The sequence below is a fragment of the Lygodium microphyllum genome, chromosome 10 (genome assembly GCF_053477565.2).
Source record: "Lygodium microphyllum isolate KBCC chromosome 10, Lygodium_microphyllum_v1.1.10, whole genome shotgun sequence".
Classification (NCBI taxonomy): Eukaryota; Viridiplantae; Streptophyta; class Polypodiopsida; order Schizaeales; family Lygodiaceae; genus Lygodium; species Lygodium microphyllum.
In genome coordinates, this window is record NC_141144.1 from 58993680 (window position 1) to 59065768 (window position 72089).

Here is a 72089-nt window from a genome sequence, read left to right on the forward strand (position 1 = left end):
CATTTACAAAAACACCTCATTGTACAATTAGTTCCATGATAGGAGATCCACCACACAAAGATTTTGTTAAGATCTAGGCATGTTTCCTAAATGGCATGAGAGAGCATGTTTTTAAGTGTGAAAGACAAATAGATCCAAGGTTCTCTCTCTCTCTCTCTCTCTCTCTCTCTCTCTCTCTCTCTCTCTCTCTCTCAACGACATGTTCCCAATAGGATGAACACTCTCTATATGATACACAAATACCCATGGGACAAGTTTTGTATCATACTTCACCTTGCATACCCAAGGGGCAATAGTGTGTTTCATTGCGAAGTTAGTGCTATAGATGCCTATATATTTGGCATCTAGAAGGCAAATATTCTAACATCTACCATAAGAAAAAAAACCTCACATACCAAGCAAGTTAAGGCTTGAGAACGCAATCCTTTCATGCCATAGGGTGGCAAACCCAATTTGTTTGTGTAGCATGCCGCCTTAAGAAGTAAAGTGTGCTATGTTTACATAACAATATGCAAAAGCTCTGCCCAAGTGCGTGTCGGATAATTACACATAGATTATCTCTTTTCCATCAACATTGTCCTATGTATTTCAACTTTTGTCATTTGTGTGTGATCCCATGGAGTTTAGTCATGTGAGTTTGAAGCACATTTCTATTATGTGCAAGCCACAAAAACAAGAAATGATGCTCATGTGGGAAACATGTGTAGCTAACAATGCTCTTATTGTGTGACGTGTGGCTTAGGGCATGAAGTGCACTCTATTTTTGTAACATCAGAGGAAGCCTAGCCTAGGCATGTAGATGTAGGGTGATGTGAGAATGTACGAGCATGGAATGAATTATCCACCTAGCTATATTCCCTTGTTGATCACCATGTATTGTACTTTGAATCTAATGATCAAGATTGAATAGAGGTATCTACAAGTATCTATCCTTATTTGTAACTCAAAGGTTTAAATATTTTGAATCAAGCTAGTGAATTTTTTCTTCACAAGACCCATAGCATATTACCCACAAATAGTACAACCCCATCTACAAACATTTGACCATGGGAAGCATGATTAGATATTCAACTAGAAGTCTACAAGATATTGGACGATTTTTGACTAACATTTATAAATATGCAATAGTGGTTTTGGATAAAATTTAAAGAAGCATCTAGCACTCAAAAGTTCCCACAAAAAAGTAAGAAGTGCTATAATAATAATAATCAAGAATCATTTGTTTTCCTAGGTTAAATCGCTTCTTAATAGGGGAGACATGCAATATAATTAATAATATATTGTACCCAATTGACACGTGTGATATAGTCACGTTTGTGAACACTTGTACTAATTGATTAGTGGATCTAACAATGAATGATCTAGGCCACACACTATGTTAAGTGAGTCTAAGGTTGCTAGATGGTTAGTATTCCTTATGGGTGGATGTATGCTCACATATTTCCCTTAATGTACCTTAAATGGAAATCATATAATTGCATAATTTTGTAGTGCATTTACTTTTAGCAATGATTGGTTAATTAAGCACTCAATGCTCTCATAATTGAGTGTAATATCACAATTAGCATCATATAAGTAGTTGTATAATCTATGTAAGTTGTAAATAGTATGCAAATCCTTCTAATACATGAAAAAGATTCTATCATGCATTAGTCTAACTTATTGGTCTTGAAAGCTAATGGCTAGTAACACTTCAACTTCTCAAAGCTATACCTTTGTGTCCTTCCTCCTTGTATGAAGGTCCCCCCTTGCCTGCCCCCCCCTCCCCGCCCCCGTCCCTTCTCTCGCCCTTGGCCTCCCCAAACAAAAGAAGAAGAAGAAGAAGAAGAAGAAGAAAAAGAAAAAGAAAGAAATGGACATTGGGCACAACACCTTTACATAACTCATGATTGCACTTTCCACAAAATGTAGATAAACATAGATAAATCATAATTCCTTAAAGGTTAGATTGAACCTTGTTCAAAAAGAAAATGCTTGCAACATCATCTAAATTTCTAGTTTACCCATGACATGACTTGGATATGATTATTCATTTTTAGTTTGGATACAAAGAAGAAAATCAAACATTTATTTTCAAATTGTCTTTAAGTGTTGCACCTTATGAAAGACAATGTAAAAAGATTGTCAACTTTCTTAACCACTTTAGCTTAAAGGTTAAGAATTGCATGTATCCTCATGTTCAAAAATAAGTTAAATAATATAATACATGTCAATTAGAGTTGATAAACATTAACCTTTGTAGCTTTGCTTGAATAAATAAGCAATATATTTGCCACATCATATTCTCCTTGTAGTTGGTAACATGAGCCCCTTCATTGTATAATTACATTACAATGATAGTTCTAATTCTTAAACCCACTCTCTTCCCAAAATGGTTGCTCCGATTAAACTTCATGGTTCTAAAGCTAGCAAGTTTTGTAGCTCGTATATCAAGTTCCACATTTTTAGCTTCAATGTTCTAATTTGAATGGTTTGTAAATTTGGATAACTAGATTACATAAAGTGTGATTAGGGGCTTTCTTCAACAATGAGTATTGTGATGCATGGTTGATGTTCAAGATGCATATCTAATGTTGTGAATACATTTGTGCAAATGAACTAAATCATGTGGACCATACACAGAAGCTTTTAACTAGATTGCAAATGAAATTGTATACTTGTGTGCTCCAGTAGAATGATTCTTATGTCTTGAATATTGTCATGCAATTCAACTAAATCATGTTAACCATAAGTAGAAACTTTTGACTTGATTGCAACTAAAATTTGCATGCTTACTTGCTCCCTCAGAATAATAATTTGATGTCCCCATAAACTTTGGACATGTTTCCAATGCGAGTATCAATGTTGAAAGCATCCACACACAATATACCTACAATTCGGTCCTGTATTTTGCTTTTTAGGATAATCTCTAGCAGATCCTTTTCCAAACAAACATAAAAGAGGTTGTTTTCTAACATTCCTTCCTAGACGGGCAATGGAGTGTACATACAACCTTCATTGGACAAGAGACATTGCCTTGTCTTACTTTTAACACTCTTCTCCTTTTGGATTTGAATCTAAAAGATCTGGAAGTGCATCACCTAGAAGATTAGATAGAACTTGCTCGCAAGCAAGGAATCCTAAAGTAGATGCCATACTAATTATGACCATCGAGACCGTTAAAGTGGCTGCCATACTTGTTACTTTGTTTTGTGTGTACGAACTTAGGAATAGAAAAGCACACACTCATGAGGACATTTGAATGTTCATGTGTAAACTAAAATTAGGAAACATAGGTGATAGGGAACTCATCCAAATTTCTACCATTCTTGGGTTGGATTGCCACTACAGGGTTGTTGATCCCAAGTTTTCTAGATTTCTAGCACATTTCTTGGGTTGGATGATTGGATCACCACAAGAGGGGCTAGATCCCTCTCACAAGTTCTAGAGGCGAAGTTCTCATCCATAACACTCGGAGGATCAAGCACATCTAATCTAATTAGGTTTATTAAATTGCAAAGGCCATGCACACTCTCTAATAAGATAATTAGTGCTAACAAAAACATTGAGAACGCCTCTTTTTCTGCCTCTCTCTCTTTGGTTTCGAGTTTACACCCTCTGAAGAACGAATGGAAGCTTAAAAGGAAGAAAGCGAGAGGGAGAGGGAAGAGAGAGCATGCCTCTCTCCTCGTGAGAGGGGCGAGGTAACGCAGGCAAAGAGGCAGAGGAAGAAGGTCTGTGCTGCTGAATGCGCCAAAGGCCAGGCAGATGTCGAACACCATCAGCGATGCTGACATCCAGTGGGGCGTCATCAAGGAGAGCGCAGACAAGGCCAAAACCTACTACCATTCCTTTTTCAGCGAAGGCACGGAGTATCATCTGTACGACAACGTCCAGGTATACGACGAGAGCGCCGCAGAGCCGCATATAGCCAAGATCATGAAGCTCTGGGAAGACAATGCCAGCGGCAGGAAGCGCGTCCTGGTCCGCTGGTTCTTCAAGCCCCGGGAGCTCCCACATTTGGAAGCCCAGCCGAAGGAGCTCTTCCTTGCCTTCGGAAAAGGCAAAGGTGTCACTAACGAAAATGATCTGGTATGACCATTTCTTTTGCTACCGCTTTTCCATTTTAGGGGAGGTTGCTTGCTGATACGGTTTCGAGGCGGGAGGTTTCACTTGTCTGGACCTCTTTTTGGTAGAGTCTTCCTAGAAGCTGTGTTGTATGGTGATTATGTTGATAATATATTAGCTCATTTTGAGAGCTGTACAATAGTCGGATATGCAGTCAGGATTCCAGATGAGTACTGTTAGCCCAAAACCTGTTCTATGAGCTAAATGCTTCCATTGTACAGAGACAAGAATGGTCAAGTTGAGAAAAATTTGCAGACATGACTTTTAAAGAGCAATGTATCAGTAAAAGTTTCAATCAGAACAAGGGGTTTCCATTATACCGATACAAGGATTTTCAGGTTGATAAAAGATAGCAGATAGAACTTTTAAGGAGCAAGGTGTCATTAAAAGTTTCAATTAGAACAAGGGGGGTTAATCAATATATACACAGCTAGAGAAGTTAGATCTCAGGTAGAAACAAAATGTGGTGCAGAGTTTGAAAACTGGTGGAGTTCTCATTCCAACTCCAACTGGTGTGAAGCATCTCTGGTGGCAATAGTAGTCGTTGCATTCCTCATGTTTTCCAAAGGACTTTGCAACAAATTTGAAGTCCAGCAAATGCTTTTGACACTTGATAGAATAACAATGAAGCTTCATATTCTGAAAATTCTTTCCAACCATTTTTAAACTATGGAAATGTATTCTGGTGTACCTTAGTGGCAAAGCATTTGTTGTGTTGCCACTTTCACTTGTTGCATCAACGCAGTGAGACAGAGAGGTGAAAGGACACGAGCATCTTTTGACACATGGCTGGGATTACTATGAAGTTGATATCTTTATATGCTGTGTCTATGCATGTCCTACAGGATCAGTAGCCTTTCATCTCCTCCATGGTGAACAAAAACACATGCCTTTTCAGTCTTGGATCATGTTGGCTATTTGTAGCTGTAGTGGAGATATTTTATGCTCTACTCTACTGCATAAGGAATGTGTTTATAAACTGCTGTAACAGCAACCTTATTCTATCACCTGTCCAGGTTCTCCTTTCCTACCAAATAGACATCTACTGTAGCCCCCTCATTGTTTCTTATCATGCATGTGTAATAAAGAAACTATCTGGTCTCTAGTGGAGACAACAAAGTGCATGACAAACACTAGCAGGGAATGAACTTAGAAACTCTGAGAGGGAATGAAATGATTAATGATATGACAACAATGATACAATGGACCTCAGGCCTCCATGTCCCTAGTATTGGGGTGAGCCAAGGAGTTTAGTGTTGATGGAGTGGCTCATGTTGACTGCATTGTCCCGGCTAATAAATGTGGCAATGCCTGTGGAACAAAGTTTGCACAGAGGAGGGAGCAAAATGCAGTCCTCTGGGCAAGGGGATGCTAAAACAAGACACTGGATGAATCTAGACAGCAGTGAAGGGAGAGGAATGTAGTCTTGTGTAGGTATTGGTGAGAAAGAAGATGGCTCTAGGGCTGGCAGATCCAAAACATGAATGTGCATTATCTCTGGATAGGCTGGGCAGCAACCTCTGATCATGGGTAGCAGCCAGCAGGAGCAGCAGCAGCAGTAAAAACACAGGTGTCAGCTGGTGGAAAAGGTCTATTGGAGGACATGCGATTGCTGGAAACTGTAGGCAATAAGCTGCAAATGGAGCAGCAGCTGTAAATGCAGCGTTAGAAATTAGAGTAGAGCTCAACCTAAGAAGCAATGGGCACTCATCTTGCAAATGGAATGAGAGATAATGAGAGTAGAAATCATAGAAACATGCGGTAGGAAACGGGAATGGGGACGGTGACGGGAATGCCAAACCTACAGAATGGGAATGTGGGACATGGATGGCATTAAAAAAAGTAAAATTCATGAAAAAGAATTAATATTTCACTCATAATCCATGTGGACTATTAAAGCTAAGGTATATAATCCATGTAGGCATGACACAGTGGTCCAAGTGTCACGCTGTTATCAATGATCATATACATGTGTCATGAGACTCATGATAAGCTAACTAAGATCATCATGATCTGAGAGGTTGCTTTAGTTGCACTTGAAGTGTCAGACTCATCATCATGTGTACCATGAATTGCTGCATCTCCCTCAACATTAGCACATGTCTCCTCTTCTTGCCGCATCTCCCACTTTGTGAATGGATTGGGCTTTGCTATCGTACTATTACATATCACCCTTAAATGAGCACTAACAAATACCAGATTGTTTGTCCTCTCCACACCAAGATGGTTTCTCCACAATTGCTCCAAACAAGAGGAGCTCACTGACTGACTCAAAATATGGATGGCTAGTTACTAGAACTCAGGACCATTCAAACTATAATTATCCCACCACAAATCCGTCCCAATCTTGTAGTGATCCTCTTGTGTATTCCCATAACCAAAAGAACTCAAAAGGTCCTATAGTATGAAAGATGGTCTTTGATCTTTTGTCTAGTGTCATGATTAGGCATTAGGCGAGACAATATAAGTCTCCATGCATTCATAACCTCAATGCCATTCTCTTGATTCTTACCCTAGAACTTAGGATCCATAACAAATGTAGCTGCATGCATGGGTGAGCTATAGGAGCGTTGTTTTGTCACAATTAAGTGATGTATCTCCTCATATGCCTTATCATTAGGTGTCAACTCATGCAACTTTTCATTCAATCTAACCATAGTCTTATATACCTTGCCAATGCAACGTTGCATAGTATCCATAACCCTCAATAAATGCACAATAGGTGATACCATAGCATCTATCCACTTTACATCATTCCAAAAAGCCGAGTTTTTTGCTTTCTCTAAGCATAAGATACCTGTAGGAGTATCTGCCAATGCTAATGAGGTGAACTCATTACTAAGAAATAATTGCCTCAAGGAATCACTATATTCTCTTAATCTATCCAACATCAAGAAGTTAAAGGCAAACCTAGTATTAGAGTATTTTAAAAGCATTTTCTTCGATCGTAGAGAGAATTGACAGTGAAAAAACTGGCGATTCAAAACAAAGCTAATCGTTTAAGCTCCTTGCTTTATGATAGGTACAATTCATGACAAGTTACTGATATCCTTTAGTAGGTCATTCAAGCAATGAGACATACAATATGAAACTATGATATGCGGATAGTATCCTTGGATGATAGCACCTACTGCCTTGTTTGTGGGCTCTCCATCTGCAACAAATCCCACAATATGCTCTAGGCGAATAAGCTCAATACTTGTAACCCACTCTACTAAGTACATTTGTTGACTTTCCTGTCCCTGATGCATCATGTGAAGATATGAAATACATCTTCCCATAACAATAAGCGACCATGCCATGAATGGATTACCTTTGTGTATCACTCCAACCATCAACGATCAATAAAACTCCATTTTTAGTCCACATGATTTTTCTAGTCATTGTTGCTTGCTCAACAAGGTGCATCTCCTTGTCAAGCAAAGTGATGTGTAAGGTTTGATGATGGAGGTACATACCAAGGGCCATACTCACCAATCTTCTTGCACATCAATTTAAGATCTCTAATGTGGTTGTACAAAACTGAATGTGGCCATGATAGGAAAAACATGTCATCGATGTATCCACCTCTTTCTTCTTCTTGCGATCCCAACTAACGTCACGTGTGCTCTGTCGATGTGCAACATGTGGCATTGCTGATGCCATGGGTGATGCAATGTCTACTGTAGGTGTGGAGATAGCACTTCCTGATATAGATCGTGCTCTAGAGACATTTGATAGGGTGGGTGTCACAAAAGTTGCGGAGTTAATTGCAACATGTTGTGGTCTATTCGCAAGATAAGCTTCTTGACTTCCTACACAGTCACGAAGCTCCCTTTGCTTCTCCAAGGTCACATTAGGACAAAACTATACGTCTTAATTTGGCTTATGTAAAAGATGAGCTCAAATCTAATTATGCATGAGAGAAAACAAGCGGCAATTAGTATTCCATATTCTAATATCTTAGCAACTTTGAAAAATTAAAATCAATGAAAATTCAAAATAGAAATGCTTGGTTCAACGGATTACCTTGTTTGCTCCACTAGTTTGCTTATACAGGAAAAGCTTGTAAGCCCATGGTTGAGATCCTCCACCCCTCAATGGGCGGTGAACATTTACTTCTTCTCACCATGGCCAATCATTAGGCCTTTTCCCCGACCACCGGCACGACGAGAGGGAGAGGGGAGATGAAGACATTTTAGGCTGAAAAGTGAAATAAAAATGGTTGAAGAAAAGCTTGAAGGGCTCTGTGTTGCGAAGAGAGAAGGGAGGAGTAAGGGAGAACTTAGCAGAGAGAAGGAAGGAGAGAAGGGAAAAGGAACAAGAGAAGAGGAGAAGAATGGAGAAGAGAAGTGGGAGAAGAGAGAAGTGGAGGAAGAAGGAAGGGGAAGTTGGAGAAGAAGGAAGATAGAAGAGGAGGTGCTGATGCTGCAGACAGGAGCAAATGGGAGTAGACGGGAGCCATGCTTGAAAGGAGCTGACGGGACTTGCAGGTGGGCGAGAGCGTGCAGATGAAGTTGGATAGAAGGTGTGAAATGAGCAAGAGGCGGGAGCGGGATTTGTGACCGAGCTTCAAGGTAAGTGATTGCCACGTGGTGTTCCTTGTCCTGTCACTGACAGGGAATGTAATAGGGAATGTGTTTCTTGTCAGGAATGAGATAGTCTTTCCTTGGCTAATTATTTGAAAGGTGAGACTCTTCATGGGATTTGAAAAGGTAAAAATGGCATTCCAAGATCCATGTTAACTAAAGAACTCAATAGTAGTCACAACAGTATATCCTTTTCTTTAGCACCAAATGTTTCTTCAAGAATGTCCCATGCTTCTTTAAAGGTGTCACTGCTACAAATGTGGTGAATATCATCGTCCTCCATACTAAGCATTAATGTAGCTAGTGCCTTTTTGTCCTTGGTGGTCCATATTTCCTTTTGTTATGGAGCTCTAGGGCATTTGTCATTCCCATCAACAATGTTTCACCACCCCTCCTTGATGAGAAAAAACTTTGTTTTTACAAGCGAAGTGTTGTAATTGAAACTCCATTAGATTTCACGAGATAGTCCATTTGTGACTCCATGTTGAAGTTTATCAAAATTGAAATGAAAATGAAGCTCTTGTTAGTGGATAAAGCCACTCTTTTAGCGAAAAATCCATTGTGGAAGAATTAGCGGAGATATCCAGTATTAGTGAGAAGAGACTGATTGTTGAAGTTTAGAAGTTGATTATGTCATCTAAATAGATGAGCATAATAAACTCCATGATGTTGGAAGCCTTAATTGTCTTGATTTATCTTCTTCTTAAAAGTTCAACAAATTTGATGACTCTCATAATTGTACTAGCTTGGTATCATAGTTGCAAGGGATGCAGGAGAGACATGCTCCACACAGGGATGTCGTTATGAAATCCACCACCTATTTTCAAAGCATCCCAAGAAAGGTATGTTTTTGTGTAGAGTCTCATCACAAGGAGACATCTCCCAAAATTGGGTTGTGGGGGGAGGGGAGGCCATGTGGGATGTCAAAAAGAGGATGCCATGTCTCATGGGGACCCTAACGAGGCATTGTATCCTTGTATGTGTCCCATACTTGCATTCGACTACAAAAGTGACTATTGTCTTTACTCCCATGCCTTACCTAATGTGAGGACTTCACTACGTGATGTGATGAGATTGTAGCTGCCACCTGTGACCAGCCATGACTACAGTAGCTCTCACTACTTGGGATTTGTAGCTTGTGTGGATTGTGCTTGTCTTGCAGTAGCTGTACGTGCCATGGTTCACTTGTTTTTGCAGATTGCACTCGTTCTTGGGGCTCGTCTTGCCACTTGTTTTTGCCATGATTGCACTTGTCGTGCCACCATTAGACTTGTGGATTGCACCACTAGGCGTGCTGTGTTAAGTGCTCACTACATAATGTGCACTGTTTTTCTAGAACTGTTTTTTTGACTCCAGACTTGCAAGCTACAAGTTGCAATAGTGCAATATTGCTCTTTAGACTTCCAAACATGTTATTGTGAGAGTGCAGCAATGCGGAAGCGTAGGACAAAGACTGAGAGAGAGTGAACACAGAGAGGAGAGAGAGAAAAGGAGACTGTAACAAAAAATCTGCAGTGTAGTATGCTATATAGGAGTGTAGAAATATACACGGGTGCAGAGAAAATATCTGCCTGTGTCTCCGCCTTGAGGACCTCGATCTCCATCAGCCCGGGTGTTGTCCATCTCTGCAGTCTGTCACCATCAGATCTCACGATCAGAATGTCTGAGAATGTGCCACAATCTGACTATAAATAGCTAGGAAGGAAATAATGCCCAGCCCCAGGTTGGTTGCAATAAATGCAGCCGATTGCATAAAATAATGGTAGAAAATTGCCCGATTGTACACAAGCTGTCCGATTGACAATCTGCTGCCACGTGGAATCTGCAGCTGCTGATGCGGCTCTTGCTCGGCTAACGTGGCACCTGCTCTGCTGACGTGGCACTCTGGCCGTACTGTTCTACACTCTGCTGTCCAGGAAATGACTCTCGAACAGTTATAACTTTTTTGAGACATGTTTGTTATGGAATAATATTCTCGAGATTCCTTGGTAACATCTTCTCGAGCTCCTACCAATCATATTGATTTACGAATTGATGATTGGTTGTGGTGGTGCTATGTTTCTTCAAGACACTAGAAGTGCACCTTTTGTGGCTATGAAAGAATAGGTGGAGCAAACAAAGTAAGAGCCCATTTCTTGAGAGAGCTAGGTGAGGCGCTCTTTTCTGAGAATCTTGGCCAAAAGAAACAGGAATTTCTTCAGCGAAAGACTGCAGAGTAGGATGCCATTCTAGCATAGAGAAGAGGATCACGACCCGTGGCATGTGACAGATCCACATTCATTTGGTATTGCAATTGCTGTTGCATCAAGTAGGCTAGGTTCAGCTAGGTCATCATCCACTGCAGCTCCAATCGTTAGCAACATAGATAGTGGTTCTTTTGAGATGCATGGTTCTAGAGTACTTGCAACACCTACATTGACACATATTAGGTAGACCACTCTTGATGTGAATGTGGATGCTAGGAAAGAGGAGGATGTAAGCTTAGCAGTTATGAGATTCTTTTACTTTGATTATATTGCTTTTAATGCAACTAGGTCTGAAATCTTTTGAAAAATGTGTAAAAATTTGAAATAAGATCATCATATGTTCCACTGTCCTCATAGTCTTTGTGCACCACTCTTTTAGAGAAGAAGAGATGCGTAGTAGAGATTATATCTAAAAACACCAGGAGTTTGTGGACAACAAATGGGGTAACCTTAATTGAAGATGGATGGTTGGACACTCGACGGTGATCCATTCATGGTGTGGTTGTATATTTGCATGGTGAGATGTATTTTATTAATTTTCATCATGCCCTTGAAATTGATAAGTTAGTTGATGTACTTGCAATGGAATGGACTGGTAGCATTGAGATGGTCGACTCTCATTTGGTCAATGGAGTTGTTGTGGATGGAGAGCCTACAAATAGTGTATATACCCACGCATTACAGTATCTTATTGCGTGGCACATTATTTAAATAATTTGTTGAAAGACATTGGCAAGTTGGAATGGATTGAGCCTATGATTGAAAAAGCAAATGCTATGGTTACATTTGTCTTGAATCATAAGTTTATGCATGCTCAATTTCACAAGAGATTCAAGAAGGTTCTCTTGAAGTACTTAGAAACACACTTTGCTTATAAGATCTTGATGCTTGGTCGCTTGAGCACATGCAATGGTGCTTTGAGATAGGTCTTCCTTAGCAATGAGTATTATGCAAATGCATTGTTCTCCATTGCTTTTGGAATAAAATGTAATGTACATATAAAAGGCATCTTTTTTTGGGATGATGTGCGTCAGTTTGATGCCATGGTATAGTTTGCGATGCATTTGTTGAGACTTGTTGATAGTATGTAGCCATGCATTGGGAAAATCTATGGGGCTATGGATAGAAAGATTGAGCAGCTATAAACTTTCCTTTCTTTTGATGACGATGGTTTAATGGCAAAGAGATACGAGAAGATATGGACATTATGCTTATCATAGCGGAACAATTATTATTCACCTTTGTATGCATCCCAAACTTAATGCACAAGCTAATAAGGGTTGTGGCTATAAACAAAAAATATATATGGGTTAGGCATGCGTATGTGTTGGATCTTGAGTTTTATGATTGTCATTAGAACATAGATGATGAGATTGTAGTTGGTTGGATGTTATATTAAAGGAGTTAGTCAGCGACTTTGATGACTGACGAAAAGCCAGAGATAGTCTTGCGAAGTACAAAGATTGTCGTGACATATATGGTTGTGAGAATATACAGGATGATAGATGTAGAGTTGGGACTATCTTATGGTGGGAAGATCATGGATCCAATGGCACTAAGTTGCAATCATTGGCTATTTCTATTTTGAGTTTTGTTGTGAGCTCCTCTTGTGTGGAGTAGTTATGGAGCTCCTATTTGCATATTACTTCAAAAAAGTGAAATTGTTTAGGTGTGTAGAAAGCAAATGACTTTATATTTGTTAGTGCCAATTTGTGCATGTTGGGAAAGAGCATGATTGTACCTACAGATCCATTTGTGATATTAGAGAAGCTATAGGAGGAGAAGGGGAAGCAGTGAGTTGAGCATGCCCAACAAAGAGATCGCGAGGACGATGATTATTCCATACATGAGATGGAATATCCTCTTATAGTTGTCGCTTGATTCTTGAGTGTATAGTGTATACTTTTTTGAAGTCTTGATATTTTGCAATTCTTAGTTTCTAGTCATTACTCAGTTTGTATTGTTTCTTGTAGTCTTCAATTTGAGTACTCTTTATTTAGTGTTTATTGTTGGACTTTAGTCTTCATGTCGTATGGCATTTTTGAGTTCTCAGTTTGAAAAGTGAAGTCACAATTTGGTATCGTTACTTCTTCAATTTAAGTACTCACTATTAGTTACATTTTGACTTTCATGGTTCATACTCTCTTTTGATGTAAGAAGGTTTCCATGTTAAGGTATCATATTTGTCTAGTTTCACTCTAGAGTATCTCAATTATATGTAGAAAACATATAATTTTTAGATCCCCATTCCCCTAGGCCCTAGTCCTGGTCTCCTATTTCCCCTTGCCAGCTTGTCCCGCTCGGGCCCTATCCTTGTTTCCGGTCATGTGTCCCTCGGGATTATGCTTGCTATAGTGATGATAGAGCAAAGGATTTGGAAAAGAAGAAAGATAGGAGCTCAAGAATTGAAACTCCCTTGAAACCCTAGCTATGGTAGTTTAGAGTGTTTGTTGTAAATTAGTTCTAGAGAGAGAACTATCGAAGAGGAATTTAGCAGAGAGAGCGGAGCCCAAGTTAGGCCAGCATATGGCCTACAAAAGCCCCATGATAGATCGTGGGACAAGTGTCAGAGTGCAGTGGTGCGGAAGCGTAGGACTGAGAGAGAGAGAACGCAGAGAGAAAAGGGAGAGAAAGAGACAGTGTACAATGAAGATCTGCTGTATAAAGAATGCTGAATACAAAGATATACACGGGCGCAGTGCGCTGGACTGCGTGTCTCCACCTCGACGATGCGACCTGCTGTCCACCTCGAAGTCTGCTGCAGTCTGCACTGTTTGCTGTCTGAAATCTGTGAACAGAGACAGAAATCTGCACGGCACCTGTCTGTAATCTGCGACAGAGAAGAATGGGCAGACTGCTGGAAACGTCGGCAATAAATAGCCGAAAAACTGCCTGGAATGGGGCGCCAGAAATAGGGCGCAGCCTGGAGTAAGTCGGTTGCAGGCAGTCGGACTGCCACGTGGCAGTCCGACTGCACAGTCCGACTGTGCAGCAGCCTGCTGGTCCGACTGTGCAGGCCTGCCTGCCCACTAAACAGGCTATGATCTCTAACACCCCCTCTCAGAGCCTGGACAGGGTAGAAGCCTGAGGGATCTGGAATGTTGCCGAAGTAGAGCTTGAGGAAGCGCCTTCGTAAACAAATCCGCAAGATTATCCTCCGTCTTGCAATACTCCACAGTGATGGTCTCATCCAGAAGCTTTTCGCGGATGAAATGGTACTGAATCTCAATGTGCTTCGTCCGGGCATGAAAAACAGGGTTCCTCGCCAAGGCAATGCAACTCTCATTGTCACATCGCAGCAATGTAGGACGAGTCTGGGAACACCCAAGCTCCTCCAACAATCTCCGAAGCCACACAACCTCGCATGTGGTGGAAGACGCGGCCCGATACTCCGCCTCAGTAGACGAAAGGGCTACCGTGGGCTGCTTCTTGCTACTCCATGAAATAACACCTGCACCCAAAGTAAAGCAGTAACCTGTTGTAGACCGCCTGTGGTCCACGTCACCGGCCCAATCTGAGTCGCTCCAACCTGCAAGTACAAGATCTGACCCATCTGTCCCTGCGGGGTAATAAATCCCCAAATCAGACGTCCCCCTCAGATACCGAAGTATCCTCTGAGCAGCCTGCCAATGCACCGTCTTAGGTTCACTCATGAACCCTGCCAAGAGCCCAACAACAAAACATAGATCAACCCTGGTGTTGAGAAGCCAAATCAAAGACCCTATCAACTGTCGATAGCGGGACGCATCCGCCAAAGGAGAAGCTGAATGGGAAGTGGCCTTCCAGTTCGGATCCATAGGAGTAGAGAGGGCCCGACAATCTTCCATCTCAAAAGACACCAAGAGCTCCTGTACATATCTCTGTTGGGAGAGAAAAATCCCCCTCTGAGACTGATAAATCTCATGTCCTAAAAAGAAATGGAGTAGCCCCAAATCCGTCATCTCGAACGTCCGATGTAAAGCTGACTTTGTCTCCTGGACCTTCTGTGCATCATCACCTGTGACAATCAAATCATCAACATATAAGACAAACATCACACAACCATCCTCGGAAGTGTGAACATACAGCTGCGGATCGGCCTTTGACCGCCGATATCCCAACTGAGTCTGGAGGAACGAATCAATCTTCTCGTTCCAAGCTCGCGGGGCCTGCTTGAGGCCATACAGGGCCTTCTTCAACCTGTAGACTTTCCCATCTGAAGAACCAAAGCCAGGAGGCTGCTCAACGTAGATCTCCTCCTTCAAATCACCATTCAGAAAGGCCGACTTCACATCCAACTGATAAACAGGCCATCTCCTATGGCCAGCCAAAGCAAGAACAGCTCTAATGGTTGCCATACGAGCTGTAGGGGCAAAGGTGTCATGACAGTCAATCCCTGGGCGCCGGGCAAAACCCTTAGCAACAAGGCGAGCCTTGTGCTTATCCAAAGTACCATCACTGAGATATTTGGTCTTGAAGACCCACTTGACTCCAATCACCTTCTTCTTCGGGGGGCGTGGCACAAGTGACCAAGTGCCATTCCTCTCAATAGCCTCCAACTCAGCTTCCATAGCTTTCTTCCATGGGGCAGACTGGAAAGCCTCCTTCACGGAGGTGGGCTCTCGATCCTGCATAACACGGGACATCAAACAATAATTGGAGCAAACAAGCTCCGAAGAATGCGCCTGGTGCCTCCGTGACCGCCGCGGACCATCTTGCGGTCCCCACTCCTCAGGAACCCCCTCGATCCCTGAATCACGGAGTGTGTCACGGGCCCAGCGAGGAGGAGGCCGAACCTCCCCTCGTCGTTCTCCATCAGTAGAAGACTCTGGAATGTCCACCGGTGGTAACTCCACAGAAGGATCCAGTGAAACAGTAAACTCTGTGTCAGAAACAGAATCATAATCAAACGGCACAGGCTCCAGTGGAACTGTAGAAGGAGCCAAACTCTCCCCTGGATCTCCAAGAACGGGATGCTCCTCACCCGTTGAAGAAGCCGGAACCTCCACAAACCGCACATCACGGCTAGTATATACATCCCGCTTGACGGGATCATACAGTCGGTAGCCTTGGGACTGGGAGCTGTAGCCAACAAATACCTGTTTTCGGGAAGCCGCTTCAAATTTGTCACGGTGAGCCTTGGGAATGTGAACATAGGCATCACACCCAAAGACTCGAAAGTAAGAAACATCTGGCTTCGTCCCAAAATAAGCCTCAAATGGAGTCATCCCTTCCACGGCCGAAGTAGGGGATCGATTAAGGATGTGGACTGTAGTAGCCACAGCCTCGGCCCACAGAACCTGAGGGGTCTGTCGGTGCTCCATCATGGTGCGCGCCATCTCGATCACACTGCGGTTCTTCCGTTCTAGAATACCATTTTCTTGAGGAGTATTGGTATTGGCAAACTCCTGGTGAATTCCTCTATCTGCACAAAACCGAGCAAATTCATTAGACACAAATTCACCTCCCTTGTCGGATCGCAAGGTCTTCAACTTCCGGCCTGATCGGTTCTCCTCAAAGAGAAGCCAATCCTTGAAGTGCGAGAAAGCTTCTGACTTTAGTGCCAAAAAGTAGGCCCATGTCATCCTGTTGTAGTCATCCACGATCAGCATGAAGTACGAGCTCCCACGCAGGGACTCATTCCTCATAGGGCCACATAGATCCGTAGATACTAGCTCCATCGGTGAAGTAGACCGCCGCGAAGGTGTGTGGGGAATGGCATCCCTATGCTGCTTCCCCCGTATGCAGGAGACACATGGCCGCTGGCTCACTACTATATCCGGCAACCCTCGAACAAGTTGTCCACGTGACGCTCTCCGAAGATAGTCATAGTTCAGGTGACCAAACCGAGCATGCCATAATTCAGACTGTGACTGTGAGGTAAGAAGAAGAGTAGAGAGGGCAGTGGAAGACTTCAGTTTGTAAATGCCGTTCTCCTCATATCCAGATGATAGAACCTTCCTCGATTCACGATCAAGGACTCGCACAGTAGAACTGTCAAACTCCACCAAAAGACCAAGGGAGCAAATCTTATGAACTGAAAGGAGATGGTACCCTAATCCTGGTACATGCAAAACCTCTGAGGTATGGGTGCCACCTCGTCCATCCGGAATAAGCTGCATCTTACCCCGACCTGCAATAGAAACTGAAGAGCTGTCTCCAATGAGAACCTGCCCACGCGATGGTCGCAGCTGGGCAACACCATCTGATAAAGGAGTCATGTGCCGTGAGGCACCACTGTCAACAATCCACTCTCGAGCTTGGGGAGCCGTCATCGCAACATCAGAAGCATTCGGTGAAGCGTCCTCAATGACAACTAGATGTAGAAATGCAGCTGATGAGGGTGCAGCCACCGCTCCAGAATCCTTGGTTTCCTTCTTCTTGGTGTCCTTCGAGTCTTTGTCAGGGCAATCCTTCTTCCAATGGCCAGTCTTTCCACAAATATGACATGTGGAGTCTTTGTCCTTGTCCTTCTCCTTGTCCTTCTTGGACTTGTTATCCCCCTTCTTCTTCTTTTGGTCCTTCCCCTTCTTCTGAGAGGCTTGACCTGTCAACGCCTCCGTCTTGGAAGCATTCTGTCCCTTTAACTGTTCCTCTTGGTCCAAGACCATAGGAACCAACTCTTCCCACCGAAGAGTAGACTCACGCCCCGAAGCAATAAGGGCAGAGTAAAATGTACCGAATCGTGGCGGCAACTGGGACAATAGTGTGATCGCCATGTCTTCGGAGGAAATCGGCTTCCCCACATTCTGAACCTGCATCTGTAGCTGCCTTAGCTTGTTAATGTGTTCCCTTAGCGAAGAAGACTTATTGACGGACAAAGTCCGCATCTGGACCTCCAAAGAAACCCTCTTCATCAGGGTCATCCGATTGTACATTTGATCAAGCTCCAGCCATATCTCACGAGCCACCGTCAAGTGCTCGATGTGAGCGATTACGGCTGTAGTGCATGATAGAAAGAGAAAGGATCGAATCCTGGCATTCAGTTTGTCCCAATGAGACTGGGCCCTGGCCAACTCCGCACGAGCATCGGAAGAGAGTTTGGACTCATCTCTTACCGAAGGCCGGTCAATATCTTCCTGTACCAACTCCGCCAAATCATAGGACTCAAGAATGGCCAACATCATAACGCGCCAAATGCGGTAGTTGTCGCCGTTGAGCTTCTGATCTGTAGGAAGAGCCGGTAAGACAGGCACCTTCCGGTCCATAATCGCCTGGAACTCCAAGTCCATCTCTGTAGACATCTTCACCTGCAATGCCTTCTCAAACGCAAAAGCAGCCCCCTCTGACTGAGTAAACTCAGCCTGCTAAGGCTCTTCTGCGTCCCGAAGCTTCTTCACCCGCCGGAGGCGATGAAAAAGCAAAACCTGCACTTTTAGGTTGAAAACTCAAACTTTCTCCGCGTCAAACAGCAGTAAACAGCAGCAAATCCACCACCTGTACTCCTTTCCTGTGCGCCCACACTCGTTTCAGCCTTGTTCCAAGGCGCAGCCCTCCTGTCTGCCCTTAAACGCAAAAAACGCAAATTTGTGTCGCGATGGAAACTCCTCTTCAGGTTGATTCTGCGCTCAGTCAGCCCTCAAACACTGCTCTGATACCATGTCAGAGTGCAGTGGTGCGGAAGCGTAGGACTGAGAGAGAGAGAACGCAGAGAGAAAAGGGAGAGAAAGAGACAGTGTACAATGAAGATCTGCTGTATAAAGAATGCTGAATACAAAGATATACACGGGCGCAGTGCGCTGGACTGCGTGTCTCCACCTCGACGATGCGACCTGCTGTCCACCTCGAAGTCTGCTGCAGTCTGCACTGTCTGCTGTCTGAAATCTGTGAACAGAGACAGAAATCTGCACGGCACCGGTCTGTAATCTGCGACAGAGAAGAATGGGCAGACTGCTGGAAACGTCGGCAATAAATAGCCGAAAAACTGCCTGGAATGGGGCGCCAGAAATAGGGCGCAGCCTGGAGTAAGTCGGCTGCAGGCAGTCGGACTGCCACGTGGCAGTCTGACTGCACAGTCCGACTGTGCAGCAGCCTGCTGGTCCGACTGTGCAGGCCTGCCTGCCCACTAAACAGGCTATGATCTCTAACAACAAGGTGCCATCATCCATGGTAGTAGCTAGTTTAGATTGAATCTCAGCCTAGGAAAAAATGTTATTGTTTTGAGAAAACACTCAATACTGGAGCTTCAAAGCATCAATGTTGTGGTTTGAAGTGCTGAAGTGGTGTGCCCTAAGGTAAGGGAGCTATCCATGAGAGGGTTTTGCAATTCATTAAGCCAATCTTGAGATATCAGCCCTCCATTGGCTGTGGGTAGGTGCATGAATTAGGTGAGAGATTCTAGGATTTCAAATTTGAATTAAGAGGGAAGGTAAAAAAACTAATGTCATGCTAATACTATTGTTAATGCGAACTAATGATTGTCAAGAATGCTCCCCTAGCTCTAATACCATGTTGGAAATCAGAGTAAGAACTCGATCTATGAAGCAATGGGCACTCATCTTGCAAGTGGATTGAGAGTCAATGAGAGTAGAAAGAAGAGTGCATGATTAATTCTGTTATTCATGAGTTGAGCCTCTTTATAGGCAAGTACAAGAGTTGAAAGCCAATCCAACTAACTAGAAAATCACCATCTAAAACATAAAAGGTTTCCCCATACTTGGCTCCCCTTTTTAGCGTAGGAGATATAGTCTAATGCTTTAAGGTTTCCCCTAACTAGAACTTGTATAATTCCAACATGCAGGTGTTAGCCAACCGAAGAGATGTGGACTGCCGTGAATTATGCTAGAGAATGCATGCGACCGCATCCAGATGACCAGCAGCATAAAAATGCAAGTGAGTTAGATGTGGCGACTGCACTAGCTGATGAGGCAGATCTCCTCCTAGCAGGGTGGTAGCATGCATTGCATGGCAGCAATAGTCCTCTGCTCAAGTGCAGGGGATAGGCTTGAGGATGAACAGATAAGGCCTTTTTATAGCGTAAATAAAGCTTTTTTGGGCTGTTTATAAGGACTAAAATTGAGCATCAATGCATGACAAATAAATGTTGGACTAAGATACCCAAGATGGAGAGAGAGGCATAGCTCCACCCTCTTACTAACTTAAATAATGCAAGGCAATAGATAGAGTAGGATCCCCCCATAGAAAATTTATGTGGTAAGGGTATTGGTCATGAGGATTATCAATAGCTAGGATGGGAGAGTAACACAGTCCAACATAGGCATCTATGAAGGTGAAAAGAAGCACCTAAAACTTAAAGAAGAACAATTGACAAGACGATGATTGAAGGTGTGGATATATGCTAGGATGTACAAAGATAACTAAAATATGAAGAACTTAGATAAGCATGCAAAAGAGAAGAATACAAATGTAGTGAATGAATGATCGAGAGAATATGATATAGATGGAGCTCAAGGAATGGAGATGTTCAACAATTACCATTTGTTATATCCTTGGATATTTGGATGAGTGCTAGTAGCATAGGTTGTAGTGGTCATGAAGTGACTTAGTGTGAATGTACTAAGTGCACTTTAGGGTTAGGGCAACAGAGTCCTATTCATTGGACTCAAGGCCCTATAGTTCACATTCATTGTGGGCTTATAACTTTTGAACTCTTGGAACATTTGTTGACATGTCCGTACCATTGGGATTATGTGGATTGGTGGTATGGGATGATAACTCTTGGGATGTGGTCATGACCTGGTTTGCTACTAGCTCTTAGGCTCAAGGGCGAGCTCGTTAGGCTCATGGTTGGGAGTTGAGAGGCGAGTTTGATGTCCATTCCTTCTGTGCTTGTGGATATAGCTTGTGTCATGTCTCATGTATGGGCTGGATCTTAGGTGGTCTTTGCATTGGTATCATACTATTAGAGTGTCAACTTGCTCTTTGGTGGGAGACTTGATGACATCCATAAAAGCACAGTTCGCTCATGGGACCACGATGGTCCATGCACTAATAGACATGCTTTCATCTCATATAGGGTGGTACGGGAGGCTACTAGCAAGAGGGGCATGCTTGGGGGCCACATGTTACAAGTGGTGGATATGACAAGGTATGCTTTTGTTCGGTACTTGTTTTTGGTGTTGTGCTAAGGAAATGCTTATGTGCAAGTATTTTCGGTGATATTGATGATTGGAGACTAGAGGGTTGCCACTCTAAGGCAATGGTAGACCGTCTTTAGTAATTGAAAACTTGTTGACATAGCCCTTATTGTTAATTATTAACATTAATATTTAATTGTTATTGGTGTTGGTGTTGTGGAGTGAGGTGTCTTTGTCGGGGAGAGGATTAGTAGAGAGAGAGAGAGAGAGAGAGAGAGAGAGAGAGAGAGAGGATAGCTCAATTCCGCTATATGATACATTTACTTTTGTGAAAGCAAGGTGCATAATCATTTACTTTTGGAAAAGTAGGATGCAGAAATCCTTGATTGTTTTTCCTCCTCAATACATTACCCACTTACCATTTCTTCATGCCTCTTTTGCTTTGGCTAATTCTCTTGCTTGATTTTTGAGCTAGAGCGGGTCAATTTATCCACTATCCACACTTTTGTCCCTTGTAGGACTTAGTCTGCTGCATCGCTGCTATCTTGTGTCATATCCATGTACTTGACCTTTGCTTGTGTGCCTTTTGGAATAATGATGATGGGCTCTCCCTAATTTGCAAAAGGGACAACTCGTTTAATTATGCTCATAATTTTTTTTAATCTAGGATGAAATCTTGTTCAAACTTTGGAGCAAATCCCATTGGAGACCACCAATCTTGAGCAAATTCTCATAAGTGACAGCTCTTTGGTCCCTTTCAAAGGCAAAGGTGATATGCAGCTGATTCCGGATGGGCAAGGTGGTGCCCACACATTAGAAGTTCTCTATGTTTTTGGTTAAGGATATCATCTTCTTTCAATGAGAAAGCTTTGTGCTCTTGGTCTTATAGTTGAGTTTGATAAGGACTCTCTTCGAGTGCTTGATGGTGTTAGCAGATTAGTCAGCTTAGGTGTGAGTTTGGGCTGCAGAGGCTATGGCATTTCATGTAGTATTTTTTTGGCATTTTTTGGTGCCCTTTTTAGGGTTGGGAAGCATTAAATGCTGGCTGACCAGCATTAAATGCTGGCCGATTGTATTTATTGCTCCCCCCATTTTATGCCTATATATTGTTGGGCTCCTCCTCCTCTTTGTGTACTTCAGCCATCACTTGTGGATTCTTCAGGGGAGAGAGGAGCCGGTGCCAAGGTGCCCACACAGGCAGTGACTCACTGTTGTAGCTACTGTCTCGTGTTCGATATGGATTTCGTTTCCTGAGCATACATCTTAGTTCTCATTTATATTTGTGTTCATTCATTCATTCTTTCTCGTCTTGTGTTTCAACAGTTTATTTCAGCATGTTGTTTATGCTTCCATTGCTGCACCACTTTTGACATGGATATTCTTCCACTCTTTCTCTTAGATGGTACCTATGGAGACACCTGAAGCAGGGTAGAGTGAAAATCTCAGATTGCTGACGAGAGAGTACCTTTAGGTTTTTAAATAGATATACATGTGTAAGTACAAGTGCTAAGGGTGTGTTCACACCTGAGTACATTTAAAAAGGCACGAGGCTTGCCTTAAGAGGAGAAAAGAATCAGCCAAGTCTAGTTATGTACAAAGCTGAAATACATATATCTGTCCAACTTCCATCATTTGTCGGCAATGAGCAAACCGCTCTGCTGGAAGACCCTTCGTGAGAAGGTCTGCAGGGTTATCATCTGTATGCACTTTGACAAGCTCAATGCTCTTGCTGTCAAGTATATCTCTAATGAAGTGGTACTTCACATGTATGTGCTTTGTCTTTGCATGAAAGACAGGATTCCGTGCTAGCAACATGATAGCACCTTGACTATCACAATGGAGAACATGTAACTTTGAGATGCCAAGCTCTTCCACCAGACGCAAAAGCCATAAAGCCTCCTTGCGTGCCTTAGTGGCAGCCACATACTTTGCCTTTGTAGTAGACAATGCAACACATTTTTGTAGCCTGGAGATCCAAGAGCTTTCACCTCATCAGCACTTTTCAGAAACTGAAAATGAAGTTGCAGGAAAGAACATTCCTCTTCACATCTTGATAAACTGCAGCCAAAATACTTGCTCAAAGGATATGCTGCTCATGCTGACTTCATGCGTCCTTATTAGCAAATAGCGAAGCTGATAACGACGTTAATACCGACTGTTCTATGGCGTCGCCAATAACGACGGTTTTTGCGACGACGGTGGCAAATTTCTTTATTTACATTTTCATTGCTTTTAACGTCGGTATAAGGCCTATATCTTGTAGTGATTCATAATGCTTTCCATATAAGTTTGCTACGTCTCTATATTGGAGAACCTCCAATGGAACCAATCAAGGAAGATTTACCTGACATAGAAGAAATAGAAGAGTTCCTTGTGTGGGATGTCACTAAATTGATTGCTTGTTACGCATTCTCTATTTAATAAATTCATGTCAATAAATTAATGACTCACTTTTCTTTAAGTGTTGATGATGATCTAGCATGGCCATGAGACCATTTATAGACCAGTATTCCTAGTGTATCACTTAATGGGGTGATCAAAGCACTGTGACGGGGATATCTGGTACATGCAATACAAGTTATGAAGGGGGAAAGAAGTGTCTGCCAAGTGTAAGAGTGTACACAAGAACCAAGGAGTTGCTGTTTGTGCATGTGATCTTCCTGGAAGATAATGTCATTGCTGCGTATTACTTTCCTTTTCTCGAGATTCCACAATTTATATCCCATTTCACCCTCGTCACCATATCCTAGGAAAATGCATTTACAGGACTTTGGCTCAAGTTTGCTGCGTTTTTCTTTATGAATGTGTACAAAAGCCTCACAGTCAAACACTTTCAGATGAGCATATGGTGGCTTGCGCGACCACGCTTCTTGGGGAAACCCCCCCACCTCCCAAAGACCTGTTTGGTGATTGATTAATCAAGTGAACGACTGTCATAACAACCTCTGCCCAAAAACCATGGGGTAATGCAGCATGAGACAGCATCGTATGGACCTTATCTTGTATGGTCCGATTCATACACTCCGCAACTCCATTTTGGGGTGGATTATGAGGGGCAGCGAGCTTCCTCTTTATCCCTTTGCTGTCACAAAATGCTTGAAAGGCCTTGGACACATATTCCCCACCATTGTCAGAGCGAAGACACTTAAGTGTCTTATCTGTCTGATTTTCAGCCAATGCCAAGAATTATTTAAACTTATCAAGCACTTTATCCTTGCTACGAATGGGATAAAACCTATACCTTCCGTGTAGCATCATCGACAAAGGTGACAAAGTATTTCTTTTCCCCTAAAGATAATCTTGGCATTTGACATACATTCGAATGTACTAACTCTAGAGGAGAAGATTTTAAAGAAATAAACTTTTTGTGAGACGTCTGTGCATGTTTGCCATAAATACAATGATCACAATGCTCAAAATCAGCATAACGAAGACAAGGCAAGTAACCCAAACGAGAAAGCACTTCCATTCCTGTTTGACTCATATGTCCCAACCGGCCATGCCACAAAGAAACGCTTGGCTGCTCGGTCACGGCAACAACATGGTCACGCACACTAGATACATGAAGTGGATACAAAGTATCACTCTTGCAACCTCTGGCAATAACCCTAGATCCCTTACAGATCTTCCATTTTCCATTACCAAAGGTGGTATGAAAACCATCATCATCTAGTTGCCCTGTGCTAATCAAGCTCTTCTTGAGCGGAGGTACATGCTGTACATGCTGAAGTGTAAAGACAGAGCCATACTGAAACTGTAACTGCACATTGTCAATATTTGCAATCTCACATGCATAGTTGTTCCCAAGATGGACAACACCATGTTGACCCCCTGTATATGCGGAGAACCACTCACGATGAGGGGTGACATGAAAGGAAGCACCTGAATCGAGAATCCAGGTATGCATGTCATCATCTGTATCTGCAAGTAAAGAATGTGCACCAAAGTGTGAAGAGACAAAGAGTACGTCACTCCCATTGTCATTGTCATGAGTGACTACATTCACCTCTTCAATTTTTACACTGCTCTTCTTAGGCTCACCGTCCTTCTTCTCTTCCTTGCTATCATCTGTCTTCTTACCTTTTCCTTTCTCTTTCTTCCATATGTAGCAATCACGTTTAAAGTGACCCTTCTTGCCACAATGATGGCATTCAACATCTTTGCCACGTGATTTACTGCGTCCCTTGCCATCACATTTGCCCTTTTGTTGTGATCTGCCCCTAGTATGCAAAGCACTGGAAGACTTATTGGATGCATTGTTCTGCTGATTCATCTCTTCCATAAGTAGAGCATTCTCTACATCAGCATACAAAAGGATTACATTAGAATTGCTCATAGCAATCCTGAATGTATCCCAACTCTCTGGTAGAGTGCAAAGTAAGAAAGTAGCCTTAAATTCCTCATCAATCATGAACTTCAAGGCAACCAGCTGGTTGAAAATGGAGTTAAACTCACTCAAGTGAGTAGACATTGCTGTATTCTCTTTTACACGCAAATCCATAAGCTTTTTCAGCCAATACACTTTGCTTGCAGCACTCTTTTGTGCATACAGTTCTTCCAATCTAGTCCATATAGCATATGCAGAATCCAAACCTTCAATGTTGAACATCAAGGTATCAGAAATCGATAGCTCTATGGTTGAGCGTGCAAGCTCATTTAACTCATCCCAATCGTCATGTTCCATGTCTATGGGCTTTGCCCCTTTGGTTCTGATTGGCTTTGCTTGCTTATTTTGTAACAGGATATTGTAGCATTGCTTTTGCCAAACTGCAAAGTTATGTGTGCCTTCAAGCTTCTTTATGTGCATCAGATTACTGCTGTCATTGCTGCCAGCCATGATTTTCAGCTCAAATGTGACCAAAAAACAGCAAATGCAGGCCCAAACTGTCACCCAAGTGACCAAGGTACAAACAAGTTCCAATCAGCAATAAATGACCACGCAGAAGCACAGATTTCAGATCTGTAATTAAATTTTCAGAAGCACCGAACCATGTGCTACAGCATTATCCAACTGATTACAGCTGTTCCAAGGGCATATGCATCACATTACATGAGAAATCCCAAAATTTCAGCTGCAATTTCTGTTGTACATGTATCCACGGGCATAAAATTTGACACGAACAATCAAAAGCCCCAAAATTTTGTGCTCAAAGCATCAAACACACATCACTATTTTCTCTATCATGCATGGGACAGGCCAATTTTGCCGGAATAGAGCAATTTCAGCAAAATCCCCAAATTTTACCAAGTGTTGATGTCGAAATTGTGTGGAATTCAACTTGCATATACATAAAATGCCCAAATGCTGCACAAATTTTGCCCAAACTGCTAAAGCCCCAAATTGCATGGGTCCAACATGCATCAATGTTGAGAAAATTGGGTAAATTTCAGCCCAATTTGTGCATGTACATGAAAAGCCCCAAATGTCGGGGACAAAATGTGACAAATTCTTGCAATTTTTGAGACATATTTGCTTGTCCTGCATCAAATTCCCCAATTTTGGGAAAAGTTTCAAATTTTTGGGCCAAGATTGCATGAAAATTGGAAGTTGTGCCTCCACGCGTGAATGCCCGTCAGTGGGTAAAAGGAATTTAAAAAAAAAAAGATTGATTTTGATAGAAAATTTTGACGGGTCCATTGACCCGCTAGGCGTCGTGTGATGCTGATGACGCCTACTCGCGATGACGCCTGCTCGTCTGCTTGCACTTGGCGGCCAGTCATCACGCGACGATGCCTGCTCGCCTGCTCACGCTTCAGCTGCTGTCCGTCACACCCCTGGTCCATGTCAGCCTGAACCGGATGATTGCCCTTTGTTCTTGTCGACTGCCTCTCAATTGCTACTCGTCGAATTCCTACAACACCTTGGTTGTCTCTTGCCAGCTCTGATACCAATTTGTAGAGACCAGTTAGGCACGGAGATCAAGATAGACTGTCGTTACTCGCAGTGAGAGACAGAGAGAGCGAGAGAGAGCAGAGTAGAGAGTGGGCACGTTTTTCGGTTCAATCATGAGAGTACCTTTAGGTTTTTAGATAGATATATATGTGTAAGTACAAGTGCTAAGGGTGTGTTCACACTCGAGGACACTTAAAAAGGCACGAGGCCTATATTCCCAACAATATACTCTCCGAGGCATCTTGGTGGTGGGCTGGCCTCTCACTGCTTGGATATCCATGGTTCTTTTGGTGGTTCTATGTTGTATAGTTTATGATTCCCCATCATTGTACTATTGTATTGTATCAGATCACCCTTGATTTGAGAGAGGGTGTTAGCAGATTAGTCAGCTTAGGTAGTGTGAGTTTGTGCTGTAGAGGCTGTGGCATTTCATGTAGTATTTTTTTGGTGCCCTTTTTAGGGTTGGGGAGCATTTAATGCTAGCTGACCAGCACCAGCATTTAATGCCGGCAGACCAGCATTAAATGCTGGCAGGCTGCATTTATTGCTCCCCCCATTTTATGCCTATATATTGTTGGGCTCCTCCTCCTCTTTGTGTATTTCAGCCATCACTTGTGGATTCTTCAGGAGAGAGAGGAGCCGGTGCCAGGGTGCCCACACAGCTAGTGACCCACTGTTGTATGCTGCTGTCTCGTGTTCGATATGGATTTTGTTTCCCGAGCATACATCTGAGTTCTCATTTGTATTTGTGTTCATTTATTCATTCTTTCTCGTCTTGTGTTTCGGCAGTTTATTTCAGCATGTTGTTTATGCTTCCATTGCTGCACCACTTCTGACAGATGGAGCTTCTTGATAAGTCCTTTGTGCAGGTCATGAGGAGAACGGTGTCTACAAGATGTGGATTCAATAGCCTTTACTTCTCTTCTTTTTTCTTCTCAAATTTAGATTGAGCTATGGCATGCTTAGATTGGCAACCTCAACAATGAGTACCTTTGGAAGGCAGCTCGTGGTCACCTTATGTGTGGATTGCCAAAGATTGGGCTAAGCCACCCACCATGTGTATCTTGCATTCGTGGCAAGCAACACAGAGATGCTATTCCCAACAAGACTTCATGTAGGGCTAAGGAGCACTCGGAGCTTGTTTCAATGGACTTATGTGGACTGATGAGGAAGGAGTCCCTTAAGGGAAGTTCATACTTTATGCTAATTGTTGATGATTTTAGTAGGTTAATGTGGGTATACTTCTTGGAGATGAACTCAGAAGCATTCTCACACTTTAAGGGTTGATTCATGTTTGGGGAGAATAGGTTTGGGGGGGAAACTTAAGAACTTGCGTTCTGATAAGGGAGGGGAGTTTGTCTCCAAAGAGCTAGCTAGGTTTTGTGTAGATCTTGGCATATATCAGTTTGCCAACACGAACACACATTAGGAGAATGGCACGTTCCAGTAGAAGAATTGCAGGGTGATCGAGATGGTGCGGACTATGATGGAGCATTGGCAGACACCTCCGTGTTTATGGGTTGAAGTTGTGGCCATTGCTGTCCACATCCTTAATTATCGCCTATATTGGCCGTGGTTAGTATGACATTTTCTGAGGCGTACTTTGGGCAAAAGTCGAATGTGTCTTATTTCAAGGTGTTCGGGTGCGATGCTTATGTTTACATCTTGAAAAAACAAAGGGATAAGTTTGAGCTGGCTTCCAAAAGACAGGTGTGTTCGTGGGTCATAGCACACAGTCCTAGGGATATAGGCTTTATGATCCTGTTTCATGGGAGTTGTACATGAGTTGAGATGTTCAGTTCATGGAGTTTCTAGTTGTGCAGAGGGGAGTGTTGAGTATCCCGTATTTGGAGATCGAGGTGACAGTTGGGTATTTGATCCAGTGCCTTTGGTGCCTCTGCCTATTAACACCACTAAGTACACCCATTGAACTAGCTTGGGTGGACATTTTGGAGACTTTGACAGAGGCAAAGTGGTGAGGGGAGTATTGGCCTCCTCCTCATTGGACCTGTGATACACTTCGTGATGTAGGATTAAACAGGCATGGGCTACATGAGCAGCAGCTGTCCTCCACTCTTGAGCACAGGGAATACATCCTAGGATGAAGGGGGAGGCATTTGGTGAAGAGGGAGTGTTCGTGAGAATTCTGAGTGGAAGAATGGATCAAGCAATGGGATGCCCACAATATGCCCTCTTATAGGGTTTTTTAGGCATTTGTCCTATTGTACATAAATTAAGACTTTTTGACATAAATAAAGCTTCTTGGGGCTGTTTTTAATGAGCAAAATCAGGCATTATGCAGGACAATCAAATGTTAATGCAAGCCTTGGTTTTGGTGCCTGAACAACATTTCTAGCAAATCAGGGTATCACCACAAGACACCAGCCCTTTGTGGCCTCCTTGTAATTTGTTAATTTTTATCTTTACACCTCACTTCTTTGCCAGGAGCTCTCAGTTGTATTCGTGATATTTTTGTACTTCATGGTGGATTTTTACCTCATTCAAGGTTTCACACAGTAATATAAAGCATTACCCAATAACAATGTGCATGCACATGCAATGCATGCATGCAGACAAAGGGAGGGAGGAAGGGAGGTGAGTTTCTAGGACTTCATCTTTCTTTCTTTTTCGGTGTTCTGAATTTTCAAGCTTCAATATTCTTTTTCCAGGAAGTTGTGTGCGGCAAGTGCAGGGTTCTCTGTGTCAGTAAGGATCCTAGGAATAGGCAGCCATCTGCGAATGACCTAGAAAATGCAGAGTACTTTTTCTCCAAAATATACAATGTGGATCTTGCACGTCTCTCTCCTGTACAAGCTGTTGTAGAGAAGATTGGCTTGGATGGTAAGGCTCCACTGCTCTACTTTTGCAGCCTTTGTTTTTTCTAGTTTTTCCCCATTTTGGTCTTTCAATGTTGCATGAGGGTGAATTATGCTGTGCTTTTCTATTGAAGAAGGTTTCTTATAAGCACAAGCATTACATGCTTTTGTAGCAATCTCTTATCTACTGTTTACTGGCAGCTATCTATAATAAACAAGGCCAGGTTAGTGAAGGGGAGAAAGCTGGAGATCATTCGGTTGTTGTAAATGAGAAAAGTCCAAGTTTATCAGCTAAGGCTTTGCCTGAATCTAAAAAGAGAGTAAGAGATGCAGATATGCAACCAGATGCCCAAAAAAGAAAGCTAGTTCAGCAGGGTGATAAACAAGTATATTCAGGGACTTTGAAAAGATCACCTGTTAATGATAATGATGCTACAAAAACTAAGAAGTTGAAGAGTTCAATAGCTGCTAAATCTGTATCAGCAAAAGAAGCACCAGCAAAGGTTGTTGAGGGTGCTGGCAAGGGGGGGAAGACGATGGAGGAGCTGGAGAAGGCTGTCACAACAGGGGCAAAGTCCACAGAGGAACTGGAGAAGGCTGTCACAAGTGGGGCAAAGTTGTCAGAGGAACTGGGGAAGGCAAAATCCTCTGACAAGGAAGAGGAGGGATTCGTTGACCTATCTTTGTCAGGAGAAGATAGAACTGATCTTAAGGACACAAGTGTTCTAGTTTCAGCAGAAACAGGGAATGAGAAGAAGGTGAGCAAGACTCACGATGAGACTCCTGTATATGCTTCAGGAAATGATGAAAATGACAGTAAAAAAGAACTTGAAGATGGAACAATTGTGAAGTCAGAACAGAAGAAGACTGTAAATGCTTCACAGTCTGCTGAAGAGGCTGGTATCTCAGAAAAGAGACGACTTGTGAAGGCTAGTGAAAGTGCTAGGCCTGTGAATAGCAAGAATCAAGATGAGGACAAGTATAAAGGTGATCAAACAGATCTTGACACTAAAAGCTCAAAGCTCCTGAAAAAGGAGAAAGGGAAGGATGAGACAAAGTCCTTACTTCGGCAAGGAGATATGTTAGAAAAGCAGGAAGCCCTGATCAAGGATAAGAAGTTGAAGAGTGCAACAGATGTGGATGCAGAAAGGGAGTCTATGATGGACAATGACACAGGGATTAAGCAGGGAACTGTGAACAAGGATAAGAGGCCGAAGGGTCCAACTGATGTGGATGAAGAGAGAAATTCTAGTACAGGGAATGATAAGCAGCGAGTTCAGATCAAGGATAAGAAGCTAAAGAATGCAATGGATGTGGATGCAGAAAGGAGTGCCTTGATGAGCAATGACACCGGAAAAACAGCTGCAAGTCTGGTAATGCCCCATTTCATCTTTGTATGATTAACATTCGTTCACGAATGTCTGCATGTTCTGACACAGTTCATCAACTTCTGGGAATCTGTCATAAACATCGGCCTGTATTTACCACAAAAATTCCTGGGTGATCTGTTGTAAACATGTGTCATTATTTTCTTGCAGAGCATACGGGAGAAAAGACGGCTTTTCAAGAAGCTGGTGAGCTTGACATCATGCACTTGGACTTCGCTGATATGTAAAATTTTACATCAACATACGGTCTTCCTTTTGTTGCCAAACATGCATTAAAAGTTTAAATGTCAATTTGGTGGTAACTAGAAGAATTATTTCAACAGTCAGACTGCATCACATCAAAACCTTTTCTCATAAATCAGCTGCTGTTTGTCTGTGTTAAAGCCATGGGAAGAGAGCCTGCAACAAAGCATTCCAGCTGGGAAAGTACTTTTATTTCAAAACTTTGATCCCTCTCTGACAAGTACCGATGTCAGGGTAAGCGATTTTTATGAAAAAGCTGGCATAAGTGTTGAAATTCTGTTCTTCATGTTGACATATGCAAAGTCCAAGGTCTCTATGGTGCCAGATTCTTATTTTTGTTGCAACCCAATGAAGTGTATGAAGTTGTTTTATTCATAGAAGATTGAAGCACATTGTCTTTTAAACGATTTCCAACTGAGGGGGCAGCAACTCATTCAAGAATCATATTTAAGGACTTTCTAACTGTACCTCATAGTGTCGATAACTGATGCTATATGTAGTTGCACTTTTTATAGAGAGCTTGAGAACACAAGGGTATCCGTGTCCGCAGCTCTCAAATGTTGCATTTTCTGTCAGTCGGTTTGGACTGTCATGGTCCAGGTCTCGGATGTTTTTTGTCTTACCTTTTTCCTGATTGTTAATTGAAAACATTGTTAAAATGCTCTTATAGCTCTCAAGGTTATTTACTCAAAAGTTGCAGCCTGACAGTTTTGTAGCTTCAATGCAGGAGATGTTGGGAACTGTGTTTGAAGGTTTCTCGGACGTTCGAGTTATACCTCAAGACACTTACTATCCATATGGTATTAGTCTTTTCGGGTCATCTGAAGGGAAGCTTAGCTATGTTGTTTTAGATGTGGTCATTATTTCTGTCTCAAATTTACTTTCCTGACTGCAGGCCAGGCCTTGGTTATTTTCAATAACAGGAGTTCTGCTGACTTAGCATTGGAAGAGATGGAGAAAAAGTGCCTTGTAACCAATGACAAGAGGTTGGACATACACCTGAGGTCAATTCGTATTTCTTACAATGCAAGCACAGGCACTTATGCTGTCTAATGTTTTTGTCTTGCTTTTTCAACAGACCTTTAATTGCAAGGAGGGTTAGTGAACCTGATAAATCCTCAAGGTTTCCGGGCGATCTGCAAATAGAGAAGATGACATTTGCAAGAGCTCTTCTTGCTGAAGAATATGTATTGCTCTTCTCGTTGTGTTCCTGTTTATTTACATATACAATATGCAGTGCGTTTGTGCTGAGATTGTGATAATATAGAACACCTATTCAGATACCTGTTCTAGTTTTTCTTGGTGAAATGTACATTGCTAACACCTCGTCTCCAATCATGGATGATCTGTACAATGGAATTTACAATGATATAGTGCTAAGAGCCACCATGCGAAGATCTACCAAATGTCCACCATGTCTCATGCTTCCATAGCCACCAGAAGTCCCTCAACATTATAGTATATACAATGACCGTAGATATATTTGGATGCTTCAATACTTTTGATTGTGCTAGATGCATCTCAGAGAGAGCATCAAGTCAATGTTGGTTATACCCCAAGTTTGAACATATAAGGGAAGAAATAGCAGAAATCTCTTCATCCCTTCATGCATAGCCCTGCAGAAGCACAGTATGAACCCTAGATTCCCAGCCTTCAGCCATCCTGCCAAAGGGGTTCCCAGTGTAGAACAAACTAGGAGTAGTCACCAGCGCTATGTTGGACCATCCCATTGACTTCAAGTTGTCAGCCATCACATAGAGTGATGCATGTTGAACACCACACTAAGTGATCCGCCACATCATGGAGGGAGGGATGGATGCCCCACTGTTACCCTACTACTATCCCTCTTTGGTCCAAGAACACACGAGGAGTACCACTCCACTATTACAGAATGGAAGCATTTCCATCAATCAAGGTGTCCATTGGAGGAGAACAAATTTCACTATAGAGGAGACTAGGGAAGTTCACCACTCACAATAGCACCGAGCAGGCAAGGAGCCAGATCTGCCTAGACATGCTGTAGATGTAGCCATTTCTCTCTGCCACGACAGACCAAGGAGGTGACGGTCGATGTAGCAACCATCTAATTACTGATAGAAAAAACCTAGTTATGCTACTAAGGAATTTGGTGATGCTGATCACCACCGTTGGCTTGTCTGCATGGCCACCACCTTGAAAACATGTCACTATCTCATATGCTAAGCATAGGTAGGTCACCATCAATGCCTTTGGAGAACTCTTGATGACAAGAGTTTCTCCATGGAATCCTTTAAGAGCACAAGAGGCATAGATTGGGTTTGTGAGGCCGGGAACATGATCCAAGCACAAGACTAAGAATCTGCAGCTGAGGACCACCATATCACAATCATACTCTCAGCAGAAGAGTAAGCCTTGAGAAACAATGTCAAGTCATTGTGAGAGAAACACAATTCCATTACGTAGCGATTGCAAATAGAAACAGTGATATGCAAGAAGATATGGATAAAGAGGAGTAGAGGACACTGAGAATTGTTGGAGCTACTGAGATTGTTCACTACACAAGCACAACTCAAAATAACTCCAACCAGTCAAGTCACATGTGAACAGTCTAGAAGTGTTAAATCTTTTAGCTGAATGTCAATCATGGTAGTGCAGCCAGCAGCATGCCTGTCAGCCAAAACATCAAAGATCATGAAGTCAAAATGCATGCATGAGATGATGAATACATCATTGGACAGAAGACCATGCCAAGCAAGAGATGAACAGTCCATGTAATAATCAAACTAGCCATGCTAAACACTGGCCAGAAAGGTTCAGATTTCTGCAAATCAGTTCTGTTGCTCCTGTGGAAGTGCAGCACGAGGGATGAGAAGCACACGTAGTTTATGGAGGTCCAAAGAGCCACGTTAGAGCATGTTGCAGCAGCTGGGCGTGAAGGAGAGCACTTAGACTTCGATGATATAGTTGAGGTTATGATAGTGATAAACAGAGGCAGCACCAGCATGTATGTACAATGAGTTTTAGAGGAGTCACTCCTTTCTCATTATTGGCTAGCATTATTGCTTGGCTCATTTGGATTTGAGGTGCAGCCATTCAATGAATTTACAAGATAAATTCTATTGTAGAGACCTCTAGGATATAGATAGAGATTTATCTGCATGCTCCATGGGAGATGGGAGAGACTTCAGGGTGACTTTGAGCATATGAGGGAGAGGAGAGAGATGCTTTTATGGGAACATGGAACTTTGGCATGTTCTGCTGAAAGTCACGTATGGTCTGGCATTACAGCCTATCTGATGGTTTTTAACCCTGGTCCCCATCATTATTATATGATGTACTTAGTGGTCCCTTACAATGCCTTTTTTGTTGTACTATGTACTATACCTCACGGATGCCTTCAGAGGTGTTGTGATGTAATTCTTTTTCTTTGTGAAAATTTACAAAAAAATATCTTATTGATATAGAGGGGCATATGGTACTGCAATGTTACACAACTAGAAAACTTTGCTTTTGTCAGCCCCTTTTGTCTATTATGCGTTCATCAGTTTGTCCTTTTCATGTTTGGACTGCAGTATGTCTTATGCTGTTTGTTCTTTCTTTTCTATATCTAGGTCAATTTATATTTCTGAAAATAAATTATGTTCTTCTATTGTGCATGATACTTTGCTGTAGAATGGTTTCTGAACAATCTTGAAGATGGTCAACAAGTCTGTTCTTATTCTTGCAGAGGATTGCAGTTGCAACTTCCCATAGTGCTCAGCCAAACACAGTAGAGTTTGAGATGGCCGTAGAATGGAGACATCTTCAAGAAATAATGCAAACTTGCTGGACAGAGCTACTAAAGGTTCTGAATCTTCTTCATTTCCTGATTATCCTGTTAGGACCATTTTGATTTATTTGCTTGACATTTTATTGATCTGTATGTCAGAAGCAAAGTGCGGAGATTCGTGAGTTTCGAAAGAAAATGATCAAGAAAAATTGACATCCATACCTTACGCAGGTGGTCAATGCTCTCCTTATACTGTAGTGGTAGCTTTTATGCTTTCATTTGGCTTTTCTTTCTTTTTGTGCTCCTTCACAATGAGAGCTTCTTTGGGAATCAATAGGCTGTTTGAATGTTGTTATTGTTGGCATTTCTGGCTCTCTTATTTGGCATTTTCCTATGTTGTAGCTCAAGAAGGTGATAGCAATTACAAATACTTCTTGTATCCATTGGTGGCATGACTGCTAGGAGCATTGGTGCAGGTATTGCTAGTCCATGTATCAGACACTTATTTTCAGTTTTTTATATTTCCACTTCGAGCAATCTCCTTATGGAGGGTTTATTGTTTGGTTTCTGGTTTGATGTGCTAATGCTAGTTGACATTCCATAGGTAAATGTTAGAGACTTTTCAGTTGCTGGAAAGATGTATTAGTATCAAGGCTATCTTCTTGGGAAGGCCTCTGTGCTTGTCCTTTTGTCAAGGACAGGGCCCCAGATGAGCCAGTAAGTATGGGTAAGAACACCTGAATTTTTAGGGAGGCTCTAACCTACAGTAGGTTTGTGGGCAGATTATTGTTCTCCTAGCATTGCTCTTAACTGCAACACACTTGACAACGTTGCTGCATGTAGTGTGAATTTTTACATTACAGCATTTCAGCAGTGAAGCATGGGAGGAGTTTAAGACTTATAGAAATTGGTTTTATGGTCTCTGTATGAATCACGAGAAAAAAGATGCTTTGGCCTTGCAACCCTCCAAGGGGAACAAGTAGAATGAGTTGTAATAGATGAATAGAGGTGCAACTGTTGAGGTAGACTTCAAATATTCGAGAAAAAGCAAAGCGTAATTCCACCTGCAATTCATACAAAAGCGATGAGCACCAAACAACTTGCTTCAATCAATTGAGGATGATTGAGACACGTGGAGGAAGACACTGGTACCCAAAAATAAGGGTTTTACCCCTTTGCTAGGAGCTGGAAGAGCACTTTATAAGAAAGGCTAGGCTATTTTGCTAGTTAGATACACAAGTGGAGATGAAACTTATACCCATATATTTAATATTCCCCTAGCTCCTTACTGGGGATACTGAAGTAGAGAGAGGCCTAGGCTATTTTGCTAGTTAGATGCACAAGTGGAGATGAAACTTATACCCATATATTTAATATTCCCCTAGCTCGTTACTGGGGATACTGAAGTAGAGAGAGGCCTTTCTCATTGACATCTTAGGAGCTCACACCACCCACACTATATCTTAGAGGAAAGCTAGGGTAAACAGAGAATACACGGCGTACGACTCACAATAACAGTTTGATGAATGCGGAAGGAGGGAGGAGTCTATACAAGAATGAAGAATGATACAAAGGGGGTCAAGCTTTTGTGTCTTGAGGTCTGGGGCAGATGTAAGCTGAAAGAACGTGTTGGAGATGCCATATCTCAAGGACCAGGGCAGATGTGAGCTGAAGAAAGGTGTCGAAGGTGCGGAAATAGCTGTATGAGTGTCATACACAAGACAGATCCCGAATGCAGCAGTAGCAGTTCACCTGATGACATGGGAGTATGCCAAGGGAAATGATGGCTGCAGACATGTAGGAGTGGAAAGAGAGATATGGTTGACATCTAGATGGCACTAATAGCAGCACCTCTGAAGGTAACAGGTGGTGGGCTGAAAATGCAGGGATGGACATCCTTGAATTTGCAGCAGGGTGCAGAACAGCATTGTGAATACTGATGACACCTTCTAAAACCAGCCTTCGTTCTGTGGATGGGTGGTAAATCCCTGATTACAACTTAATTACAGCAGCAAACGATAAATTGCAAATCTGAAAATACAAATTTACCTACTGATCTTGGACAATGCACACCTGATTGGCCCCAAAATTGTCGCCTTTCGGTATTTCTTTAGCTTTATTGAAGAAGAAGTTGATTTACAATGGGATTCTCCCGATCCCCTTTGCAATCCAATCTTCCCTTGCTGTCCAAAGTGACCAGCAAGTCTTCAATTTGATTTACCCCTTGATTCGGGCATTTAATTGGCCTTCACCCACTTCATAGACGATGGAAATCCCCCAAATTCAATGGCTGGCTAGTTCTCCACCTGAATTTAGTTGAAATTCACCTTCGGCTGTGAAAAATCCAAGTCTTGGAGCTTCACTTCTCGAGGCTGTTGCTAAACCCTAATTTTTGCTGTAAATTAGGGTTTGCAACAGAAAAATTTGCAATTTCTTAGTCTCCAAGGGTCCAATGACTGAAAATCAATCAAATGCAGCTATTGCCCTGCCACAACAACATTAAATGTTGTCGCCTACAATTGAGACATTCAAATTAGTTGTCACCTCGTACTTGGATACAATTGCCTATCTGTGGAGGGTTTGAATTTGCAATCGCCTTCTCCAAACTCACTTGTGGTTGGCTGCAATGGCTGAAAATAGGCTGGCCATGGTTGTTCACAACTCTCCCACATTTGCTACAACAAGAATGATTTCGTTTTTTCTCTTCTTCAGTCTTTTACCAGCCCGTATGGGTAAGTTTGCCAAGTGGCAACCTTCCCAAATGGTTTTTTCAACATTATCCATCATTAAATTAATCTAATAGTTATTTCAGTGCCCAGAAAAATAACGTGACTAGCCAATAATTAAATTGGCTAGGTATCTTCCACTCCCAAGTCTCTCTGTGCCATCTTTGACCATTAGATCAAAGTTAGGTACCATTAAACGCCACATCTCTAGTGTTACCAACTGACACTTATGGTCAAATGCCTAGGCCAACAATTGACATCAGATACGATCAAGTACTTGTGCAACATAACTTATAGCAACTTTTGTCTTTGACATCCCGTGATTTTTTTGGGTCCTAGGCTCGTAAATTTACTCTAAACCCAATTGCACTTCACATGTGCAACATTTACTTAGTCATGTGATTAATAATTAATCCACATGTTAAGTGAGGTTTCAAAAATACATGTCCTCATGACATGCTTAGTACATGCATGGAACATTAGATTTTGTGCAACTGCCAATGCGCTCTAACAATTAGTGAAGTTGGTGGTGGTAAGTGGCTATCCAATACCCAAATTAACCAAAAGGCATCTAAGCCAAACATACTCAACTGTAGCTGTGAAAGCTGCCTTGTACTCAGCTTTACAACTAGAAGTGGCCATAGTGGGTTTCTTCTTAGTCAATTACAATATGGATGAGGTGCCAAGCATGAAGGAAAAATCACTTATAGATACATGAACATCATAACAACTAATCTAGTCAGACTCTGAAAGGGCATGTAAATCTAGTGGTAATGATCCCCCTTAGGTTTCCGATTTTGTCAAACAAAGGGCTTATCACTTTATACCATTACAAGATTACAAATGTACATTGCGTTTTATTGTATTTAGCATCAATGGCAGCCAACGTATTGCATAGATCTTTTTTCATATAGTGTAGCAGATGACAACTATTTCTTGTTTTAAAGAAAAACCATACAATGTATCTTTCAAACCGATCACCTGAGTTCTATCTCAAGTTCGTCATAAGTCTCTGCTCTCAATGAGCAGGGTATTAATCTGTGGTTAATGTCAGAATGCAAAGGCTTAAGCATTATGCCCTTAAGTTCTGATTAGTTTTGGATAGGCTAGTTTGCCTTTGAAATTTAATGACTGAAAGGGATAGATCTAGAAATAACAGGGAGAAGGGCCATACCCCACCATGATTCATTGGAGAACTTTTTCCTTGGGTCTCTCAGTTAAGATGCTGGTCAGCTCTGAAAATCTAATAAAAAATGCAATCTCTGATCCTACTCTAGATCCACAGGTTACTTTTTAGTAACCTCCCTTAAATCTGAGTGGTAAACAGAGATATTGAGAAGCCTGAAACAGTTCCGTAGCCAACAGTGAAGGGCTCCATCAACATTTAAGACAATTCTACAAAGCCTGAACTAATAAAAATAAAGCCATATGTTGTGAATATCAGCAGCTAAGCCAAAAGAAAGCAGTGAACAGCCTTGTTTCATGAACTTGAAACCCAAAAACGTCTTAAACAGACAACAGGAGCTGTCCATAGGTATGGTGATGGATATGTCAATGCTGATTTTTAGTTTGTTTTAAACTCCCTTACTAATGGGTGGTGGTTTTTTCCCTGTGAATCCACCAAATATGCCAGAGAGACTGTTAAATATGAGGTATAAGACTGTTTAAGAATATCTGTTTCTGTGGAACTGTGCAGGTGTAGATGAAAAAGAGACCTAACACTACACAATTGACATTCAGAATACATGGATATTGTCTGAAGCTAATTGCTAGCAACGAGAAGCTGTCAACAGTGCCATTCTGTGTGTTCAGTATACCGAGGAGCTCTGTACAATTTTGGTAGTGGAGGGGTAGTGGAGGAAGCGCTCATCTTAAGAACCCTTCTCCTGCAGTCCATGCCTTGTGCATCATCAATTGTATTGTGGGGTTTGAAATGTGCTGTACAAGTGCGCATGGGCTCACCAAATTTTTTGTGTGGTGCATTTCAGTATGTAAAAATTTGTGGCAAGGTAGAGCCACTTGCATATTATTTGTTCAATCCAGCAGTCCTGTTTTTTCCCATTTAAAAAATATGGCAGTGTCTTGTGGGTCTACTTGGGGGGATCCTTCTGCAGTTTATATTTATGGCAGCTTGAAATTCATAAAACCAGTAGTCTTTGTGTGGTGCAATTGTGGTGGCGTTGTCTCTCTTGCCTTAGGCAAGGAGAAACCTATCTCATCTGATGTTTTAGTATTGTAATATGGAATTTGGGACCTGCATAATTTGGTTTGTATTCCATCTCATGTTATGGAGGCACTTGGTCTAGGGCAAAGGTGCAAATAGAGGTACATCCCTAAAAGCTGCATAATTTGGTTTGTATTCCATCTCATGTTATGGAGGCACTTGGTCTAGGGCAAAGGTGCAAATACAGGTACATCGCTAAATCAATTTTATGAAGATGCACATTGGAAGCGTGATTATCACTAATAAAACCTGTATGATACTAATTTCTTTTGTATTTCGACCACTCGTATATGTAATTGTCAATACATGTCACATTTAGTGCTTGGATAATTCAAAGTTCGAATTGATATCCAAGTTAGGGAAGGGAATACCAGGTCTTGCACCATGGATATGTTAACATGTTAGTTATTTTGAAGATTTTTTGATGTGCTTGAGATATTCTAGTGCCCTGCTCAAGTGCGCCCTTCAAAATTTGGTTATTTGCTCCTATGGTGAGCTGATAAAGATGTGGAGGTATCTCTAGCTGCTGAAGTACATTATCATTGAGTTGTTACACTCCTTAGGCATGGGGTTACTAGCAATGGACATGCAACTTTAATTTTAGTTCTTGGCTTGAGTGGCAGACATTTGTTATGTTGATTGAAACTCGTCCCTAAATCTCTTGATCTTGTTGCCACATATAGCAATACATGTTGAGGCTTGTTTTAAGTATTGCATCATGGCTCATGGCCATCCATCTTGAGATATAAGCTAGAGAATTGTATATTATGCTTGCTTTAAATAACTTTAAAGATGAGAGCTAGAGGCTCGACACCTTTTAGATCTATAACCACCTCAATATGAGGGCCTTACCTTTGTGGTTCCATTGAACAAAAGCATAGTTTTGACACTTCAGATGCATGTGTGTGTCATGCTTGTATTAGGTTGAGCATCTTTATTGTTCCCTCATCAAAGATGCGTTGCTCTCCAAACATAGTCTTTAGGTTGATGTTTGGGAGTGTTACAAAGTGAGCCTAGATGTTGGGGGCAGTCCCAAATCGTATGCTGTATTGCTTCTCCCTTTTGTGTAGTGGCCAAAGATTTTGCAATGTGATCTTGGGTAGGTAGTCAAAGCGTGACCTCCTTTCGGCGGGAAGGGGGCGAGTTGGGGAGAGGGAGTGACTTGCATTGTCCCCCCTTTTTCCATGTTTTTGGTGTAGCAAGCAAAAATGCTTCCTTCTAGTAGGTCCACACATGCATGTAGTGTTCATATCTCTCATTGAGGTCCTTACTCTTAGTATATGAAAGCAGTTTACTTGTTGATATGAACTTGGTTGGGTAGTCTTCCAAGGCAATCCTAATTGTTGGCCAATCTCCTTTGCCTTGCAAGGTCTCCAACATCCACTTCCTTTCTCTATCATTTCATGTAAGTGATACGTGGTTTTGCTAATCTCTTAAATTGTTAGAGCGCCATGATCCCATGCTTGCCATGATCTTGATCCTTTTATGTGAATTTACTTGGACATTTGAGTGTACCAAAATAAGAACAAACGATGGCTCATAAACAATTGAGAAGAATGAGCCCATAGTTTTGTTTGGGAACCTAAGCCAATAAGTTTCTTCTAGCACAAATTCCAAGCCTTTAGTATCTCCCATGGCCTTTACCATTCATATCTTCCCATCCCAATTGTGACTAGATACCTCCTTCAATGCTAGCTTAAATGCTATAGTACTCAAAAAAATCGTCCCTTATCCTTCGACTTGTCAATATCCAATCCCTTGCCCCTTTCTTATTTGTAAAGACTTTCCAAGCTATGGTGTGACATGTGTGCCTATCTTTATAAGCCTATAGAAAGGACATAAAGGTCCTCTTTGTTTTTGCGTAGGCCATAACACTTAAATTGACCAGGGCCTTGTTAGGTGATAACCTAGGTGAGTTTATACTCTAGGACTAGTGTATATGCATCAAATATGGGTACTTGCTTGCACTTATTAGTCTTTGTTTATAACCAAGTGGAATTTTGTTTGAGTGGCCTTGTACTCCCATTGGGTATCCTAAACTATGAGGATACTTGCATTGGCAAGACTAGCTTGGTTCCTTATTATAGGAGTTGACAATTTAGCAAACTCCTCGTAGAATTAAAAGTAGCGAGTCCATATTTCTTTTTTTAAAAAGCCAATCGTTATACTTATATTTTGGCAACTTTATACCCTTGATAATCCTTGTTGGATTCCCTTAATTGGCTTCCTTAGAAGGGAATCTTTAATGATGAAAAGATGAGTATGGGCATCCTTGTTGAAGTAACCTATGCGATGGGAAGTCCATAGAAACCATACCATTATAGACACATGGCCAGAACTCCCAAAGCTTGTACGGTAGACATGTTAAAAGAAATTACCTTGTAAGTTTTTTTAAGAACTCTTGAACTACATATGTGGGGATACATATAAAAAGTTTTTTTAAGAACTCTTGTAAGTTTATGATACAAGGTAATTTCTTTTATTATGTAAGTTTTTTAAAGAACTCCAACTATATATGTTGAGTTTTTAAAGAAATTAGATTGTATGGTAGACATGATAAAAGAAATTATCTTGTCTACCATACAAGCTTACAAGATAGCTCCAATCCCCTTGTAGTATCATATTATGAAAAGTAAGTTCAAGAGTTCTTTGATGATGTAGACTCTTCTATCCCCGTATATGTAGCTCTTGCCTTGTAGAAATCCTTCTTTGGAGAAGACCAAGTCTTTATAGTAGACAATATGAAAGTAGGCAAGTGTCTGAGGATGGATGATATCTAGGTGGAAGTCGCAAAAAGCTTGTAGGTGTGTGATAACCAACTCAAGGAGAGGAGCTCTAGGAGCTCAAATAGAGACAAGGCTATCTTTAGAACCTTAGAAAGGGTAACCACATCCAACGAATGGTCGGTCCCAAATAGCTAGGATAAGGGAAAGAGTATTGACCAGAGTAAGGAGCTAGCAGAGATGAAGATGGAAATTGCAAGGCTACAAGAAGTGGCGAGGTGACTAACATGCCCATACGTCCAATGCGTGTATTGTGGCGGGAACCACTTGCCAATCTCTAGGTCTCAACCTTGCGTCAATTGTGGTAGGTTCGGTCATGTTGCCATGGATTGTAGTTGGAGACCACCTTAAGATGCTCTTACTAGAGCATTTCTATGGAGAGCATCCTCCCTATTGTGCATAACATTGAGGGTAAAGTAGAATCTTGTTGGTTCATCCCCCATGATTTTAGGGTTGGCTTTCAACATGATTTTTGCAACTGTCACAAGCACCCTCTTGATTATGTATTTAGGCATTGGTCTCATGTTACATATAATGAAGATGAGTGTTAGAATCATACTTTAGAGCACAATAATAGCTTGTTGGTAGGACATATAATTTTAAGGAGTTCCATCTTGCCATATTTTTTGGCTTCAATTGTGATAGCCTTAATACATCAAACTCAATTGTGGTTGGTGGTTAGCATAATCATGGCTTTTTTAATTCTAGACTTGGTCCTTCGACCAATTTGGGGTTCTTTAAAAAGGACAGATTGAAATGGAGTGGGGGTGGCCTACTTAGTCTTCCCATCCAACAAGATTTTGAAAGTGCATAGGATGAGACTCTGATTTGAAGATGCTATGCCATGCAAAGGGTTTAAGTTTATGCCCCTTGATGGTGAGCATAGAACATGTTCAATCTAGCTACTCTTCAGATATCCCCAACATGCTTATTATGCTATGTGCAAAAGATGTTTGCACCATCGTGTGTGGTTAAGGGAAGCCCAGACAAAAAATAAGTGTATAAGATCATCCCAAGCATACCCCTCTTGTAGTTACGTGCATCCTCCCCCATGTCGCTATGACTAGCAATGCCACATCCTAGTCCCCCCATTAGGAGGGTACACATATAATCAAATTTGTCCTTCAAGGTAATCCATTGCTTAACTCAAACTATAGAGGTATTTGAAGCATAAACCAAAGCCACCAAGATGTCTTCCCCAAACATTATCACATGGACACTATGCAACTCTTAGTGGCTCCACACAAAAACTAGCTTGTTAATGTTCCTTCTTCCATTGTTAACATTGCATGTGCAAAAGTGGAAAATGGGAGAATGTGCAAACAAACGGAAGTGTGAAAACACAAAGCATAGAGATTGATATGATGAATAGTGCCTCCAACATCCCTCTCTCCAAGTAATGATGGGAAACAATGATTGATGCAAAGAGTAGGTGAGTGTGTATATATAAGGATTAGTGTATCATCCTAGACTACAAGGCATATCCAAAATGAGTGATCCATCTACACATAAAGGTGCCCACTAAAGATCCCAATAAAGCTCCCTAAAACCCATGAAATGCACATTGGTAATAACCTTTATCAAATCCTAGGTAATGAATATAGCAAAAGATACAATGATGAGAACATACAAACCCTAGGGGACAATACCATACAATGGTGAATATAACAAAAAATACAATGATGAGAACATACAAGACCTTAGGGGGCAGTGCCATGTTTGATATCATGACGAAAATTGCTAGAGGCATCTAATATCTTAGTATTTATAATAATGACAAAGAAGATACTTGAAGTATCCTAACACAGCATTAGAAATACTTAGAGGATCCAACACCATCTCTTGAATTCTAGGTTAGAAAGCACCTAAAGCAGAAGCATGAAGTTGATGTCAATCATACTCAAACTTGGATCATAGAAAATGAACGTAGTGAAGCTTCATTGCACATACCAAAAAGCTTTGTAGAAAGCACCAAGTGACCATGAATTTATTTGTTTCAACCATCTTGCAAAGGCATCCCCTAACATGGGAGAAAACTAGGAGCAATATCTTGCTCATGAGAAAGCAACCTCCAAGAAAACTTAAAGCACATTAGAAATCACCATCCTTTGAGAAGCCTCTAGAAGATAGAGATACTTGGAACTTGAGGTTGGTTAGCTTGAAACATATAAGGTTCAATAGTTCACACAATTGTATCACACACAAGAAGCAAAAAAGCATAAAGATGGGTACAACAATGAAGTGAGTCTAGTGATCAATCCCAGTTGCATGGTTGAGCCCATGTCACATGTGTCAAGCATGCTTCTGCTACCTAAGAAAAAATGACTCTAGAAGGAGAAACATCTTTGGGGGATGTTGAAGGTAGTATATCAAGAGATAATATACAAAAAGTATTAATAGTATAGGTCACAAAACTCAGTTGTTAATTACTTGTCTACAATGGTTAGCACTAGACAAGAGTAAAAGATTCATCTAAGTGACAGAATGCAATAGAATCTTGCAAACTTGATCTATTTCAAAGCTATGCCACGTAGCATGGTAGCATGTTTGGACCTAGCCAATAAATCTAATGTTTAAAGATCTAGGAAGCTCAATTATGATATTAGCCATGATGGATTGCACCATAGAACGAGTTGAAAGGTGAGAAGGATCAAAGCTTGTACATGAGAGCTACGGCGGGAGAGCAAGAGCAAGAAAGAGAGAGACAAGAAATGGGAACTCCAACAACCACAATGTGTGGCCGGGCCTTCTTTTATTCAAACTGTCACTAAAAGAATAAAGAATAAGTGACTGTGATGGACGCCCGCCACCTGCAGTATGTAGTGGCAGATACTGTCAGTGTAGTAATACACGGGCAGCTAGGTGGAGGCGCCTTTGCCCCCAACAACCTCCCACTTAAAGGTGAATCTAGCCCAATAAGAGAGAGAAAAAAGAAAAGATAGTACAACATGTACACATGTACAACATGATGAGAAAAATAGACGTCATCTCATCCAATGCCCATCAATCTCCTGAGAAAGGCAAAGCGCTCGATAGTGAGGTTGTAGTGAGGCTTTTCGTGAGCAAGTTTGCAGAATTCTGCTCAGTCGGAATCTTGACAAGGTCAACAAACTTGTCCTCAACGACCTCACAAATGAAGTGATACCTCACCTTAATATGTTTCATTTTCGCATGGAAGACCGGATTCTTGGCCAAGTGAATGGCACTCATAGAATCTGAATGTAGTGTGGGTATAGCATCTGTTATACCAAGGTCTGCAATTAAACAGTCTAACCAGATAGCCTCCTTGCAAGCATTTATGGTTACAATATACTAGGCCTCTGTGGTAGAAAGTGCTGTACACTTTTGTACCCTCGATATCCAAGATATAGCTCCTCCAGCATAAGTGAATACATAGCCAGAAGTGGACTTCCTACTATTTGCATGTCCTGCATAATCAGAGTCACTGTAACCCACGACTCCTGTAACTTGGCTGCCATAACAAAGACACATATCTACTGTGCCTTTCAGGTACCTCATGATACCCTTCACGGCATCCCAATGTTTCTTGCCAGGTGTAGCCATATAACGTGCCACAACCCCAACTGCAAAAGCAATATTTGGATGAGTGGCTATCATGGCATACATAAGACTGCCCACAGTTGATGCATAGGGAATCTTGGCCATCTCGGCCCTCTGCTCGTCTGTTTGCGGACAATTGGGCTATGAAACCTTCACATGAGAAGGTAATGGACATCCAATAGGCTTAACATCCTGCATGCGGAAGCACTCAAGGACTTTATGTGCGTACTCCCTCTGTGACAGATAGAGGAGTCCCTGAGATCTATCGCGCGTGATGCGCATACCAAGTATATGAGAGGCCTGTCCTAGATCTTTCATCTCAAAGCTCTTCTTGAGCTGAGCCTTAAGAGCATCGAGCTTCTCATGAGCTGTCCCTACTAAAAGCATGCCATCCACATAGAGTACCAAAATTAGTAAAGAACCGTCACAAGCTTTCTTCGTGTACAAGCACAGATCCATAACACTGCGGCTGTAGCCTTGTGACTGAATGAATGCATCAAACTTATGGTACCATTCCCTAGGTGCCTGCTTCAAGCCATATAGACTCTTCTTTAGCTTGCATACTAGGTGTTTCCTGCCAGGGTCTGCAAAGCCCTTAGGCTGCTCCATGTGAATCTCATCATGCAAGTCATGTAAAAAAGCCGTCTTGACATCCATTTGGTACAAGTCCAGGTGAAGTTGTGCACCAAGGCCAAGACTAAGCGTAGGGTAGTCATATTGACTACAGGAGAAAATATTTCATAAAAGTCAACACCATGCTCTTGCTTAAAACCCTTAGCAACCAATCGAGCCTTGTATGCCGGCTTGGGATGTCCAAGGGTACTTTTCAGCTTGTACACCCACTTGCATGGCAAAGCCTTCTTACCCTGAGGCAAGGAAACCAAATTTCAAGTCTTATTCTTATGCAATGAGTCAAGATCAAACTGCATAGCCCTCTCCAAAGAGTGACAATCACCTTGGCGCACAGCCTCATCATAAGTGAGAGGCTCTCTTGCATCTGTAACTAGTACATAATCCATAGAGGGCGCAAAATGGTCAGGAGGTCATCTATATCTAGTAGAATGCCTTCACCCAAGCTTTGCTGCCTGACTGACATCCTGTCTAGCATCATCATGTCTAGCATTTGGGCCATGAGCATTAGGTGATGCTGTGCGCTGTCTAGCTGGCCGTGGAGTAGGCTGAACGAGAGCATGGGGCTTCTTCTAAAAGACAACTTTGCGTACTTCAACCACTTTTTTAGGCTGCATATGCATTTTGTCCTCATGAAAGATGACATCATGGTTGCGGATCACTTTCCACACCTGCGGATCCCATAGACGGCAACCCATCTCTCCTGCATCTCCATAGCCAATGAAAATGAATTTGACACTCTTAGGATCCAACTTATTGTGTTTGTCCTTGGGCACATGGCAGAATGCCTCATAGCCAAAGACATGCAAATGATCATAAGAGGGGGGCTTGCCTACCCATACCTCCTCTGCAACCTGAAAGTCAATGCCACTGCTAGGCGACCTGTTAATGAGATGCATTGCAGTAGTAACTGCCTCAGCCCAAAAGTGCTGCGGTAAGCCAGCCTGGCTAAGCATGCTACGGACCCTTTCATGAATGGTCCTATTCATGCTTTCAGCCATACCATTCTGGGGTGGATATAAGGGGCGGTCAATTGACGCTTAATACCCCACTCATCGCAAAATTGCTCAAAAGCACGTGATACATACTCACCCCCATTATCTGATCTTAGGCATTTTAGCCGTTTCCTAGATTGGTTCTCTGCCAATGCAAGCCAACGCTGAAATGTGTCTAAGACATCAGATTTTCTCTTTATAGGATAAGCCCAAACCTTATGTGAGTAATCATCTATGAAAGTAACAAAGTACTTTGCGCCACCAAGTGACTCACAGGGCATAGGCCCACATGCATCTGAGTGCACAAGAGCCAAGGGCTCACCCATGCGTTTCTTACCAGACTTTTTATGCGTATTTCTAGTCTGCCTACCATATAAACAATGATCACAAGAATCAAAATGTGAAGAGTCAAAAGGTGGAAGATATTGCAAAGCACATAGAATTTTCATTCCTTTAAGAGACATATGCCCCAAATGAGCATGCCAAAGGGATACATGGGGAATAGAACCCACAAACAAAACATGATCCAATGTAGCTCCTGATACAAGTAAGGGATAGAGGCTGCCAGACTTGGCACCTCTTGCAAGTACAAGCCAGCCACAAGTAACCTTCCATGCAGAGTCTCCAAAAGGCACAAAATACCATGCATCATCAAGTTGTCCAGCTGACAAGATATTCGGTTGCAGTTTCCTTCTAGCAGCTAACATAAGGCTTGCGTACATCATGTAAAACAAAAGAGTTGCTAGAAGGAAACTGCAGCCGAACATCTCCAATGCCCACAATGTCAAGAGACCTATCATCACTAAGACACACAGAACTAGACATGGTACGATAGGTATGAAACCAATCTCGACAGGGTATCACATGAAAGGACACACCCGAATCCAAGAGCCAACACTGCGCATGCATAGAATGTATCTTAGAAGTTTGTAAGGTATCGCATGAAAAAGCTGCAAGTATGTAATCACCATCTGAATCAGTGGCTTGTGTGACATTAACCTCTTTTATTTTCACACTAGACTTTGCAGGTACTATGCTGCGCTCAGAAGACTTTTCCTGCACTTTATCTTTTCCCTTTTCCTTGCGTTTATCATCGCACATTTTATGGCACTGCGGCCCAATATGTCCTACTTTCCCACAATAATGACAGGTAAGATCAAACTTTTTGTCCACGAGACTTATTGTGACCACGTGACTTGGACCTGGACTTTTAAGAGTCCCTGCCCTTATGATCATTATCATGCTTGCCATTTCTGCCACCTCTAACGGTCAATACATGTGAAGAGTGGGAAGCATCATTGTTTCTCTTGTTGATTTCCTTAGTCAATAAAGCACTCTCAACATCTTTGATTTTTAGCCCATCAAGCTTGTTCATGCATATGGCAGTATGGAATACATCCCATGATTTAGGAAGGGTACCAAGCAAAAATAACGGGTGCAAGTTATCGTTGAACTCAATATCCTATGACAGATTCTTCATGATAGTATGAAACTAACTGAAATGAGATGATAGGGATGACTCCTCCTCCATGCGAAGGTCCATTAACTGCTTCAGTCAATACATCTGTGACGTAGGACTCTGCTGCGCATAAAGCTCCTGAATTTTCTCCCATAATTCCCATGCACTCTGATTCTCATCTTCAACAACATTATGATGGACCTCTTCTGAGAGGGACAAAATAATGGTAGACTTGCATAGCTCATCGATTTCCATCCAAACATCGTCATCCATATCCTCACGTTTGACACCCTTGAAACGCAAGGGTTTAATCTACAACTTCTGCACCAATACCTGCCATATTTGGGACTTCCAATACCCATAGTTGGTACCATCCAACTTGGCAATGTTAAAGAGAGCTGTGTCTTTCAGATGACCAGCCATACTGTCCCAAATCAATGCAAAAATGTAAAATTGCAAGTTGTTGTAATTAGTAGAAAATGCACTAAAAGCACTACTAAAACTGATTGAAAGAGTGGATTTTACCAAGAGAAGCACCTGACAACCAAATATGACCAAGATAACATCAAATAGTAAGCATTACCCTCAAAGAAGTGCTCAAAATTTACAGATTTCAGCTTGTTGTAATAAATGATAGATTTCAGTAAATGAGAGCTAACTATGGCAGAAGCGGATCCCAAGTCAATCATATACTACCAAGACCATAACTAGCATCATGCAGACATAACATAGGCATATGACAGTCAATAAGCATGAATCCAACACCCGAACATGTCATGAAATATCTGCCGTGAGTAGGCACACCCCCCAGTCAACGGAGCAAAGTGTGCCTGCCACTACCAAGACTTGACACAAGTAGGTGTCAGCTCACAAGGAAAGGGACCTAAGTCAAAGAGTCAGCTCATAAGTATCAAAAGGAATCAAGAAATATGAACCATGCATCATCTCGAAGGGTAAGAAATCCCAAATAGTCTCAAAAGCTCAAATAGCATAGACCGCCTGCTCAATGTCTGTCAAGCATCCAAATATGCTCCCACTAGCACAAAGACCGTAAATATCAAGCAACAAAGCTCAAACAAAGCATATACAGGTACCAGTGATGACAAGTGTCCAAGATCAAGCATCAATGAGACATCCTGGACATGGAGGTGATGTGACATCCATATGTAGCATCCATAGATATCAAGTATATCCCAAAATAAAATCTAGCAAGCCAATAAATCTTCAAACTATGCTCTAGACAATCGAATGTCAAGCCCAAGTAAAGCTCCAATAGCATCCAAGCTCTAATAATGTAACTGACATAAGTAGGTGACATGAGCATAAGTGTATGTTCAAAGCGATCAAGTATAGACCGATAAGTGCCAAGATACATCCAAGATAAATATCCAAATACTATGGAAAGTGGAGCTCAAGCTCAACCAATGATTAAGAAGCAATGTCGAACTCTTTTCCAATCCCTGATGGTCAATACATCAATGCACATCTCCAAGACATAACCCGAATAGCATAGGCATAAGCATACATGAGTAGAATAGCTTCAGCTCAACTGTTTACAACAAACATTCATTGATCTAGACTGAGTATTTCAGGCCTCAAATAATCAGTACCAAAATGATGGCAATCCATTAATATAGTATCTCCATACATGTAGACATCATCCGAGCATCAATATACATCAAGTGATCAATCCCGGTAAGCATAGACTTCAAGAGATAAGTGCTGCCCTATTTTGGTCAGATCTAGGACTATTCAAAAGCTAAATCAGCTCCAAATGTATCTCACATAAGAGGCATAACATTCACAAGTGATTCGGTATCAATAGACATCAGTAGAAGCATCACATAAGCCATAGGCATACAAATACATGCTGTCTCAGACATGAAATCTATTGCAAAATATTCTGTCATTAGAATTTGGCAAATCCAACATCACCGTCGCATCCGGAGCGTGCCAAAACCCCAACTTAGACTCTTACCTTGCCTGAATCGGGTTCCGAATGCCTGAGATATGACAAAAAGAGTGATTTTTGAGCCATTTTTGCAAACAGGCGCAAATACAACATGAGCATGCTACTGTACTTGAGGGGCCAAATCAGGGTGGGTAGGGGATAAGCAAGAGCCCAATGAAGGCCTACAATAGGCTTACACAAGCCTAGGACAAGTCCAAGCAAGAGATAAAGAGAACAAGCTTCAATGATGGAAGCTATGGCCGTCTCTTCATGAAACCTTGGTGTTTATGTCAAAGAATGGCTGAGAACTGAGTGAGAAGCAAGCTCTCATACCTCGTGTAGATGCCGGGGAAGGTCAAGAAGTTCTTGCGAAGGACCTGCTCTGATACTAGTTGAAAGGTGAGAAGGATCGAAGCTTGTACACGAGAGCTATGGCGGGAGAGTAAGAGCAAGAAAGAGAGAGACAAGAAATGGGAACTCCAACAACCACAATGTGTGGCCAGGCCTTCCTTTATTCAAACTCTCACTAAAAGAATAAAGAATAAGTGACTGTGACGGGCGCCCGCCACCTGTAGTGTGCAGTGGCGGGTACTGTTAGTGTAGTAATACACGGGCGGCTAGGCGGAGGTGCCTTTACCCCCAACACGAGTTGATGATCTTGCAGAAGCATGGCCACATGAGGAAAAAGTCATTACTAAGATCATGAAGAAAAACAAAACCCTTAATTGCTCTCTAGGTCACTTTGGTCGAAGATGTTGAGCTTATCACATGTTTGAAACTGTTTTGAAGGCATCTTGATGGGCTCTTACAAAACTCGAATGCTTCTTAACACAACTCCCTTTGGTAAGGTTCAACATTTAGGCATCAAACTGTGGAGACCTTACCGTATGGCTAGCAGTGTGTCCATGAGCTCATCTAGCAGTAATACATAATAGAGCAACATTTGACTAGAAATATAGGCTCAATCTATTTGTTGCTTACTAACTCCTGAGTAGGCACTCCTTCAATTCTTCAAGGCAAGAGCAACCAACTAATCTTCAGACTAAGACCAACAAGTGCAATACTAAAGTCTATACTGCTCAGCTGCAACCAGCAAATACAACACCGAAGTTTGTATCTGTCTGTCCTTGAAAATCATTGCAATCCATGAAATCACATTTTTAGATGGCATATGCATGAACATGCTCCATGAATCATCAATACATGTTAACAAGAGAAAGCTCCATGCATCATCAATATCTCCACAGTTGCAATACATGTTAATGAGAGCAGTCTCCAAAATAACATCCGACTTCAATCCACTCTCAACCATTAGTGTGTGTATAAGCTAGCCATCAAGTAAGGCAGCCTGGCCTGAGCACGCTCCAAGGACACATATACTGCAGCTGAAGTTGTGCAGATGGATTCCTGCTGCAGTATTCCTTATTGTAGCAATTTCTTGGACTGTAGTACTTCCTTCTTGCAGTAATTTCTTGGGCCAAAGGGCTGAGTACTCCTTGCTCTTTTATTCCTAGGTATATGCAAAATGATAGAAGTTCAAAAAATTACTGCATGCTCAGGTATTTTGTCAAACATAGTTCCTGCATCCTGTAGACTCTTGAGTCACAACGAGATGAAAGAATGTGATAGCTTCCTTTGGAAAAGTGCAGTAGTTAGGCATCAGCCTGTGGAGACCTTGCCATAAGGCCAACAATGTGTCCATGAGCTCATCCAAAAGTAGTATTGCAGGGTTGCATAGAAATACTTGAGCTATGGCAAACCTCTGCGTCTGCCTGGTAGATAGGAGAAATGCTTGAGCTATGGCAAACCTGAGAGTGCCTGCTACGAGTAGTGATGTGGAGGTCGTTTGCACATGCAAGAAGGACTATACATGCAACTGTGACTATTGCGATGGGAAGGCCATAAGGTGTCCATGTTGGCCATTCACATCCATGTGGTAGGCTATGGTGACATTTCTCTCTCTTTCGCTACATTCCTCGTTCCCCCAAACTTGGTTGCTATTTGACACTACTCGGAGGATGCTGGTTACACACCAAATGGCGATGCCCAACCCCTGCCCACTAGAGTGTGGGCATGCTGCTATTTTGGAAATTGGTTGTAGGCATGTGCGTGAAGTCTTCGCACACCAAAATGGCACATTTTGCAAAATAATAAAAAATAATATGTCTCTTATCTTTTTCATTGACTACAAATGCAAAAGGTGCACTCTTGCTTATCACTTTAAAAATTGGGCAAGGGAGACTCCCTGTCCAAAAGTGGGTGGGGACTTTACCTGTTTAGCAAATAAACAACACATCATGTCCTCTCTGGTGTGTAAAGAATTGCAGATACCCAAGTGGGTTGGGACTTCACCCATTTAGCAAGTAAAAAATATGTTATGTCCTCTCTAGTGTGTAAAGAATTGTGGAAATCCAACCCCTAAAGAAGTAGTTTGATTGGTTAACTTTTGCAAAGTGGATGCTCGTCATTTTGTGTGTAACCAGCCTAAATTGGATGGGGGACAATTATTAGTAAATAATCATGGATGGATGGAAAAGGGGATTTTTTATCCTAATGTCCACCTTGTGAGTGTGAACCCACCTCTAGTGGGTTTAGACTAGCAACAAATTCTGTACGAAATAGAGCTAGAATGGTGAGACTAGTCTCCAGCTGTAGCAATGATGGCTTTGATCACATTAGACCCCTTGATCCTCAATTTCACCTTGGTCTCAAACAACTTTGTTACTCTAGGCTACTCTCCTTCAAGCTGGCTCCTTTCAATGGCATGTTTAAAGACCACCACCTTGTCTTGCGAAAAAGTATAGCATTATTGTTCTTTGTGCTAGCTAGACTAGCATCATTTCATCTTTTGATCTCTCATCTGAATTCATTTCAAGATTCTTTCTTCAGCCTAGATTAGGCTTTAAGGAAAGCTATGGCAATAGTTCACTAAATTCTCATAGGTATTGCCTCACTTATGATGAGCATAGCCATTGACGATGCTAGTTGCATGTAACGACAATCAAACCATGCCAAAGCAACACGTTTCTCTTTCTTTCGTTCCTTCCCTTGTTGCCCCATACATATTTGTTGTGTCACTAATGTGGCTAGCATGGTAGACAACTATAGGGATGCTAATTGCACACAATAGCAATCAAACCGTGTCAAAACGAGACGTTTCTCCTTCTTTTGTATCTTCCCTTATTGCCTCATACATATTTGTTATCGACCACTAATGTGACTAGCATGGCAAACAACTATAGGGATGTTAGTTGCACGTAGTAGTCATCAAACCATGCTGAAGCAAGATGTTTCTCTTTCTTTTGCACCTTCCCTTGTTGCCCCATATATACTTGTCTGCCGCTAATGTGACTAGCATGGCGAGGGACAACTATAAGGATACTAGTTGCATGTAGTAGTGATCAAACCATGTTGGAGCACAACGTTTCTCTTTCTTTTACACCTTCCCTTGTTGCCCCATACATATTTGTTGTCCTATGCTAATGTGACTAGCATAGAAGACAACTATAGGAAAACATGTGCATGGGTGGAAAAGGGAAAATTTGAACCTTTTTTCCATTGTGCAAGTGTGAATCCACCCTTAGTATTAATCATATTGTATTTTATGATATGAGTCTCTCTTATCCACTTGTGCACCCTCACCTACCCATGCACAATTACTGTGAACCTTGGGCTTGGTGGAGGCAAGTTTTGAGAGAGAGAGAGAGAGAGAGAGAGAGAGCGAGAGAGAGAGAGAGAGAGAGAGAGAGAGAGAGAGAGAGAGAGAGAGAGAGAGAGAGAGAGAGAGAGAGAGAGAGAGAGAGAGAGAGAGAGAGAGAGGTTAATGTGACTAGCATAGCAGACAACTATAGGAAAACACGTGCATGGGTGGAAAAGGGAAAATTTGAACCTTTTTTCCACTGTGCAAGTGTGAATCCACCCTTAGTATTAATCATATTGTATTTTATAATATGAGTCTCTCTTATCCACTTGCACACCCTCACCTATCCATACACACTTAGTATGAACCTTGGGCTTGGTGGAGGCAAGATTTGAGAGAGAGAGAGAGAGAGAGAGAGAGAGAGAGAGAGAGAGAGAGAGAGAGAGAGAGAGAGAGAGAGAGAGAGAGAGAGAGAGAGAGAGAGAGAGAGAGAGAGAGAGAGAGAGAGAGAGAGAGAGAGAGAGAGAGAGAGAGAGAGAGAGAGAGAGAGAGATGGCTAGGTCTTTCCTGCTACACTTGGCCATCACTATCTCATACATAAGTGAAAGGGCACAAGTCATTCTCTCCCACAGTCCTTTTGTGAAACACAAAGAGAGACTTGCCTTTTTCCATCAAATTCACCCTCTCCTCCACACCCCATTGCAAGTCCTTCATAGGAGGCCTCCTCCTCTCCCCTTTCTCCCACAGATTCTCCATTGCGCTACCTACTATCATCTATTTCCTATCACATCCAAGTAGCACATGTGCCTCACCCTCCTCCTCCTCAGCTTTGATCAATGTGTCATTCCATCTATTGTTTTGTGAAACATGGGGAGCATATATTTGGTATATGGTGGAGATTTTTCATTAGGTATCGAAATGGGGGCCAATTCGACATAAAAAATGGGGCCTTATGTTTTGCATGGATTGGGATGTCTTGGGGGAAAAACAAGTGTCTATGCCTTCATTTTAAGCTCATTTGTCCAATGTAGGGATAGAATCACTATTAGGAGCCATGCCTCCTCTCAACATGCAAGTAGCTGAGCTCAAAATCTTAGAGCTAGTGGCCTTGCCAATAGTGCCAAACATAGCCTCCTGACTGTTTGGCCTATTAGACATTGAGAAGCCATTGGTGATGGACCATGTTGTCATTGCCATGGATGAGCTCATGCATGTGGCATGCATCCTTGCAAGCTCCCATTCGTAATCTCTTTAGGGTGTTCAATTCTTCCAACCCAACCCTCTATGTTATAGACCATGAAGCTTATGTCCAATGCTTCTTGAGCATGGATCCCTTCTTCTTGGCCACTCTCAGTTGGAGTGAACATGGCAATGTATACTTTGTACAAGGAGGTAGAAGAAAATGGGGCAAAGAAGAGGCATACAAGGAGGGGAAGAGTAGGGAAAGCTTGTAGAGCATGTGCATCTTATTATTCCACCAACATAGCTTAACAAATGATGTTGTGAGAGGAGGAGAAAAATACACCAAACTACACACAAATGGTGACAATTGATATAATGTGAGAGAGAGAGAGAGAGAGAGAGAGAGAGAGAGAGAGAGAGAGAGAGAGAGAGAGAGAGAGAGAGAGAGAGAGAGAGAGAGAGAGAGAGAGAGAGAGAGAGAGAGAGAGAGAGAGAGAGAGAGAGAGAGAGAGAGAGAGAGAGAGAGAGAGAGAGAGAGAGAGAGAGAGAGAGAGAGAGAGAGAGAGAGAGAGAGAGAGAGGTTAATAGGTGACCTCCTTTGCAGATTGCATGTGCCTTGGCTTATTCCTTTCCTTTATCTATTCATCTATAATTTAGACCCCGCAAAAAAGGAAAAAAGAGGTTTGCATACACCATATGACTGCCATGTAGGCTTGGTATTTGCTCCAATAGATGTGCCAATTCTAATAGTATATATAGATTGGATCTTATTATCTAATGCAAAAGGATATGCCTTGGTTCTTTTTTATGTCAATTTTAATGGCACTTGCTATATGGTTACTTATTTTTGGTTATGCTAGCATAATCTATTGTAATTCACTTACTTTTATAAGAGACTACTAGATACTAAATTAGACTTTATAAGCTTGTGAGCATTAAAAATAATTAGTGTTACTTTAATTTTTGGGTTTATGCCTTATTAGATTGGCATAATCATATGCATTAATAATATGCCAATATATTAGATTCTATAGTAGATCTTAACTTATAAAGCTTGTTGTTGTGTTACAAGACATACTAATTGCTTATTATATAGTATTGCTTGGGCTATTGCACTCCTTTAGGCAATATTAACTATACATAAAAATTAATTAAAAGAAAAAAAATATTGCGAACATCTTATTAGGTATACAAGTTAACTTATGTTGCACCTCCTATTGTAATTTACCACATAAATCAACTAATTGCATAGACACCCATAAATCACTACTTAAAAAGAATTAATTGAGGCACCTAGGCTAGTTTAAACAAAAAAGATACAATATAGGGATAATAGTAAGTTATATAAAATAAAAATTCTAATAAGCAATCATAGACTTTACGTTTTTGCAATATGTCCTATCAATTTGTAACAATCTTCAAATTCGTGGGCATAGTTTAATTTAAAATTTGGAATTTCCACAAAACCCCCCCTTTTATCATGCCATGGGATGCCTTCCATATCCAAAATACATGTACTCCTTGGCTACCCTCAATCATGTAGGTGGCATTCCAACATACATCTGTTAGCATATTTATATTAAGATGGCGACCTTTGAAAAGAAAACCAAAAAAGTAGTAGGAAAATTGTCATTTGTTCACTTTTGCCTTATCTAAACATTAAGAACTCGAGTCCTCTTCCAATTGCTTTCTTTGGAGCCTTGTAGCATGGCTGTTTGGCATCAAAATAATCATGGGTATCTTCAAATTGTGTTGCATGCATAAATAGCTATTATGCCTAATGACCTTGGGTTGTCGTATACTGGTGGCCCACAATAAATATGCTTCTTTATAGCATCACCTACTTGTGCGGCCCTATGGTATGGATTTTTGGGTGATGTAAACACCTGTCCATACATCACATACGAGTCTCGCATATGCATGCACAACAATGATGTTGCTTGTGTATATCCATGTTATATGCATGCATGCTATATAATATAGACTAGCTACATTAGCATTGATGTTGGGATACATCTTGCTCTTGTAATGGTAAAATTTGCCATGTCATAACTATTAGGCATAAGCCCCTCTTCCCTCTTTCTCTTAGCTTGTGCTTAGATGTTGGGTTTAGGGTTGTAGGAATGCAAGTACCAAGCTTGGAGAAGAAGAAGCTTGAGAGAGCATAGCTTAAAAGTATATTATGAGGTATTAATATAGAAGATTTACAAGGCTAAGTATGCCCTTAAATGAATAGGCATATATACAAGATTGGGGAAAAGAACCTCCTAAAGAGGCAAAAAGGTGCCATAGTGGCCCTAAATGTATTCACACACATCGCTACTAAAATATGGCAACAAAGCCCCCTTGGGAGTGATGTGGTGAACAAGACTTGGTGCTCATATATAGAGAAGTGCTATGCTCAATGGACTAGATCAATCCACAAAGAGGAATAAGCCCACATTTGTGCAAAGAGCTTAGAACTTCTCATAGGCAAATCCTTTGTGAAAAGATTTGCAAAATTGTCATGCCTTGGCACATGGGCCAAGCTAATCTCTCTTGTAGAGAGTATCTTCTTGACATAATGATAGTGAACCTCAATGTGCTTAGTACATACATGGAACATTGGATTCTATGCATTTGTCAATGCGATTTGTCTGTTAGTAAAGATGGTGGTGGCAAATGACTATCCAACATCCAAATCAACCAAGAGGTGTCTAGACCAAAATGTTCTCAACTATAGCTGTGAAAGCTACCCTACACTTAGCTTTATAACTAGGAGTGACCACAATAGATAGCTTCTTGCTCAACCATGATATTCTTGAGCTACCAAGCATGAAGTAAAAACCACTTAAGGATGCATGAGTATCGTAACAATAGACCAATCAAAATCCAAAAAATCATGTAAATTTGGTGGTAATGATATATCCCTTGATAAAATCGCTCAATGTACTAAGTACCACTCAAGTATTAGTGAAATGTAAGCTTTATTGCTTGCTATCACTTAATGCTTGGACTATGCATAAATTTACTCATTTGTGAGATTGCAAATTGAAATGCTAGGCTTGTAATGTATACATAAATCATGCATCCCAACAACCTACTAATAGAGAAAGAGATCAAACCAAAATTCAAAAGTGTGAAGGCTCAAACTCAAACCTGTTTCCATAGGAGTAGCAATAGGCTTGTAGTTTTCAAGATCAAATCTCTACAATAATATCCTAACATACTTTGTTTGACCCAAAGTAATACCTCCATCACATTGCTTGAAATGAATGCCCAAATAATGATGTAATAGGCCCAAATTTGACTTGTCAAAAGATGAATTCAACACAACTCATCCTTATATATGACATCCTCTCCAAAATACATCCTCTCCAAAATACACATACTCATCCTTATCACACTGACTACAAACAACCAATGCATAACAATTTGATGCATAAGAGGTATTGTGAGAGCCCAACCGAGTATGACTAGCCAAAGTGCATTCAACTTATTGTCACACAATATTTACATCAATCATTTTGACATAGTCGTAGAGTGTTTAATCTCTACTCTCTCATCAAGAAGTGCATCATTCACATCTACATCAGAAATAAGATAATATGCATTGTCATGAGAATTCTATGTAGGTTGAAAATCTACCTCATTTGGCACTACATGTGATCGGACATCACTTAAAAGATGCAACAAAACATTATAGATATCATGTGAGCATATATCTCTCTCTTTTGTACATGAAAGTAAAGGTTGAACAACATATTCTAAAAAGACAACATCATGGCTAACCACCAAGCTATGCTTACTTTGTGAATGGTATACCTTATAATCTTTGCTTTCATTATTATATTCAACAAGATGCATTTTATAGCATTATCATACAACTTCTTGTGTTGTAATGGTACCAAAGCATAAGCCAAGCAACTAAAACCACCCTAATGAACCACAATTGGCTTTTTACCATGCCAAGCCTCATATAGAGTGATAGATTGCAAAGCCTTTTAAGTGGGACACCAATTAAGTCCATAGGTTGCACATAAAACAACCTTAAGCTAGAAACAATGTGGCAAAGCTTAACTCTTAATCATGCATCATACCATGTCCATGAGTAATCTATTTTTTCCCTCAAGTACAAAGTTTTTCTATGGTGTGTACAATACTATACATTTGTGTTTTATTCCAATTCAGCTAGATATGCATTGAATTATTAGATATATACTCCCTCCCTCGATTTGAACTGAGAGTGCCCACTTTACATCTTAACAAATTTTCAACCATGGTAATAAAATACTTGAAGCACAAAAACACTTTGGTCTTAGATTTTAAACCATACACCCATGCATGCCTAGAGTACTCAACATCAATGAAAGAAATAAAGTACAGGTTGTTGCTAGGAAATATTATTTGTATTGGACCACAAACATCATTGTGTACAAGTTGCAATTTGTGAACAAATCTCATTGAATCATCCTTTAGAAATGAAGCACACTAATTTTTACCTAATATACAACCTTCACAAATATGTCTTTTAGGTTCCTAAATAGTAGCTAATGAAGATACTATACTAGATTTTTGCATGTGCAACAAACTAGAAAAATTTAGATCACCAAAATATACATGCTAGAGTTTTTTATCTGAAATTCTTTACCAATTTTCAAGTGCACATGCCATATCTTCCACACATTTTCCATAGTTATTGAGCTTATACATCCCATAACATAGTGAACTAGATGTGATAATCATATCACTACAAGAGAGATAATGAATTTTACATTTGTCATCAACAAAATTCAAAGTCAAGAGCCAACCTTGGCAAGTGTAAAAGCTAATAGAAAATTCTTTTTTATTTTGTGGGATCATGAATTGTACATTTGTTATTAACAAACTTCACAATCAAAGCCAATCTTAGCAAATGCAAAAAATTGATAGAATTTAAAAAAAATTGTCTAGTACATAAAAAGAATTCAAGTATTGCCATAAAGAGAAGTCAACACAATTCTTCCAACTCCTTTGAGAGGATAAAGGGAGTTATTGGCACATGCCACAATATTACCCTTGGAGATAGGCTTAAGAGAAGTGAATAGACTACATAGAGAAGTAATATGCTTCATGGCACAACTATCAAAGTACCATACATCTGAATCCACAATAGACATGCAAGAACCATATAAGAAGGGTCATAATGGCATTGCACACTAAATATCCATTTTGTATCCCACACAACATTTGCAGATTCTAACTTAAAAGAAGAGGCACTTGGAATAGGCATACTAGCCTCCTTCTTCTTAGCCTCTTCCATAACCAATTTAGGATAGTCCTTAATGACATGATCTTTTGCCTTACAATATTTGCAAAAAATCTGACTCTCTTTCTTCTTCTCATTCTTATCAGCCATCTTTGTCTGAGTAGTATTTGCAGATTTCTATTTACTAGAAGAAAAGCAAGCTCTTCCTTTTCCTTTCTGATTAGCCATAATAGCTTGGTTTGTAACAACAGAGATAATGGTCATGTTTTTCCTAGATTGTTCTTTTTGTAACAAAATAGAAACCAACTCATCAAATGATATCATTCAGATTGCCTTTTATAATCAAATGAAGAGTAGAATCAAAATTGTGACAATAATCATGAAGACTATTAAGAACAATTTTCACAAGTGAAATGTCTAGCAAAATCACATTTGCAACAACCAATTGCTTCTTAAGATCTTTGACCTTTGTCAAAAAACCTTCCATGGAGTCACCTTCATCCATATGTCCACTCTCTAACTGCTTATGCATGTAACAACATAGGCCTCATTTCTTCCTTGGTACAAATATACAAGAGTATCCCAAGCATCTTTAGCTATCTTACATGAGCAAATATGTTGGATAATGGTACATTTAATATACAATGCAATCAAAGCATGTGCCTCTGCATCTTTACCATGCCAATGAATATTCTTAGGAGTAAGTAGTGCTAGTGCTCTTGCATTAATCAGAGTAGAATTGGAATCTACAACATCCTCAATAACACATGTTTATGTTGTATCTGTTGTACTAGTAGCTTCTAAAATACCACCAAGACGTCTTTCAATTGCATGTACAAAATTCTAAAGCCTGTTTGGACCTAATATATAATGCATCATATAAGTCCATAGTGGATAGTTGGTTCCTTCCAACTTGTGATCAATAACCAACATATGGAATGCAATGTTGTTGCTAGCCACATCAATTGATTGTACTTGATGAAAGAGTTGCATGTATAGAGGAAAATATGAAAAAACCAATCTATGCTATGTAGCATAGTACAAAGAAGATTGTAAGGGCTCTTACCTCTATCGGATTGATTCATGTCAAAAATTCTACACAAAAGGACAAAATAGCTTGCACAATACTAGTGGTAGTGTAAATGGAAGCTGAAATGAACTTGAATAAAAAATCGAAAGATGCCAAGCCCATATAGAATGTTTCACATTATATTTTTTGGTCTAGAAACACCCTTCAAATCTCATCCCAACCTAAGGAAATAAAACGAAGGGTATTGACGACTTTGCCCAACAAGAGGTCAAAGCCTACTCTAATACATATATTGTTGGTTTTAGGGTTGTAGAAATGCAAGCACATAGCTTGGAGAAGAAGAAGCTTGAGAGAGCACAACTTGAATTGTACTAAGAGGTATCAATAGTGAAGATTTACAAGACTAGGTATGCCCTAAAAGTGAATAGGTATATATACAAGGCCAAGGGAAAAAACCTCCTAAAGAGGGAAAAACTGCCTCAATGGTCGTAAATGTGTTCACAAACATCACTAACAAAATATGGAAATGTTGGAAAAAATGTCTATGACACATATATATACTCCTTGACCCATACATTTGATGTATATTGTATCTATGTCACCTACTAGTTGGCAAGTTGGTAAATACATAAAGCCTTAAAGACCAGCCAATATAGGTTTGTTGTCCTTGTATGGCTGCATAAAAGTATTAACTCATACCTTAGGCAATACACATGGACATCCATGCCATCAAATTTATATCATTTCTACCTAACACTCACATATGGCATGGTGCTCCAACTCTTGGATGGTATGTAGACATGTCCTAAACCCATATGCCTAGACACATGTACTCCCTACTCCATTTGAAACTCTCCATATCTTTCGACCTATGCTTTAGGAAATGCTTGCTTTCTTATTTTCCCCCTCAAAACGCCCTACTAAAACCTATTCCACCTAAAGCTATAACACTTGGTTACCCTAAAAACATTCCCTAGTCTAAAAGTAATAACCCCAATACCTATCACATATCTCTATCATGGCGTATTAGCTACATCTTGGAGTGCTTATCATATATGCCAAGAGACTATTACATTGTGTCTTGATTCTCATAATTCTGGCACTACAATATACAATTGTTTTGTAGTAGCAAATTTGAAGCCGTGCAATTAGCATGGACTCTAGTAAGGTAATTTGATATACATAAGTATTCAGATAGCAACTAGGATTGATTGTTGATGCTTGCAATGTAGGTTTCATATATTAGTTCTTACTAATTGTGGGCTTGTTTGATTGGTCAAGAAACATTGTTACTTTTTTATGAAGGTAGCACTTTACAAGCTTGTTTTTATAGACCAAGGAAATGCCCTCAGCCTTCAAGAATGCTATGTATATGTATCCCACAATGAAATTGTAGAACCCCAAGCTAAGATTTGGGCACTATAGTTATATGTTCTCTCATCATTGAAGGCATGGTATATAAAGCTTGGATCTCAAATTCTTTGACCAATATGCCAACAAGATAACATATATGCAAACTAAATTGCATAGTTTGTTTATCAATAAAGATATTGAGGCATGTACAAGGATAGATGTTAGCAATCATTCCCCTCTAGTGGAGATTAGTCCTTCTCCACGATGAAGTAGATGGAAGATACACCAATGATTAGAAAATATTATACCAATGGGCTAAAAAATGTATACAAGCTATATAAACACTATGTGTGGCTTGAAAGTTTGTATATTGAGAACCCTCCAAGATATCAATTCCTTGGTATAGAAATTAGGCTTCATATATAGTAAGTGATTATGTCTAGACCTTCAATTTCCTAAGAACATACATAGCATATTTATGATGAAGCTATAACATAATGGTAAGCATCTGCAAAGGAGTTAATTAAGAAGAGTTTTTTAGCTTCACATGTGCTTATTGAACCACTAATACATAAACATGGCCTTTCCTTCAACCCAATTGATGTAGTTGCATCATACCAACAAATTGCTTGGCATTGGACATTGTGAGTTCATATACAATAGGGTTATCTAATCTTGCAACATCTTCTATCTATTCTTGCATGAACTTGAACCACATTTTATCTTCTCTACATGGCATCCAATAACCATTTTGTATAAATTTGAAATTAAAAATTGGCATGGTAGGTGAGTTCCAAATCAAGATGGAAAAAGACAAAATGTCATGCTCTTGTCTTTACATGTTCTTTTGAGAACCTTATATTGCATCCAGAAGCAATTTTATTATGAAAGAGAACCAATAAATATAAAACCATAAACATTCTTGCTTTGTGCACTTGCATTGCTAAATTGCTCACAGAGTTTGATAGAAACACTCACACATAGTAATGTACTCACACTTTTTGTCTATATGACATCTTTCATTGACAAGCACAAGCATTGCTCTCAATTTTCCTACAATGCTAAGCTATGTTTTTGTAGAGGGCCCATTAAAGTATATACTAGAGTATGCACATATCCACATAACATCCTCTCTCAATCTCTCTACTTGCACATTTATATAGTATGCATTGTCAAACTTTTTCCCTCCCTTCTAAAGGGATAATTCCTTTTGCTTCTCTTTATGTGTTGTCAATTATCCTATTGACCCATAATTTTATCAAGGAGTCATGTGGACCAAAAGAATAAATGTAGAGATTGAGCGTTAATGGTGATCACTTTTTTGTTTTAGTACATCCTATCATGTACTAGAACTTACACATCTTAATTATCATGATGCTTTTACTTAGTGGACGATCACTCTTTGTATATCCATGTAAGACTACACAAGATGCTAGAATCTGCCTCTTCAGAAGGTCCAAAAATGGATGTCTATTTTGCACATGAGTTAACACGTTAGCCCAATGGTGATGCATAAAGAGCCAAAGGGTTTGTAGATCTCCTGATAAGTGGTTCTTATGACCTGAAATATAAGCAAGCTTCTTAGGATGAGATTCAATTTTAATGAGTGATGCAAGTAAGGCAAAGGTAAATGAGATTAGTGTTTCCTTGTTTGCCCCTTGATATGTAAGAAAGCTCCTTTGAATGAGCTTCCATTATTGTGCTTGATGTATGTAATAAGAAAAGACAAATGAGGCCTCCATGAAGAATTTGTCTAGCATAGGATGATGTAGCACTTGTAAGAAAATTGAAGCTACATACGTTGGATCATTCATGGACTTGCAATATAGATTGAAATTACTCAACAATGGTCATAATTTGACTCCCATTTTTGGCTATTGAAACTTGGATGACATACCATTTCTTTTCACATTTACTTGGTCTTGCACTTTTTGTTTTAGTTATTGTACTTCTTCCATGATTTTTTGGTACTACTCCATGTGGAAAGAGAGAATTAGGTGGTACTTTTGGGATTGAGCCTTGGAAATATGTCCTAGGAATTTACCTACAACCATTAGGCAATGTGTGCAAATGTATTCTTGCTCTTTCCATCAATGGCCATTGTAGAATCTTTTCATGATCTTCAAGTAGAACTTTGATGTTGGCCTAAACATATGCAGTTAAAATGAATGTATCATCAAGTTCTTTGAGTCACTTAACTATTAACTAGTTTCCTTTTGAGATTTTTCTTTTGCCATCTCCTTAAGAGATTTGATCAATTTTGGCTTTAGTTTTAGTTGGAGGTTAGGTGAAATAAAGAAAATCTTTAGCGCTGCCATATTGATTGTTCCTTGTGTCTTGGAATTTGTTTCCTTTTATGTTGTGACATTAGGGTTGGGCCATGCAGAGACATGGGTCTCTAGATTCAAACACTTCAGACATTGGCATGAACTTGCAACTACATTTGGTTTTTGTTTGTGAATATGTAGGATGGCTGTATCATTTTACCTTAGTATCTACCATTTCAGATTGAGCAACAATACTAGGCACTGTGACTATTTTGGTCCCTCCTTTTAAGTTAATTATTTCATAGACACCTTTAATTTCTCTTGTGGACTGCAACTATCATAGACTATTACGACTCGATAGTTGCAAGTTTTGGTGTTTTTCCTCCATTAAAAAATGTTGTCTTTTTGCCCACTTGCTTGGCTAGCTTTGATGCTTGGTTCATTTTGGCTTGTGCCATTAATTTGTGTTTAGGCTTAGTTCTCTTGTTCCTTGCTTTGGAAGGGGCTTCAGGTGTGGTTGTTGGAGGTGCTTATGCATGTGTTTTAGAAAACCAAATCCATCAGTTTCCCGCATATTAAACTTGAGGACATAATAGGGCATTGGGGACTTGATGCAACTCCATATTGGCTCTTTGTTGGTGTCTATGGTAGTAAGATCTTGGCCTCTTACTCGTTTTTTATACATTCATCTGAAATTTGGTATTGGGAACTTTGGAGGCCATTATGGTCTTGGCTCTCTCTTTCTCTATGTTAAGAGGGGTCTTATTGAGTGGCTTTCATTTCTCTTCTTGAGCTTTGATCATTAAGAGTTTACTTGCCATCCTCAATAGGATTCTTGATTATTTTAAAGGTTCATTTCTTGGCCTTCCCTTGAGAATGGTAAGTTTTCTTTTACTAAAAGCTATAATTATCTTAATTTTGGTTAAGTTTAGGTGCATGTATTGTGCTGATTGTTTGACATTGCATTTAGTGACATACTTGAAAGGCCTTACAAACATGACTTCCTTTTCCATATCTTCTTGATTTGGAAGCACATAAATTATCAATATGTTTTTCATTTCTATAGTCATGAGAATCTTATACTTCCCTAGTAGGGAGTATGGGGATCATCCACATGGTTTGATAGTGGTATTTTGGCTACAAGTTTTGGTTCTCTGAGTTTGATCAATGTGTCATAAGTTAAGATATTGAAATCTAAATACTCATCAGTAGGAGCATATAAGATGTGCTCTCCTTTGCCTTTGAGATTGATTCTAAAAGAGGCAAGTGGCACTAACCCTTCATCCTCGAGGGCCTTGACATTTTTTATTAAAATGTTAGGCTCCATAGACCCAAATGTGCTACTGTTAGATGCCTTGCATTTAGAATAGTCTTGATACATATGAGCAATGCTGCACTCATTGCATTTTTGGTTAGCCTTGCCTTCTTTGGAAAGTTTTTACTTCTCTGGATATTTACTTTGACACATATCCAAGTTGTCCATAGGTCCAAAACACTCAATCATTTCACATGGTTGACCTTTGGGTCTTTCTTTGTCACATCCTTATAGCATCATGGGTGTTAATGAGCATTCAATAGAACTATGTTGCCTTCTTCATCAAGTGCAACATGAGGGTCGATGTACTCCTTGTCAATGGGTTCCTTTATATAATGCACTAGAACATTGCTAGAAGAGTGTTGAAAATTGGGCCCAATGGTCTTGTTATGCTAGATGGGTTAATCTTGGCTCTTTGTGCAACTAACATTTGCTTATGAGGTGATGGCAATGCCAATTGTTATGGGCATGGTGGTATGGGCCTTGGTATTGTGTTTTTGAGATAACTTTGACTTGCATAAGGATATGGGTAAGGAAACCTTCTTAGAGATTGGGAATACATAACCTCATGCCCAAAGTGTCTGTATCTCATGCACACTCTCTGACAGTGAGATAGAAGCATGGATGTAATGCTCTCTCTATTATGTGGTGATAGGCAGAGCTAGAGACATAGACAAAAGATGCAATAGAGAGCATGTTCTTCTCTTATAGAGCCCCTATAGAGGCAGAGACAAAGTACGAAGAGGGCGACGATGAAAACAAAGAAAAAGATTATGAAAGCAAAGTGGAAGAATCTATCCAACTAGAAGAGGATACAAATGAGGAGGAAGTCCCAGAAGCTTTGGAACTAAAAATCCCATGCTATTGGATAGAATGACTATGCTACCCTTCGGATTGGTAAATGGCTCTCATCATATACAAAACATATATAAGAAGTGGATTTAAAAAAATGAGCCTTCCTTTAGTAGTGGCTTTTGTTGCCTAATCTACTTTTCTCAAGGAAAGATGATGATGATGCACCCTACTAACAAGCACTAGTCCTATAGCCCAAATAGAACATAGATGGTCCTTGTTATGTGATGTTCCTAGATGCGTCCTCAAAAGATGAGTCCTTGAGTCAAGAGGTAGCTAACTCTAAAAAAAATTTAGAAACAACCGTGATACCAATTCAGGATTCCAAAGAGCTAGATGAGCCACCATTGAAGGAAGAAGCCATCTCCAGTAGAGCATCAGACAAGGAGGGAACTCCCTTGAAGAAGTTGAATCTATACCCAAAAGCAATCAGTCGGACCTTCATTCAAGAATTAGAAGGTGAAAAGAAATTAACTTTTGTGGATGCAGATGGCATGGAACGTTACCTAAAGGTGGGTAGTAGTCTTCCAAAAGAGGATATGTTGGTCTTGCATGATTTACTGAAGGAGAACTTGGACATGTTTGCATGGTCTTATGAAGACCTCAAGGGGATTGATACCACTTATGTCAGCACCATAGTGACCTGAGCCCGATGCCAAGCCAGTATGGCAACGTTAGAGGTGCATGAATCCAAATTACGCCACCCTAGTGGAAGTAGAGTTGTTGAAGCTCCTAGAAAGCTGAATTTATCTATCCAGTGGCCAATAATATGGGTCTCACCCATCGTGGTAGTACCCAAGAAAAATTGAAAGTTGTGGATCTGTGTGGAATTTTCGAAAGTTGAATTCTAAAACAAAGAAATATAATTTCCCTATCCCCTTCACCGACCAACTCTTAGACATAGTGGTAGGTCATGAACTTTATTCCTCGTTGGATGGTTTTAGTGGATACAATCAGGTGCAGATAGTAGAAGAAGATCAATCCAAGACAACCTTCACAATAGAATGGGATACCTATGCCTATAGAGCGATGCTGATTGGGCTCTTAACACCCCCTACCACATTCTAGAGTGATGATGTCCACATTCCAAAATCATTTGCATGATTTCATTGAGGTATATCTAGATGATTTTTGTGTCTTCAGTTCGATTCGTAAGCATTGGGGACACTTGGAGTAGTGCTTTGATTGATGCCAGAAGCATGGGATCCCCCTCAACAGTAACAAATGCATCTTTGGAGTCTCTTCAGGAGTTCTTTTGGGTCACATTGTCTCTACACAAGGGATAGCAATAGACCCTGCCAAGATTGAGAAGGTTGTAGCTCTAACAATACCATCCAACCTCAAAAAATTGAGGGGATTTCTTGGCCATGTGGGCTATTATAGGCTATTCATTGCACAATTTGTAACAAAGGCGCCCCCCTTGCACAAGATCTTGAGGAAAGATACAACATTCATTTGGATAGATGATTGTGAAGAAGCTTTCAACACTCTAAAGTGGTGTCTGATTGAAGCACCTATCTTGCAATTCAAGGCTATTTTGAGGTAGATGGCCACCTCCATAGTGTGGGCACTATATTTTTTGATGATATAGTCATGGTTTCTTTAGGGTCTTTGAGAGAATTAAAGGCTCAAATTGTTGCTACTTAAATCTAGTCACAAGTTGTTGAGGTCCGAGCTACTTTTCATTGATATTGAGTCTTGGCCCATTACTCAAATCTTGTCTCAAATTCTCTCCCTATGCAAGTCATCTATGTCTATGGCTTCATCTAGGGCACTATTGATGTAAGTCCTAATTACCATTGAGTTACTAGCCATATTTAGACATGGACACCTTTGTCGAAAGCCTTTGTGATGGTTTTTTCATTGATCTTTCTCTAGTAGGGATCCTCTTGTATAGACACAGTCTCACATATTTTCTCCTCTTGTTGTTGGAGGTTCATAAGCTATACAATGAGGTTATCCCCATACCTAACTTTGGTCAATCACAGCATAAAGAGGTATTTCAAAATGAAAAATTGTGACTTCTTGCTCACATCCAACTCCCTGAACAATGTGCATCCCTATTTTTGAGACACAACTTGAAAGCTTGTGCCTATTGAGTTAGCAGTGAGGTTGTTCACTTCACACAAATCGTTCCTCGATTTATAATTATCTAGGTATTTGGATAGTAAGGGAATATTTGCTTGCTCCTTAGTTCGGAGTGTGATGCCCGTTCTCATAAAAGCACCATGCTAGCTAGGTGAAGTAAAGGGTTAGAGTTGTCAAGCATCTTTTTTTAACAAGGTTGGTTATCAAGCCATTTGATGATTCTACTAGACACATGTTATGCAGTAGTAGCCTTAACATAGGTGACCTAGGGATTTTAGTTTAAGGATCTTCTTAAGAGTAGGGTGAAAGTCTAGAAGAATGAGGGACTATGCCTAGAATGCTCATGAGTGCACATAGTAGAGTGGAGATATAAGCCTAAGTTTGAATGGTAAGATGTGGGTCTAAAATGAAGTGTAGGTGTATTGAAACCTAGACTAAGATGTATGCTAAAATGGCTATGATGGTGGCTAGTGCCTATGTCAAGATAGGGCATTATAAGGATTTGTGTGCCCCATGGAGGTGGGTTCCTAGGCCCAAATCGGGTTGCATGTTTTTTGTATATGTGTGTCTATGGCTTGTAAGAGCCTAAGAATGTGTAGACTTGTGTCATATGTACTAATGGTGTCCTAAGGTTGTGGGCATGCATATTTACTAGGTGTGAATGTGTGTGTAACTAATTGTATGTGCTTGAGTGAATGGGGCCTAGACATATATGTATTAGGATGGGTGATTATGTTAAAGAGGAGAAGTGTGCATCCTAATGTCTATGTGCAGAAGTGTTTGTGAATAGCTAATTGTATGTGAATGAGTGTGTACATGGGTGACTAATGTGCATGAGTGACCCATGTGCACAAGTGACTTATCTACACGTGTATATTATCAAGTGATTGAGTCAAATTGCAGTAGCTAGATGGCTATTGAGTGGAGTGCTTGAGAGTGACCAAAAGTGGAGTACTCAAATGGCTATGGAGAGCTGTTGAGTGTAGTGGATCGACACATACAATGTGATGTGGGAGTAAGGCTAAGAGTGGGTGTGGGTGGCCAATTAGCATGGTTGACATGGTAAGATGATCAAATAGATCATCAAGGATCAATTGACATGTTCAAATCAAGTGGCAACATGGTTGGTCTATGTATGCTTTTTTTCCCTTATGCTTTTCTCCTCCTCATTGTGTTCTTGGTATGCATGGATTTTTTTTTCTCTTCCTTCATTGCATTCTTCGGCAAGGAAGGAAGGTATGCTTTTGCTACTATTTATGGAATTCCTTATCTTCCTCTCTATCCACTTGGCCTATTCTCAAGCACTTCTAATCAAGTCCTCAACTTGAGTGCCTTTCTCTACCCCTTGCTTGTGGTTTTTTCTCAAGCACTCTCTTCCAACCTCACTCACAAGGACCAACACTCCACTCAAGTGTCCTGGCACCACTCTAGTGCTCCTTAATACTAAAAAATTTTCACACTTCAATGTGCGGTCCCATTTCCAAATAAAAGCGAATCCTTTGAATAAATTATCTTGACATGGAGTGAGAATTTTTGTCATCGGGGATGTTGGATATAGAAGATTGTCATCCTTTGAATAAATTATCTTGACATGGAGTGAGACTTTTTGTCATCGAGGATGTTGGAGATAGAAGATTGTCATCCTTTTGACACAAGTTGCAACATGCTTGCTCCCTCTGTAGTGGGTTGAATGTTAGTATTTCTTTGAATTGGTGCAAATTCATGCTCATTAAAGTACATAGATTCTTCACTCTTCAAAAATTTCCTTCCCAATTATGGTG

At 40.8% G+C, this 72089-nt stretch overlaps 1 protein-coding gene across 1 annotated transcript; it reads left to right on the plus strand.

Annotated features, from left to right (window-relative positions):
- The first annotated feature begins 3583 nt into the window (after positions 1-3583).
- LOC148030039 (protein ANTI-SILENCING 1-like) lies at positions 3584-39916 on the plus strand. The gene is made up of 12 exons (XM_087686302.1): positions 3584-4071; positions 29500-29671; positions 29848-31019; positions 31185-31220; positions 31419-31511; positions 32005-32077; positions 32173-32263; positions 32356-32464; positions 34984-35100; positions 35185-35256; positions 35428-35501; positions 39448-39916. Exons 1-10 carry the CDS (start codon positions 3748-3750, stop codon positions 35236-35238), a joined length of 2241 nt encoding a protein of 746 aa, XP_087542428.1. The 5' UTR covers positions 3584-3747; the 3' UTR covers positions 35239-35256; positions 35428-35501; positions 39448-39916.
- Positions 39917-72089: the final 32173 nt, after the last annotated feature.

Excerpts from the sequence above, each read along its gene's own strand:
- LOC148030039 (XM_087686302.1), top strand. The coding sequence starts at position 3,748 with ATGTCGAACACCATCAGCGATGCTGACATCCAGTGGGGCGTCATCAAG. Across the intron at positions 32,078-32,172 it reads AGACACTTACTATCCATATG|GCCAGGCCTTGGTTATTTTC; the intron begins GTATTAGTCTTT and ends TCCTGACTGCAG. Across the intron at positions 35,101-35,184 it reads GCTGGACAGAGCTACTAAAG|AAGCAAAGTGCGGAGATTCG; the intron begins GTTCTGAATCTT and ends TCTGTATGTCAG.